At 37.8% G+C, this 72089-nt stretch overlaps 1 protein-coding gene across 3 annotated transcripts; it reads left to right on the top strand.

Moving 5' to 3' along the window:
* Positions 1 to 22159: 22159 nt before the first annotated feature.
* Positions 22160 to 58285, top strand: RAB18 (RAB18, member RAS oncogene family). 3 transcript variants are annotated; one of them, XM_017853029.1, is made up of 8 exons: positions 22215 to 22492; positions 27991 to 28046; positions 44950 to 45011; positions 49622 to 49708; positions 50605 to 50677; positions 51841 to 51959; positions 52034 to 52108; positions 56000 to 56167. In XM_017853029.1, exons 1-8 carry the CDS (start codon positions 22425 to 22427, stop codon positions 56165 to 56167), a joined length of 708 nt encoding a protein of 235 aa, XP_017708518.1. In that variant the 5' UTR covers positions 22215 to 22424. The 3 variants fall into 3 exon arrangements, with proteins under 3 accessions (XP_017708517.1, XP_017708519.1, XP_017708518.1); XM_017853028.1 differs by lacking the exon at positions 49622 to 49708 and having other exon boundaries at positions 22160 to 22492; positions 52034 to 52100; positions 55993 to 58285; XM_017853030.1 differs by lacking the exon at positions 49622 to 49708 and having other exon boundaries at positions 22160 to 22492.
* Positions 58286 to 72089: the final 13804 nt, after the last annotated feature.

Raw genomic sequence — 72089 nt, 5'->3', positions numbered from 1 at the left:
GCTCTGACTTTGTTGTAGGACCTCTGGCTGCTCTCATGGAGCCAGGGATAAGACGTCAGCAGTAGTAGCAGGGACGGTGGGAGAGGAAGAAGCTGAATAGCCCAATATCAATAGCTCCATTGCCCCAGGTTACTAGCTCCACCCTCTGTTAGATTCATAGCCGGGAAGAACATTTACTTAGCAATAACAGAAGTGTTTCTGAACAGTCTTTTCACTAGCTGTGAATTATCTCATTCTGATTTCTAAAATTAAGATTCAGGATTGCTATGAAGTCAGGTTCTTACTCTGAAGCAATCATCTTCGCTACCGGAAAGAGCTGCATCCTCATTGTTGAATCATGAAATGAGCTGAGTACCATGGAATTTGATTTACTAAGTATTGTTTGAGACAGGCAGGACTGTACAGGTTTTTTAAAGTGGTGACACTGTACAAAATATAATGCACCTTTTAATGGGATGTGGAGGAGAGTGTCTAGTGAGAGAGTTCTCTAGACTTTTCTGGGGCAGAACACAAGCTTTGCATTGATATTACAGGCTCATGGTTTATATGCCTGAACGTCTAAGAACAGGGTCACCTTAGAAGTGAATTTTCTCATTCCTTTTGAGGGTTTACAGGCTAAGAAGGGGATACTTTAAGGTTAAAAGATGTTGATGTGTGTGTGGGCACTCAATACAATTGACATGAAGACAAACCGGACTAACTTGCTTTGCCACCAAAACTGTTTTTCAACAGTGGAGACATTCACATTTTGAGCTGGATAATTCTTTGTTGTGGGAGCCTGTCCTATGCGTTGTAAGATATTTAACAGCGTCTCTGGCCTGTCCTCCTTAGATACCAGCAGCATTCCCCAAGCTGTGATGATCGAAAATGTCCCCAGACATTGCCAAATGACCCTCGGGAGACCAAATTGCTCCCAGTTGAAAATCACTGTATTAAAATCATTCATTGAATTTATGGTATGAAAATACTCTACTTCTTAAAATTAATTGTCAGGAAGGAATATCTTTGCAAATAATCAGTCAACAAATTTGAGTTATCACTAAAGTTTTAAACAATTATTGTATGGCACTTTGTAATTTATAAAATATTTCTATATACCATATTATGGATGAGCAAAAAGGAAAGGAGTTAATATTTATTGAGTATTTACTATATGCTATCTGGTAAGGGATTTGCTTCAAATACATCCTTTCATTTAGGTCTCACAGAATCTCTGCGTGAGTTATTTTCTCCCATTTTATACAAGAGAAAACAAGCTTAGAAATGTTAAGCAACTGGCTGAGCACGGTGGCTCACGCCTGTCATCCCAACACATTGGGAGGCCGAGGTGGACTGATCACTTGAGGTCAGGAGTTCAAGACTAGCCTGGTCAACATGGCGAAACCCTGTCTCTACTAAAATATTTTAAAATTAGCCAGATATGGTGGTGAGTACCTGTAATCCCAGCTACTCGGGAGGTTGAGGCAGGAGAATCGCTTTGACCTGGGATGCAGAGGTTTCAATGAGCCAAGGTCGAGCCACTGCACTCCAGTCTGGGCAAGAGAGCGAGACTCCATCTCAAATAATAATAATAANAAAACAAGCTTAGAAATGTTAAGCAACTGGCTGAGCACGGTGGCTCACGCCTGTCATCCCAACACATTGGGAGGCCGAGGTGGACTGATCACTTGAGGTCAGGAGTTCAAGACTAGCCTGGTCAACATGGCGAAACCCTGTCTCTACTAAAAATATTTTAAAAATTAGCCAGATATGGTGGTGAGTACCTGTAATCCCAGCTACTCGGGAGGTTGAGGCAGGAGAATCGCTTTGACCTGGGATGCAGAGGTTTCAATGAGCCAAGGTCGAGCCACTGCACTCCAGTCTGGGCAAGAGAGCGAGACTCCATCTCAAATAATAATAATAATAATAATAATAATAATAATAATAATAATAATAATAAAATAAAGAAATGTTAAGTAGCTTTCCCGAAGAATACAACTTATCATCTGACTTCAAGTTTTACCACTCTTTAACCGACATCGCAGCTGGGGCAAGTAGCAATTATCATCTGTGTATCAGAATTAGCTATATCAGAAGGGCCGAGGTCCTTTTTTCATGGGGGTGTCACATATTTTCATTTTACAATTTAAAGGTCTGGCCCCAAATCAGTAAGTTTCAGGCATGTATCATCGTTAAAAGAAAATTGAGCTAAAATAACCAAATTAACTCAGTCTCTTTGGCTCACTAAGCTACAGTATCCTTCCATCTGCCTGGTTTGTACCTAGGAATATTATAAAGCATGTGGGGGCTGGGCACAGTGGCTCATGCTTGTAATCCCAGCACTTTGGGAGGCTGAGGTGAGTGGATCACCTGAGGTCAGGAGTTCGAGACCTGCCTGGGCAACACAGTGAAACCCTGTCTGTACTAAAAATGCAAAAATTAGCCTGGCGTGGTGATGTCCTCCTATAATCCCAGCTACTCGGGGGGCTGAGGCAGGAGTATCGCTTGAACCCAGGAGGCAGAGGCTTCAGTGAGCCAAGATCACACCACTGCACTCCAGCCTAGGAGACAGAGTGAGATCCTGTCTCTAAATAAACAAATAAATAAAACAAAACAGGTGGGTAGCAGGGTGGCTAAGGTAGCAGATGTTACCAAGGGTCTGAATCAATGGATGGGGTTTTCATTGCAGCCACATAAACAAATTTGAAATTAAATAATAGATTTCTCTTTTCTTAAGAGTCCTTTAACAATCGCATCTTCAGAATGCATTCCCAGTCTGTATGGGCATCTTTTCCCAAGCTGCAATCTGCCATCACACAGCCTAAGCAATCCTCTCTCTCAGGTATCCCCTCTTATTCCCTGATTCCCCAGGTCCCTTCACCTTTAGCTCTCCCCTAAATTAGAATCTATTTAATAACAGGACAGAGCAATGGGCTCTCTGCTTCTTCCTCATGTTGAGGTCTGTTCACCTTCTGCATGTTTGAAAACACATTCATCACTTTGCTAAACAAAAGACCACCTGTTCACCCCTGGGTAGCACTGAAGAACCGGCAAACACTTTGCAATTTCCGTCTTTCTTCTGTAACCCTTTCCCTGTGTAACTCCTCCCAAGCTCTGTAAGTGGAAGAATTCAGTGTGGACATTTTTTTCCCCATTGATAAGAATTATCTAGCATACTCCATATGCATGCTGAAAGGAAGCAGTGGTTAGTCAGTTTTTAATATTTGCTATATACTGTACTGAAGTGTAAAATACACATTGAAAAGTACACAGTTCATAAGTGTACATACCTATTTTTATAAACTGAACATACCCGTGTCACCAGCATCCAGAACAAGAAACAGAACAGTACAAGCATTCCAGAACCCTCTGTTCCCTCTACCCATCAGTATAATATTTTCTAATGAAAAAGAGTTTGTATATGCCAGCCTTTGCTCTCTAAACAAGAGCTTCACAATGAGTGACTGGTTTTATTACTGTGTTGTATCCAATCAGAAGTGCCTACGTGAGGCACAGTTGCTTATATTAGTTTGTATACAAGTCACTGAAAATGCAACGATTGTGCTAATCTTGTGGTTTAAGTTTCACAAGGGAAAGAGAGAAACTTCGTAGGTCCTTGTCCTGGGGTTCCTTAGAGTCCATCAGTCATTCTTAGGTAGGGTTCTCTCCTTATCACCTGAGAACTCCTGATTTTCCTTGGGTTCCATGGATATGATTTATTCTAGTAAGTGATGACAGCTCTGCCAGCAGAGCTCACACTAACTGCATGTGATACTCATTGCTCCCAGAATCACCAACACCACCATTTTATACTGTAGTTGTTCCTGTACATATGGGACCCAAAGTCGTGGAATTCTCTACCCAATGGATCTCATCTCTGGCAGCATGTTGGAATTATCTAAATAATTTTTTTAAAGCTCATGCCCCACCCTAACCTAAGGCATGGGACTTTCTTGAGGGATGGCATCCAACATCAATAGCTTTAACTTCCAGGTGTTTCTAAAGTGTGACTCAGGTTGAAAGGCAGTGCAACTTCTCACCCTCTCCGAGAAGCTGCCTTCTATCTCAATGTTAGACATATCAGCAACTCTGAGAGAACTACATTCTCAAGATCATCAAATTTAGCTCAAGCTTGATTCTCTACCTCTTAAACATTGGATAGGGCACCATTTTATTTTTTTCACATTAAGAGACTATCCTTAAGTTGTTAGAAACTGGCAGAACCCTTCTATTATATTCCAATTTACTTCTGTTGAGCACTGGGCAGGAATGATCAGGTCACCTTGGATGGAGATCTGATCATTAGAATCCACTCCCAGTCTTCTCCAGCACTTAATTGTGCCTTCTTTGGGTCACCTTTGGTAGAAGAAAAAATATATTTTCTGATAAATCTCTTACCTTTAAGCCCTGGCTTTGAACCCAGGTTCTCAAGTCAGCCCTTCATAGTACAACCCCTGGGGGAAATCACTGTCATTGATGTAACTATTATCAATGGGACTGGCTAAATTAATGATAATGATAATAACCGTTATCTATTGAAGATGTGCTAGTTTCCAGACATTATGTATTCACTGTGTTAAATAATGCAATCAACCCTTAAAGGTAGGTATAATTCATTCCATTTTACACGTGAAGAAATCGAGGCTCAAAAACTGGAATGACTTGCCTCAAGATCATACAGATAGCAAATGACTGAATGAAGCTTTGAAATTAAGTCTGTCCGGTTAGATGCTGCTACCTTTAATAAACAAAGCTGATATTTCATGTCTTGCCTCTAAGGCAAAACCATTAACTCTTCTTAAGCGTTTGGTGCTCTTATCTCAACCCTGGATTCCCCAAGTCTTCCCCAGTTACAACAAAGCTCAGGGCTGTCCTCCTCCTTCAAAGTCTCGTATGAAAGTAGCAGTGGCTCACGACTGTAATCCCAGCACTTTGGGAGGCTGAGGCAGGCGGATCACGAGGTCAGGAGTTTGAGACAAGCCTGATCAACATGGCGAAACATCGTCTCTACTAAAAATACAAAAATTAGCCAGATGTGGTGGCACGTGCCTGTAATCCCAACTACTCAGGAGGCTGAGGCAGGAGAATCGCTTGAACCTGGGAGGTGGAGGTTGCAGTGAGCCAAGATCGTGCCACTGCACTCCAGCCTGGGTGACAGAGTGAGATTCTGTCTCCAAAAAAAAAAAAAAAAAAAAAAAGTAGTTATCTATTGTTCTTCACCCAGGGCCCTGTCTTCTTTTAGGAGATAGCTGCCTGGCTCCTAAATAGCAACAGTTCTATGCTCTGTGCAAAATTTGATGAGTTCATCTTTGGTTCTTCCTGGATCATACCTTCACCCTATGAGAGTTTTCCAAATACAGTGCCTCAGCCAGGATTGACTCTAATGTCAAGGATTTTAGGCTCCTTGAAGGGAGAGTAATATTGGGAGTTTTTAGGGATTTTCTGAATGGGCCGGTCAGCACTCTTTGGTTGGCAAGTAAGGGGAACCCAAATGTAATCTGGCTTAAAAGATAAGAGAGTATACTGTCAAAACATTGGAAATGTAGGGGAGGAAGAAAACCTTAATTTTCTTTATCTTCCTACATTCTCTAACTGGGGACCTGTGAATTAGACTGATGAAAGACAGATGACCAAGAGGAAAACATAGTTTATTACCATATGCAGCATGCAAACATGCAAGAGAAACACAGTGATAAGTAATTCAAAGGGGTGGTTAGAATCTGGGTTATATAACATCTTAACAAAGGGCAATAAATTTATGGAGAAAACAAAGGAAGAGGCTTTAGGCTTTCAAGGTCTGAAAATTATGGAAAGGTAAATATATGGGGGAAGCAAATGGAACAGGATTTGTTTGTGAAGGTCCGTCTTGGCACCCACTTTTGATCTTCTTCATGGCGATAAAACTTCTCCAGGAAAGGGGACTTATGGCAATCTTCATTTCTGAAAAGCTTCTGCTTTTAGCTCTGGGAAGGATTCTTTCTGCATCTGTTGCATCTCAAATACTTTCAGCTCAAAATAATCCATATGCCAAAGTGAAATATTTTGGGGTTGCATATTTTGATCACCTACAGAAACACCAGAGAGTGAAAGAACTGATGAATACATAGCTTTATGGAATATAGAATACAGCACTTTATTTTTATTATTTTATTTTGTATTTTAAATTTCCCATAGGTTATTGGGGAACAAGTGGTGTTTGGTTGCATGAGTAAGTTCTTTAGTGGTGATTTGTGAGATTTTGGTGCGCTCATCACCTGAGCAGTATATGTTGCACCCTACTTGTAGTCTTTTATTCCTCAACCCCTTCCCACTCTTTCCCCCTGAGTCCCCAAAGTCATTCTTAAGGCTTTACACCCTCATAGCTTAGCTCCCACTTATGAGTGAGAACATACGATGTTTGATTTTCCATTCCTGAGTTACTCCACTTGGAATAATGGTTTCCAATCTTATCCAGGTCACTGTGAATGCCATTAATTCATTCATTTTTATGACTGAGTAGTATTCCATAATATATATATATATATATGCCACAGTTTTCTTATCCACTAGTTGATTGATGGGCACTTGGGTTGGTTCCACATTTTTGCAATTGCAAATTGTCCTGCTATAAACATGTGTGTGCAAGTATCTTTTTCGTATAATTTCTTTTCCTCTAGGTGGATACCCAGTAGTGAGATTGCTGGATCAAATGGTAGTTCTACTTTTAGTTCTTTAAGGAATCTCCACACTGATTTCCGTAGTGGTTGTACTAGTTTACATTCCCACCAGCAGTGTAGAAGTGTTCCCTGTACACTGCATCCATGCCAACATCTACTATTTTTTTTAATTTTTTTTTTTATTACGGCCATAGAATACAGCACTTTAAATGAACTACAGCTACATCTCTCAACATAGTTAAACCCCCAAAACATAGTTAAACCCCCTGGATGAAAAAGGCAAATTGCAGAAGTATTTGCATAATTTGATAAAGCAACAAAATATTAAATTCTGTTAAGTTTGAGGATGCATAAATAAGTAGGTAAAAAATAACATCATGTATAGGCATGACAAACACTGAATTTATGACAATAATTATTGTATTAGTCCGTTTTCACGCTGAAGACATACCCAAGACTGAGAAGAAAAAGAGGTTTAATTGGACTTACAGCTCCACATGGCTGGGGAGACCTCAGAATCATGGCAAGAGGCTGCCATCGTGACAGCAAGAGAAAATGAGGGAGAAGCAAAAGTGGAAACCCCTGATAAACCCGTCAGATCTTGTGAGACTTATTCACTGTCATGAGAATAACATGGGAAAGACTTGACCCCATGATTCAATTACCTCCCCCTGGGTCCCTCCCATGACACTTTGGAATTCTGGGAGATACAATTCAAGTTGAGATTTGAATGGGGACACAGCCAAACCATATCAATTTTCATATCATATCATATTTTCCTCTGGGTGAGAGGAAAATAATAGATTGTATCAGGGAGGAGCACACAGAGGGGTCTTGAAATTGTCTTTAATGTTTAGTGCTTCATGTTAATAACATAATGTTTGATGCTTAATACATTTGGTAAAACTGGTTATTCATATTATTCTCTATAGACATATATGTTTAAAGTATTTCGTAATTTTCTTTAAAAAGGGAATCCATTGGCTCCTGTCACAGAAAGATCTATGAGTATCTGGCTGTGAGTCTGACTCAATCCAGAGGATCCAGTGGTGGTACCAGGAGCTGTCTCCAGCTTTTGGAGTTACTTTCTTTTCTCTGGGTGCTATTCTTTTTTAGGTTTTTCATTCTCAGTAGCTAGAGGGCTCCTAATACCTCTGGGCCCTATCTTAACCTGTTGGCATCTCTTGCAAAATGGACTTCTCTTTTCTCAAAGTTTCTGCAAGAGTCCTAGAATTTCACCCCATTGAGTAATGTACCCATCCTTGAATTACATCATTTTCATGCGTGGACTGAGCTGATAAGCTGGACCTTTTTAATGGGCACCCTCTGGAATTGGTGAGATAGGAGATCAGCTTCTTTCAAAGGACATTAAGCGAGAGGTTTCTCAAGGAAAATACGAGTGTGTTAACTGAACCAGAAGAAGCAGATCTGGGGTAATAAGAAACAGTAGATATCTAGTCTTCCATAAAGAATTGCGTGTACACTATATCAATGATTATCTTAGAACAGTGCCTGCTGTGCTCTCCCATATCTAAGTGACAGTAAGTTAAAGGGAAACATGAATTGTTGTTACTTGGGAATATGCCTACATATGCAAACTCATAAATGAAATGTCAGAAAATGTAATTGAACAGTATATAAAGGAATAACTTACCAAGATGAATCAAGATGAATCTTAGGATAAAATAGTACAACAAAATCCATTACAAGATCCAACATAATACATTGCATTAATAAGTTATGAGAAATGACAAACCATAGGTGAAGCTCTACAGATATTCCCATTAAAATGAGAAATAAGAAAAAAAGTAATGCATGTTATTGTCACTATTATTTTATTTTTTCTAAAATGGTAGTCAATGCATTAAAATAAAAAGCAGATATAAAAAGTATAGTAAATAGAAAGTGGGAGAATTGTCCTATCAACAAAAGATCAAAACTAACAGACATGGACAGATTCAGTTCACTTTATCAGCAAGGAGAACCTAATCTAAAAGACAAACACACAAGCATGCTTTGGAACAGTAGCAGTGGGAGTATTAGACACAGAGCCAGGTTGTTCTAAGAATTATCCCAAAACTAGAGAAAAAGAACAGGACAGAGCCCCCAGGCAATGGGGCTGGCAGGAATGCGGCCGGAAGCAGATTCTAGCCAGCTGGCCTGATTCATAGATCAGATTCCAGCCAGCTGGCACTGTCAGTAGAGAAGCTCTGACTCTCCAAGTGCTGTAGGTAGGAGAGTTAGGTAGGGGCCTAGATTTTCCATGGTGTGTATTTGCCAACACCTACTGGTGCACTGGAGCTATAGGCATACTTGCCATGAGTACTCTCACATGAGAACAGCAGGGCAAGAGATTTTGATATGGTGCTGGGCTGGCTCATTGTTCGTTTGGTGGAAGGAGAGACAGTCTATTTCTAAATGGATACTCCTTTGACAATATAATCGGGTTGATGGCAGAGGGCAGAAGGCCACAGTATTACAGCCTTCTTTGTACCTGTATTTATTGGGTACTGAGTTCTTGTCCCATGTCCAAGAAGAATGAGGCTACTTGGACAATCGAAGGGTGAGGAGGGTGGAGAAGAATTTTGTTGAGCAATGAAACAGCTCTCAGCAGATGGGGGATGTGAGGGTGATCCTTCACCTGAAGTTTGGCAGTCTCTCAGTGTGACTGGATCTGGGGCTTTTATGGGCTCAGAATGGGGAATGCGTGCTGATTGGTTTGTGAGTATGCAAAAAATAAGGCTAAAACAAAGGCACCACTCAAAGGTGGGCACAACAGTTCAGAAAACCAATTAGGAAAGGGTTGGTATATGTAAAATAGGTGAAGGGTGGGAATCAATCAGAGGAAAGCATGCCAAATGGGAAGAGAGGTTCTCAATCTGGTGCAAGGATTTACACAGGACTGTCTTTGACTTGAAGGTAGGGTTTCACTGGGACCCGCCTCTGTCTGCCATGGATTTGTCTGCCTCCTGCCTCTATCATGACCATGGACATGGGCTCAGTTATGAACATTCATGGCATGGCAAGGGTAACTATCCTGGACTAATTACCAAGATCACAAAATTGGGTCTGATCCTATTCAGCATACCAAAAATGACTGCTCTTATGCCAAATTGGCCATTGGGTAGTGCATACATTGAACAGATCCAATAGCTGTGCAAAATTGTTGCAAATTGAAGAAGGTAGGTTGAAATTTGTTTCCTGAACCCAATCAGGTAGGCTCCTTGCTTAAACAAAATGTAAACATTCTACATAGGATTTAAATAAGATTCAAAGTTGCATAATATAACATGTAAACTGTTCAGAATATAATCCAAAATTATTCAGTTTACAAAGAATCAGGGACAACTCAAAAAGACAATAAGCAGATTCCAGTACTGAGATGATGCAGATTTTGAAATATCAAAGAACAAAAGTAGGACAAGTTTAAATATTTCAATTAGCTTCATTGCAATTAAAGAATAGGGCAAAACTTCATTCCATAAAACAGAATAAATGCTCTGATGAGCTGAGCAGAAGAGGTTGACTTTATAGACAGAGAAGAGCTGCAGAAAGCAGAAACAAAGAACACAAAGCGTATTAGTCATTTCAAAGCTATTTTTTTCTTGTAAGGCTGGGACAGGGAGAAAGAACAATAGAAAAATAACTGATTAGTTAATATCAGTTTACTTCAGGCTACTTTGTGTGCTTTAATTTTTTTATTGATATATAATATTCACATGTATTTATTGGGTATATGTAATATTTTGTTACATGCATAGAATGTGTGATAATCGAATCAGGATATTTCAGGTGTCCATCACTTTGAATAATTATCATTTCTATATTTTGAGAACATTTCAAATTGTCTCTTCTAGCCATTTTGAAATATATGATACGTTGTTAACTATACTCACTCTACTCCACTATCAATCATTAGACCTTATTCCTTCTATTTAAATGTATGTTTGTTCCATTAACCAATCTGTGTTCATTCCCTTACTCCCAGCACATAGCCTTCCCTGCCTCTGGTATCTATCATTCTACTCTCCCTCCTTGGGATCAACTTTTTTAGTTCCCACATATGGGTGAGAACATTTGATATTTGTCTTTCTGTGCCTGGTGTATTTCACTTAACATGATGACCTCCAGTTCCATCCATGCTGCTGAAAATGACAGGATTTCATTCTTTTTTATAGCTGGTAGTATTCTATTGTGTACATGTACCATGTTTCTTTATTCATTTATCTGTCAATGGACACTTAATTTGATTCTGTATCTTTGCTATTGTGAATAGTGCTGCAGTAAATACAAGAGTGAAAGCATCCCTTTGATATACTGATTTCTTTTCCTTTGAATAAATACCCAGTAGTGGGATTGCAGGAGCATAAAGAAGTTCGATTTTTAGTTTTTCCACTCAAAACTCTGATATCTGACAAAAAAAAATTCACTAAAGGTACAGGTTAAAAAATCAACATATACAAATCAGTAGCATTTCTACACACCAATTATGAACTAAGAAAGCAATCAAGAAAACAATCTCATTTCCAATAGCTACAGAATAAAATAAAACAAAATAAAACAAAATACTTAGGAATAAATTTAACCAAGGAAGTGAAAGAGCTCTAAAGACAAACTGCAAAACACTGATGATGGAAATTTGAGAGGACACAGACAAGACATCCCATGCTCATGGGATCCATCTTGAGTTGATTTTTGTATATGGTGAGAGATGGGTCCAGTTTCATTCCTCTGCATATGGATATACAATTTTCCTAGCACCATTTACTGAAGAGGATGTCTTTTCCATAATGTATGTTTATTTTATTTTATTTTATTTTATTTTATTTTATTTTATTTTATTTTATTCTGTAGCAATCTACAGATTCAATGCATTCCCTATCAAAATACCAATATCATTTTTCACAGAAATAAAAAAAATCTTAAAGTTCATGTCAAGCCAAAAAAGAGCCTGAATAATCAAAACTTTCTTGAGCAAAAAGAACAAAGCTAAAAGCACACTACCTGACTTCAAAATATATTATAAGGTTATAGTAACCAAAACAGCATGGTATTGGTATAAAAACAGACAGTTAGACCAATGGAACAAAATGGAGAATCCAGAAATAAATCCATGTATTTACAGCCAAACTGAATTTTAACATAAGTGCCAAGAACATACATTTATTGAAAAGACAACATTTTCAATAAATAGTGTTAGGAAAATTGTATATCCATAGCAGAGGAATGAAACTGGACCCATCTCTCACTATATACATAAATCAACTCAAGATGAATTAAAGACTAATGCAAGACCCAAAACTATGAAGCTACTAGAAGAAAACATGGGAGAAATAATGCAGGACACTGGTGTAGGGAAAGATATTATGGCTAAGACCTCAAAAGCACAGGCAAAAAACCAAAAATAAATAGGATGATATTAAACTAAAAAGTTTCTGCACAGCAAAGGAAACAATCAACAGAGTGAAGAGACAACCTGTTGAATGAAAGAAAATATTCACAAACTACTCATCCCATGAGGGACTAATACCCAGAATGTACAAGGAACTCAGATAACTCAATAGTAAAAAATCAAATAAGCAAGTGAGAAAAAGACATGAATTGTATTTCTCAAAAGCAGGCATACAAATGACCAACAGGTACATGAAAAAATGCTCAACATCACAAATCATTAGGGAAATGTAAATCAAAACCACAATGAGATATTATCTTACCCCGGTTAAATGGCTATTATTAAGACACACACACACACACAAAACAAAACGAAACAAACAAACAAACAAAAAACCAGCGACAACAAAATCCAGAGATACTGGCAACCATGTGGAGGAAAGGGAAACTAGCAAGGATGTGGTGAAGAAAAGGGAACTCTTATTGTTGGTGGGAACATAAATTAGCACAGCCACTTTATGGACACAGATATTGTCCACGAAAACACTATCGAGATTTCTTAGGCTACTTCTTTTGTGTAAGGATTTAAGCAGAGGAAACTTCATTATCCTATGGATTGAAGGTTGGACTGAAGGTTGCTGTTATGTCTCTCGCGATTTCTCTGAAGGTCAGGTAACAACTTAGTTTGGGTTTGGTGACATGAAACTGTAGCATGGATGACTCCATTTTGATTTTTAGTCTGGTCTTTTGGGGCCTCGAGCAAGAGCTTAGTTCAAAAAAGTGGCCTCTTATAGTTTTTATTTAACAGAAATTATTGCTAGGCATGGTGGCAGATGCCTGTAGTCTCAGCTACCCTGGAGGCTGAGGCAGGAGGATTGCTTGGACCCAGGAGTTTGAGGCTGTAGTGTGCGATAATCATGCCTGTGAGTAGCTACTGCATTCCAGCCATAAAAACTGAATAGAAATTTAGAACTGAAAAACACAGTAATTGAAACTAAAAAAACCAAAACAAAACAAAACAACTCACTGTATGGGCTTAATGGCAAAATAGAGATGTCAGAGGAAAGACCCAGTATATGTGAACAAAGTTCAATAGAAATGACCTAATCTGAGTAACAGAGAAAAAGATATGAAAACACCCACATGGACTCAGGGACCTGTGGGACAATAACAAAAGACTTAACCTTTATGTCACCGGAAAGAGAGAAGAAAAAGTGGTGCCAAAAAAACTATTTAAAAAATTGGCTAAAAATCCTGAAATCTGGCAGACAACATAAACCTACGGATTTAAGAAAATCAGCAAACCTTGAATAGGATAAAACCAAGGAAACCCATTCCAAGACACATATAACCATGAACTAAAGACAAATAAAAAGTCTTGAAAGCCATCAGACACAAATAGCTCATTACTTATATAGAGAGAATGATGCAAATGACTGTGGAGTTCTCCTCAGAAACCACAGGGGCCAGAAAAAAGTGAGACAGTTTTCAAGTGATGAAAGAAAATAACTATTAATTCGTAATTGTATGTCTGGTAAAAAATAATATGTTTCAGGAATAAAAGTGGAAGACATTCTTAGATTAAGTATACTTGGAAAACTATTAATTAAGGACAACCAACAGAAATGATAGGTATATAGGCATATATAATGGGCTATTATTTTTTCTTTAGTCCTTTAAATATGTTTGAAAGCAAAAATTTTAATAATGTTGAAACTGCCTTTGCAAAATTATGACTGAGACAGTGAAACAGAGCTAATCTAACCTACTCTATCTTGGTTCTAACCTTTAAACTGTCCTTGTTACTTTCTGGGCATAGGCTGAACTAACTTTGGGGGAACTTAGTTTACAGTTTATAGTTTAAAACAGAGTCGATAACAGCCCTTTCCCAAAACAAACCTTCTTCTTGCCTAGGGACTACACTGCCTTTGTAGGACTAACCAATTAACCACAAGATTAGAAATTATGGTTTAGGAGTCATGCAGCTGGAGGCTGCAAGCTCTGACCTCCCCCTAAACGCTTCCAAGATAGTGCTTGAATTATTTGCAGACCCTGCACTTGTTGGATCAGCTGGTACCACCCAGATTGATACACAATTCAGCACTCCTGCCTGCCTCACTGGCTTCCATAAACTGCTCTAGATCAGTGTGAGATATTTTGCAGAACCCTGCACTTGTTGGATTCACTGGTCCCCCGATTGATACCCCATCAGCACTCTGGCTCACTGGCTTCCCCCACCCACACTAAGCTGTCCTTAAAACTCTGATCCCTGAGTGCTGCTTGGGAAGACTGATTTGATTAATAATAAAACTCTGGTCTCCTGCACAGCTGGCTCTGTGTGAATTACTCTTTCTCTCTTGCAGTTCCCCCGTCTTGATAAATTGGATCTGTCTAGGCAGCAGGCAAGGTGAACCCACTGGGTGGTTACAATGTCTGGTGAGGATTTCAATGAATGTAGATGTAATGTACAAGACAGCCATAACAGAAGAGGGGGAAGTTACAGGAATCTATGAAATAAATGAAAATATATCATATTTAAATTTGTAGGATGCAGCTAAATCTGTGCTTAGTGGGAATTTTCTGCCATTAAATATTTTGTTAGAAGAAGGATCTCAAATCAATAACCAAACTTCCTTATGTAAAACTGGAGAAACAAGAACAAAAATCAAGCAGTAAGAAGGAAATAAGAAAGATAAGAATATCAATGAAATTGAAAACAGAAAAATGAGAAAAGTCAATAAAACTAAAAGTTGGTTCTTTGAAAAGATCAATAAATTGGATAAATCTCTAGCAAGAGTGACACACACAAAAAGTGTAAAGTCCAAATTACCAATATCAGGAAAGAAATAGGGGAAATCACTACATACCCTGCATACTTTAAAAAGATAATAAACAACTTCCCTCACATAAATTTGACAGCTTAGTTGAACCGGAGTAATTTCTAAAAAACACAAACTCCCCAAACTGACCAAAATAAAATAGATAATTTAATAGTCCTGTGACTATTGTAAATCATTAATTCTCCGTTGAAAATTTTCTGAAAAAGAAATCTCCAGGCTCAAATAGTTTTGCTGGTAAATTCTACCAAACATATAAAGAAGGAATAAAACCAATTCCATGCAATTTCTAAAGAAATTAAATCAATAACAAATAACCTTCCAAAAAATAAAGCACCAGACCCTGATGCTTTCACTGGTAAATTTTACAAACACTTAAGGAAGAGTTAAGTTTGAATTTAGGTCAATTTTCCAAAATCTCTTTTAGAAAATAGTGAAGAAAAGACTTCCCAACTAATTTTGTGAGGTCAGCATAAAATACGAAAATTAGACAATAGACAGTAGGCCCGGAGCAGTGACTCACCCCTGTAATCCCAGCACTTTGGGAGGCTGAGGTAAGTGGACCACAAGGTCAGGAGATCGAGACCATCCTGGCTAACACGATGAAACCCCGTCCCTACTACTAAAAATACAAAAAAAAAAAAAAAAAAAAAAAAAATTAGCCAGGCGTGGTGGCAGGTACCTGCAGTCCCAGCTACTCAGGAAGCTGAGGTGGGAGAATGGCGTGAACCCAGGAGTCAGAGCTTGCAGAGAGCCGAGATGGTGCCACTGCACTCCAGCTTGGGCAATAGAGCAAGACTCTGTCTCAAAAAAAAAAATCCTTCCCTATCAGAGTGTTATATTTGTTATAATTTATGGAGCTACATTGACACATCATTATCACCCAAAGACCACAGTATATATTAGGGCTTACTCTTGCTGTTGTACATTTTATGGGTTGGAATAAATGTATATGGTATGTATCCACTATTACAGTATCATGGAAAGTAGTTTCACCGACCTAAAAAAATCCTTTATTCTACGCCTATTCATCCCTTCCTCCCTACTAACTTCTACCAACCACTGATCTTTTTACTGTGTCTATAGCTGTATCTTTTCCAGAATGTAATATAGTTGGGACTATATAATACGCAGACTTTTCAGATTGGCTTCTTTCACTGAGTAACATGCATTTAAGTTTCCTCCATGTCTTTTCATGACTTGTTAGTTCATTTCTTTTCCATGCTGAATAATATTCCATTCTCTGGCTCAAACACAGTTAATGTATCCATTTTCCTACTGAAGGATATCTTGGTTGCTTCCAAGTTTTGGCAATTGTGAATAAAACTGCTACAAACATATGAGGGCAGGTTTTTGTGTGGACATAAATTTTTAACTTCTTTGGGTAAATACCAAGGGGCACATTTGCTGAATTGCATGGTAAGAGTCTGTATATGTAGTAGTATAAGGAACCATCAAACTGACTTCCAAAGTTGCTGTGCCATTTTGCATTTCCACCAGCAATGAATCAGAGTTCCTGTTGCTCCATATCCTACTCAGCATGTGGCGTTGTCAGTGTTCTGGATGTTGGCCATCCTAATAGGTGTGTAGTGGTATCTCATTGTTTTCTTAATTTTTATTTCCCTGATGACATATGATTTAGAGCATCTTTTCATAAACGTATTTGCCATCTGTGCATCTTTTTTGGTGAGGTATCTCGTAAGGTCTTTGGTCCAGTTTTTGGTTAGATTGTTAGTTTTCATATTATTGAGTTTTAAGGTTTCTTTGTACATTTTGGATAGCAGTCTTTTGGCAGAGGCATCTTTTACAAATATTTTCTCCCAGTCTGTAGCTTGTCTTCTGATTCTTTTAACATTGTCTTTCTCAGAGAAAATTTTTAAAGTTTTAATTATGTCCAGCTTATCAGTTTCTTTCACGGATCATGAAACGTCTTCAGTGTTGTATCTAAAAAGTCATTGCCATACTCAAGGTTATCTAGATTTTCTCCTATGGTATTTTCTAGGAGCTTTATAATTCTGTGTCACATATTAGGTCCGTAATCCATTTTGAGTTAGTTTTTGTGAAAAGTGTAAGGTCTGTTTCTAGATGCATTTTTTCACATGTGACTCTCCAGTTTTTCCAGCACCATTTGTTGAGAAGATTATTTCCTATCCATTGTATCGCCTTTGCCCCCTTGTCAAAGATCAGTTGACTATTTATGTGGATCCCAGGCTTTTATCATATCGACTCTGCCATCTTTTCCTCCTGCTCATGCTATCATGGGTTGATGTCTCTTGCCCACAAAGCCTTTTAAAGTTGCATAATCATAGCTGGGCATGGTGGCATGCACCTATAGTCCCAGCTCCTGGGGAGGCTAAGGCGGGAGGATCCTTTGAGCCTAGGAATTCGAGGCTGCAGTGCTTTATGATCATACCTGTGAAGAGCCACTGCACCCCAGCCTGGGAACATAGCGAGAAACTACCTCTTCAAAACGTTTCATCAGCCAGGCACGGTGGCTCATGCCTGTCATCCCAGCACTTTGGGAGGATGAGGTGGGCAGATCATGAGGTCAGGAGATCGAGACCATCCTGGCTAACATGATGAAACCCCGTCTCTACTAAAAATACAAAAAATTAGCCAGGCATGGTAGTGGACGCCCATAGTCCCAGCTACTCGGGAGGCTGAGGCAGGGGAATGGCGTGAACCTGGGAGGCGGAGCTTGCAGTAAGCTGAGATTGCGCCACTGCACTCCGGCCTGGGCAACGGAGCGAGACTGTCTCAAAAAAAAAAAAAAGTTTCATCATCATTGTTGATGGTAACTTTCCTGAAAACACTGTTTGTGCCGAAGATGCTGTCTCTTAATTCTTCCAAGGAAGTAAGCTTTGGGTGCTTAGGTCAATGAGTAAATGAATAGAATGGCTAGTCAGGGTCCCAGCATGAAACAAAATCGAACTCAGATGTCTCAAGAGAGTATAGAGTAAAACCAAAAGACTGTTTACAGCAGCATGGTCAGGTTAGGGCCACCAGGAAGAGAGGAACCCAGAGATTAACTTCAGTAGGTAGCCTTTTCCACCCTAGATCTGAGGAAGCAAAGGCAGAAAATAGTGTTACCATAGCCCACTGAGTGCTGGGGTCAGGGTGGGGAGTAACATAAGAGGAACATGTAATATAGACCCAGGAGGTCAGATATTCCTCATCGACTCTGAATTTTATTAGGAAAACAGCATCATTTGTAGGTTGCAAGTTTAAAGTTTTTACTACATCCTATAGAGCAGCAGTGTAACCTGACAGAATATTATCTCCCTGCTGGCACCTTAACTGAGTGGGCATTGGACCATCCCATTGTCTATCATAGTAGCTGCTTCCTGAGGTGGGGTCTGGTGATAACACCAGTGAAGTCCAAGGGCATGCCTGAACCCACAGCCACACTTCTGCTATAAAATAAGTTCCTTGGTAGAACGTGATATTATACAGATTATAACAGAGAAGGTTGGAAAAGGGTCTGGGGTCAAATGGAAAAAACAGTGCAATGACCTTCTTCTCAGCCCCAGCTATCCTATCCCATGGACCCTCAGACAGCACTGCTTGTGTCAGCCTGCAAGCCTAAAGCAGCTACTCCAGCTTTTGACCCTGACCCTTCTAATCATAGGGCTAAAACCCCACCCAAGTGGTCAAAATGACATTTCAGCTACCTCTTCCACAGACTTTACTTCTAACCCCTCTCTCTAATCCCCAAGTCTTCACCCAAATAATTAAACAATGAAATGAACTCCTCTTTAAACCAGGTATGGTGGAATGTGCCTGAAGTCCCAACCACTTGGGTGGCTAAGAAAAGAGGATCTTTTGAGCCCAGGAGTTTAGAGTCCAGCCTGGGAAACATAGTGAGACCCTATCTCTAACAACAACAACAACAACAAAAGGTAAACTCTTCCATGACTGCATACCGAAGCTCCTGTGCATACCAACCGAGGCAAGGAGAAGCAGTACCTGGAGAGGGTGAGGGTAGTTTTGGAACCTCATCTCAGCCAGGGACAATGGAGCTGGGGGCGGAGGTGGCAATGCTGTATGACTTCTCTCACTAAACTCCTAAACTGCAGCCACAGACGCCTGTTACACTTGGACCCAAGCAGTCCTACATAAGCCATGAGTCACAGTGCTCACGTTGGTACCTGTTCACAGAATGTGAGTTCTCCAAGCAGCATTTCTCTTCTCTTCATTACTGATGCAATTACTGACTAAGGGTGGAGAAAAGTCAATGGCCTGAATCTGTTTTTACCTGTCATCTGTTGTCTATCTCTGGGGCTGCCCTCTGTAGGAATGTTACTGACAGCAACATGTCATGGACCTTCTCCATCACATCTCCAAGTGGTATCACCATTTCAATTTCTTCCTACGTACTAGGCTTGCTCATTGCTCATCCCAAACTTCAGGTCTTAAGAATATTGCCATAGACATTCCTTTATGAGGTGATCATATATTTGGAGTATGGTAAAAATAATTAATACTAGACGATGGATCCACAGGGGAAAGGGCAGTCAGGTATGTCTGAAACCTAAGAAAATATTTGGCTGTGTTTTCCAGGGATATAAGGATAATACTATATAGAACAGAACACCTAGGCCAAATTGTTGGTTAGGAATGCCATTTCCTTGGTTCGTTTTTTAGTGTCTTGCTATCTGCCCTGAATCTTGGAACCATGCTCTAAAAGAGCTCTGAAAAATTTTGCCTTCAAGGTTCACCTTTACATAAAATTCACTATGGCTGAAATGAAGCTCATATTCCTTCTTGTTTCTATCTTGGGTTTCCTCTCGGATTGGTAGTGCTGAGGCTTGAAACATTTGGAGAAAGGTTTGATGTTTTTCTTTCCCTTTTTTTCCCTCTTTTTTTCCCTCTCCTTCACTAAGCATGGGACAATTATTCCTTGTGTCTTTTACATACATCTCTTTATTGCCAGCCCCCATGTAGGGATGTCTTGGCAGTTGTGTATGTTGGCCTGAACCTCAGGAGAAAAATCTCAGCCAGAGATATAAATTTGGGGATGAAGAAGCCAAGAAGGCAACCGGGGACAGTGTAAGTAGAGCAAGAAGATAAAACCAGGCTAAAATCCTAAAGACAAAATTGTTTAAAAAATGAGCAAGAAGATCACAGAAAGAAAAACAAACTGAATAATAGCCAAGAGGTGGTGCATGCCTGTAATTCCAGTAATTCAGGAGGCCGAGGCAGGGGGATTGCTTAAGCCCAGCAGTTTGAGACCCGCAACATAGTAAGATACCATCACTAAAAATCTTTTTAAAAAATTAGTTAGGCATGGTGATGCATGCCTGCAGTTCCAGCTACTCAAAGGCTGAGATAGGAGGATTACTTCTTGAGCCCAGAAGTTAGAGACCACCCTGGGCAGCATAGCACTATCCCATCTCTTAAAAAAAAAAGAAAAAAGAAAAGTAAAAGAAAGAGAGAAAATAGCCAAGAGATAGAGGAAATCCAAGAGAAAATGATATTGCCAAAATCTGTCAACCGTATTACAAGTTGCAAGAGATCGCCCTGAATTTATTGATGAAGTTTTTGTTTTTGTATTTATCTTGGTGTGAATAGTACCGTGCAATGGTTCTCAAACTTTTGGTTGTACAGATTATTGTATATCTTACAAAGTATTGAGGACCTGAAAGAGCTTTTGATTATAAGAACCCCAAAGAGATTACATCTCTTATTTATCCTACTAGAAATTAAAACTGAGAAAATTTTAAACATGTTAATTTACATAAAAACAATAATAAACCTATTACCAGTTAATAGAATTATTTATGAAAATAACTAAAATAAAAATTGAGAACAGTGGCAATGTTTTACATTTTAGGAAATCCCTTTAATATCTGGCTTAGTATAATAGAAAACCATTAAGTTCACATATCTTGTTTTGCCTTCAATCTGTTTTGCTATTACATGTTATTAGTATATAGCCTCTGGAAAACTCCATTATATTATCATTAGAGAATGTGCATAAAAATATTAACTATGAAAATAGTTTTATCTTGCAACCCCCCTGAAAGGTTTTCAGGAATTTCTAGGGATCTGGGGACCCCACGGCAGGAGAGCTTGACAATACTGTGAACCTCATAAATAAGGTCTTTGTGTCGTAATGAAAAGTAAGCTAGATAGACTTGACTGAAGTTTCAAGGGCTATTTGATGAGAAGGGGAGGTTGTTTCATTGACATTATTCTCTAAGGTTAGGAACGGACTCTACAATATTCATTCGATTAATTCATTCAAGATACATTTATTTAGCACACATTATGTGCCAGGAAGTACTCTAGATACTGAAGACATACCAGTAGACAAAATAAAAAATCCTTGCCTTCATGAGACTTCTAATAAAGTAGTAAAATATATAGTGTATCAGAGAGTGGTTAAGTCCTATGCAGAAAAACAATGTAAAGAGGTCTAGAGAATGCTGGAGGGATTTGCATATTTCAGTAGAATGGACAGGGAAGGCCTCTTTAAGAATGCAACAGTTGAGCAAAGACCTGAGGGAGGTGAAGCCATTTGGATATCTTTTGAAAGGGCCTTTCCAGCTATTTAACAAATTAATTTCTTAACATTTGAAATTTTATTTATATGTAGTCTTTAATCAAATATCTATTGTATATGACATTAGCTGCAGGTACAAGGAAATCAGACAAGAGAACTGAGGTTTATTGAGCACCTGCCATGTACCAGGCACTGTGCTAAGTATTACGAATGAGGTTTGGTGTCTTCACTAAGATTTACAACTTAATGCAGGAGGCAAGGTGTAGACATACACTTCCTGCAGTGTGGGTGTAGCAGTTCTTATGAGGAGGAAGAGATGGCTTGAAGTTGCACCGCCAGAAGTAATGCACTTGACCTACCTGAAGTCTAGGCCTCCATTTCAAGATGAATTAGGGTGTGGAGGGTGCTCTCCACTCTAACAGAGGGGAAGCCAGCAGGTTAATACCTGATCACACCTTTTATAGAGCGCTTTGGTTAATATGTCTTCACAAGTTAACTCATTTAACCTTAATAACAATAAGAAGCAGATGTTCTAAGAAGTGTTACTGTGTCTCTCAGAGATGGAGAAAAGCTCAGCATGCCGGGTAGTATGACAGGCAGTTATAAGGTAGAGGTGGACCTAAATTTAAGATAATCTGCTTCAAGCACAGTGCTTTACCCACCGCAGTGCAGCTGTTATGAGCAGCTGCTGAAATAAAATAGCTTGATATTCTCCTGACTCAGTCCTCCCACTGACTCGACAGGAGGGTTAGGTTGAGGTTGGGGCGGAGCTAGACCTCACGTAGAAGCCAACGAAGTCACACACAGCTCTACTCACCTGCGCTTGCGCAGGGGAGGAACACGCAGTCCGGAAAAACGCCGGGGATTCTGGGTTGCGCAGCCGTGGAGCTACCTCAAGGCGGAACTCGGGCGTCCAGGGCTTCGGCAGCCTGAACACCCGGTGTGAAAGGAAGGTGGCAGCCGTGGAGCGATGCGCATGCGCAGCAGCTCACTCTGCTGAAGGGCTGAGAGGCGCACCGGGGCGGCCAGCTGGGGTCGGAGCGGAGCGGGGTCAGGATGGACGAGGACGTGCTAACCACCCTGAAGATCCTCATCATCGGCGAGAGTGGGGTGGGCAAGTCCAGGTGAGGCGGGCGTGCGAGTCGTGACGAGGGTGACTGGGCTCTTTTCTGTCCCGGTGGCTGCTGTCTCCTGGGCCGCGATGGGAACTGTAAACTGCGGCGGCGGGCTCGGGCCGGCTCCACTTGAGCCCTCCTCGGCCTCTGGGCCGCGCTCTCCCGCGGCTTCTGCTCCCCTCTCCCCACCCGCGCCTGCCAGGTTCCTGGCCTCTGCCAGGCCCAAGTTCTCTGGGTCGCACTCCCTCCTGTGGCGCCGAGAAAACACCATTCCAAGGGCCGCCGCTCCGCCGGCCGGTTTGCTGCGCGGAGCTCAGGGCGTGGCGGGCTGGTTTGGGCCCGAATCTGGCCGGGGGGCGCCTTGCCTCGAGCTCTTCGGGGTTCAGGTTGCCTGTCACCCCGAGACCCGGGAGACATAACTTTCCCACTTGAGGGTTTCTTTGGGGCCTTCTCTAAATACATAATGTCCTCGGGAAGTTTCGTGACGCCTTAGGTCCCATTCCTGGCCTGTTCGGGCGCAGCTTAATGTCGCTTCTTTTACTTTTTTATTAGTCGGCTGTGAAAGTACTCCTGGATCTTGTGACTGCTGGAAAATTTCGCTTTAGTGTAAGGTCCGAGTGCTTCAGCCGTGGGTCACCTTTGAAAATAAAATGTAATTGTTATTTCTCATTTTGCCACATCCTATGGAGACAGAAGATAAGTGTTGTCTTTTCATTTTTGACTTTTTTCCTTGGGGAAAATAATATTGACAGTGGAGTTGAGTATAAGGTAAGACATGGATCTAAGTGGATGTTGCTAGAGGGTTGTGGTTTCATCCAGGTCTTGGAACAGAGTTCTCCAGGTGATGTCATTCTTGCCATCTGATTATGAGTAGGTTATGTTCAAGGCCGTCCTGATCCTTAAACCACATTTACGCTCCGGGGGCTGTAATCAGTTCCATATTTTAGCTATACCTTCTGATACACATATCTTTCAAATGATTTTTTATATTTCATAGATTGAAGTAGCCTTCATTCTACAAGCTAGAATGAAAGCTCTCCTCAAATAACTTGTAAAAGTCACTTCGTAAAGTCTTACTTTTTAAAAGCTTCTTCAGAATGTGAAAACTTATGTAATATATTCTGATATTATTTATTTATTTATTTATTGAGACGGAGTCTCGCTCTATTGCCAGGCTGGAGTGCAGTGACGCGATCTCGGGTCACTGCAGCCTCTGCCTCCCGGGTTCAAGCGATTCTCCTGCTTCAGCCTCCCGAGTAGCTGGGACTACAGGCGGGCACCATTATGCCTAGCTAACTTTTGTACTTTTCGTAGAGATGGATTTTCACCATGTTGGCCAGGCTATGGTCTCGATCTTGACCTCGTGATCCGCCCACCTCGGCCTCCCAAAGTGCTAGGATTACCGGCGTGAGCCACCAGTTTGACAACACGTTTTCATAGTGTTCCTCATGTAATGTACTCTGTGTCCACCGGAATGAAGGATTTGCACATACCAAGGAATAGAATAATGAAATACTATGAATTAGCAAACCAGCATGATTTGTCGGTGTGTGTGTAAAAGGGATGAGTAAAATTATTTACATGATCATCTGTTATTGCACATACATATTTGAGGGTTAAAAAGTTAATGTAAACATTGTCTTAATAGGAATTTCATAGCCTTGTGATCTTTCTTTTTCTTTTCTTTTTTCCTTGAGACATGTTTCTCATTTAAGTTCAGTCATATGAAATTAGTTTTTGAAGTCAAGAATGGTTGATTGTCATTTCATGTAGTTCAACCCAATACATGGTCTGTTAGCACTTTTTTTAAATGTATTGCATGGATGACAAGTTAGGGTGTGTTAAAATTTTCTGGAAGGTTAACTGGAGTATATAAACAAAACGCCTCTGCTCTACCAGCTGTGTTTTTGAGACAGGGTCTTGTTCTGTCACCCAGACTGGAGTGCGGTGGCATGATCATAACTCACTGCAGTCTCAATCTCCTGGGCTCAAGTGATCCTCCCACCTCAGCCTCTCAGCCTTCTGAGTAGCTGGACTATAGGCACAAGTCACCATGCCTGACTAGTGTTTTTTATTTTTTATAGAGAGGAGGACTCACTGTGTTGCCCAGACTGGTCTCGAACTCCTGAGCTCAACAGATTCACCTGCCTTGACCTCCCAAAGTGCTAGGAACATAGGCATGAGCCACCACAACCGGCCCTACTTCTAAAATTTTTTTCATAGGTGGGATTTTCTTATGTTGCCCAGGCTGGTCTCAAGCACACGGGCTCAAGCCAATCTGCTGCCTCATACTCCTAAATTGCTGGGATTACAGACAAGAGCCGTGACACCCAACCAAGGTTCTCCTTGTAGAGTAAGGCCTGTTAAGTGGATTTATAAGTCTCCCTAGTTCATGTCACCGAAACACATTTACCATGGGCCTAATCTGTTTTAAACTTTTTCCTCAATACGTAGCAATGGATTATCAACTGCTCGCAGCAAGATTTTGACACTTTTGTTTCTTTTGTGAAAGGATTACATATAGTGAGAAAGTTGTCTTATTTGTCTAGCTAGATATACATTATTTGCCTATGTGATATGCTATGGAAAGCAATCTTGAACACTTATGTTTCTGGATAAGATGAGAATAAATGACTCCACTAAAATAGAAGGCTATGCCTTTTAAAGTGAATTAGCACAAAAACGTTTGTCGTGGATATGATCTTAAAGGATTGTTTTAACCAAGTTGGTTTCTATTTCATTACAGAGCTGGAGCTAGTGGAAGTGAGATAGCACTTGTGTTGTTGGGGGAAAACAAAGGATATGTTTAATCCGAATTAGTGGATTACTTTCTAGTGTATTTCATAGTGTGAGAGTCTAAAGGGTATGTGATAGTAGTCAGGAGATCACGATTATGAAACTGGGGCTGCCACTTGTGTGACCTTGTGTGTGATACTTGAATGCTGTAGGCCTTCATTTCAAAAGTGAGGGGGTTGGAATAGAAACCTCTCAGACCCTAAATGTATAAGACTAGGATTCTGTGGCTAGGCCTGGTGAGGTAAAGAATAGCAGAATGTATCAAGAACTGAAAGGGATTAGAGAGACCTATTATCTAAATTGCTGTCCCTCCTATGCCCCTTGCCTTCACATTTTTTTTTTTTTTTTTTGGTGAATTTCATCTGTAAATTTAAAAAATGCAGATTAGTCGTAATCACACTGTTTATTATAAATTTGGTCGCATCTAAGTGCCGTGGTGATAGTTACTCCTTCCATCTCTACTTCTGCATGGAAAACATTTTGCTCCTTTAACTTTGAAAATATGAGGGTGTAACTATACAATACTATAAGAATGGTGCTTCTGCCAGGTGCAGTGGCTCATTCTGTAATCCTAGCTACTCAGGAGGCTGAGACAGGAGGATCTCTTGAGGCCAGGAGTTCGAGACCAGCTTGGGCAACATAACGAGACCATGCCTCTAAAAAAATAAAAATAAAAAAATTAGCCAGCTGTGGTGATGCACACCTGTCGTGCCAGTTACTTGGGGGTCTAAGCTGGGAGGATTAGTGAGCTGCAGTTGTGCTACTGCATTCCAGCCTGGGTGACAGAGTGAGACCCTGTCTCTAAAAAAAAAAAAAAAAAGGTGCTTCTTAATTATTTTGAGATTGTTTGTTCCTTTCAATATCTAATAGAGAAATGAACTCTCTTCCCCTTTCAAAGTCTGATAGAGAAATGGACTCTCTGCCTAGAAAAAGACATACATAGAATTTAGAATACTTTTTGGGCTACCAGGGTACCCCGTCTAAAATCTGATGTGTACCCAGAGCCTGTATTAAAATTTGTTGCTTCACACCATGCCACCAATTCCCTGCCTCTCCTGATAAAGTACTGTTAATAACAAAGGCCTTTTAAGGATTAGCAATTATGAGAGAAAAACCTCTGACTTTGTGTCTGCACATTGCCATATGTTCAGTAAACAGTACCCAATATCATAATTATTGTATTATTATGATATTATTACAACTAGTCTACAAGGTAATGTTAACTTACGTTTTTGTGGTAATATTTTCTGTGGTGACCACATGTAGATATTATGTATCTTTTCTTAAATTATGGTTAACTGAGTATGTTGGGAGAAAAGAAAAATTTTATAGGTAGTCTTTAAGAGTCTTACTAGTATTGTTACCCACGTTCCAAGTAAGTAAATATAGTCAAGATGTTAGGTGGATAAATCTAGAATTTGACTCTTCTGTTTTACTTTGATTTTGTGATGCTGGTTTTATGGTAAACAGAAGAAAACAAAACCAGTAAGGGAGAGTTAACCCTTCAAATATAATTAATGACAGTGGGTTTGGAAACTACCAGGAGGCCATTATGTTTTGCAAAAACTCTATAGACAAAACATACCTCTACCAGCAATAATCACAACCTATAGAAAGAGTCATAAGATTTTTCTGTAATTTAGATACCTGATGGCTGTTTCTTTGATTTTATTCATGCAAACAAGTCAATTAGGATAGTCTTATACTTCAGAAGTTAACATGAGGGAAGGTTGAATGACTTTAAAATCAAGGGCTTTAACAAAAGCTTAGATTTCATTTTTGAAGAGCTTCTAATAACTGGCACTTCTGCTTCATAGTAAGTAAAATAATTCTGGAAGATGTAAAATCTTAGAGTACCCTTCTAATCTGGCGTCTTTAGCTTTTTATCCCTTTTTATCCCTTGGCGTCTTTATCTTTTATCCCTCCTTTCTAGTTTCTTATCATTTCCTAGGTTTAGTCCTTCGTTCTCTCTTGCCATAACCTTGGCAGTTGTCTTCCGTTGATTTTCTTCTATTTTTTGTTAGTATTAACATTTTAAAACAAAGAGCAGTACTTGTCATAGCTTTCTTTAAAAGCCTCCAGTAGCCTCCAGTTGCCTACTTGGTTTTATACACTCTACCTCGTGTTTGCCCGAGTCTACCTACTCTGTCCTGTGATCTTTCTTTTTACCTCTCTTTTTACTATATCTTCTGTTAGGTAGTAGCCATACTGCATGTTACAGAATGCTCGGCTTTGATATGTTTCTGGTTTTGCTGAATTCAGAGTGGATTACACAATCAGATTTTTAAAAGCTAGTTTGTTGCATTCTAAGGGACTTTATTTTTTCCCTTTTCATCTATGTCAGTTAAAGCATGACATGCTGCTAGTATCATTTTCTCAGAAGGACATACCAGAACAGTTAAAAAACAACAACAACAACAAAAACCCCCACCTTTTGTACTTGGGGGATTGTGTAGGAGACCATGGGGAATATATTTAATAGTAAACTACTTTGCTCTTGGGATTTTAAATTGCCTTTCTAGTAATTTAATTTTTCTGTGTATACCTGCGCTAGTTAGTAATTTAATTTTTCTGTGTATACCTGCTCTAAGAGCAGGCCTACATCATTTATTATCTGCATCTAATAATGTGTGACCAAATAGTCATGAACACATTTATCATATGATGAGAAAATTCAAGTTCCCAACCTGTCTTTTTAATATCTCTTTCAGCCTGCTCTTGAGGTTCACAGATGATACATTTGATCCAGAACTTGCAGCAACAATAGGTAAGCCTGTGTTTAAAAATTCTATAGAAATGGCTAGTGTTTTCTTGCCTTTGGCCTGTTTAATCTAAATCTTTCTACTTTCCTCTCGCCACCCCACTGCCTCCATGTCTGTTAAAATCTTATTCGTCCTTCAAGACTTATTTTGGTATCATTAAATCTCTGAAGCCTTTCTAGATCTTACCAAGAGAAAATAACTTCCTTATCTGTTGTCTCATGGCACTTTATTAAAACTGCTAATGTGATTATCGGTACACACATTTCTTTCCTATACTATGGATTGTCTTTTATTTTATAATATATAACAGTTATATTTGAATACTTATTGTATGCCAGGGACTGCTACTAAGAGGAGGGGTTATAATATTGAATAACAAACTTGGTCTCCGTCATCATGGACCTAACAGAATGTGTTAATTTTGTATGTTCAGCATTTGCTACAGTGTTTGACATGTATTCTTATCTTCACATATGTATTGATACTAGTTATTAAGGATTGTTAGGAGCAATGATACTTAAATGCCTTTTAAGGATAAAATTTAGATCGCCTGAAAGTGGTTAGTCACACTAACTTATGAGAATATATGAGAAGATAGAGGTAAGTATTTTGGTATCATGTGTTTAGACTGGAGACAACGTAAAGGGATGAAGAGACCACTTGGAATAGTTGAAAGGTAGCTGAGCTGAGTCAGAGCTAATAGTCTTGGTTGGCTTTGCCTTGAATTATGTGTAATCTTGATGAAGTCACTTGACTTACTAACTTCATCTGTAAATTGGGAGGATTTGGGGAGAGAGAATACTTTTTTTTTCAGCTTTAAAATTTCATGATCTGATGAGGAGAATATAGTAAAGATGATCCTAGCATTATTGTCAGGGAAAATAAAGAGTTTTTCTTAACTGCCTTTATTTGTTTTCATTTATTGTGTGTCTATTTTAAAATTTTATTGTGAAACAATTTCAGACTCACAGATTTGTAAAATAGCACAAATAATTCATGTGTATCCTATTAAATTACTCCAAATGTTAATGTTTGTCACATTTGCTTTATCATTCTCTCTCTACATACACACAGTATTCTTTTTTAAAAAAATGAATTGAGAGTAGTTTGTAGACATGATGTCTTCAATGTCTGCATACTTTAATGTGTATTTCTTAAATGAATATAGATACATTTTATTTTCTATTCACAGATTTTATCAGTTGTTCCATTAATGTCTCATATACCAAAAGACAAATAATTGTTTCGGGTCCAGGATCATACGTTGAATTTAGTTATTTCTCTTTAGCCTCTTTTATTTCATTTAATTAATGAATTAATTTATTTTTGAGACAGAGTCTTGCTCTGTCGCTCAGGCTGGAGTGCAGTGGCACCATCTCAGCTCAGTGCAACCTCCACTTTCCAGGTTCCAGTGACCCTCCCGCCTCAGCCACCCGAGTAGCTGGGACTACAGGCTCATGCCACCACGCCTGGCTAATTTTTTTTTGTATTTTTGGTAGAGACATGGTTTGCCATGTTGGCCAGGCTGGTCTCGAGCTCCTGACCTCAAGTGATCTACCCATCTCAGCCTCCCAAAGTACTGTGATTACAGGTTTGAGCCACCGTGTCGAGCCTCTTTAGCCTCTTTTAATCAACAATTCATCAGTCTTTATTTGCCTTTTCAGGGCCTTGACATTTTTGAAGAGTAAATAATTATTTTGTAGAATGTCTCTCAATTTGTGTATGTCCAGTGTGTCCTTACAGTTAGATTCAGATTATGCAGTTTTGGCAGGAATTCCACAGAAGTGTTTTTCAGAGCATAGTGTCAGGAGGCACATTGTGTCTATTTATCCCATTTACTAGTGGTGGGACTTTGGTTACTTAAAGTGATATATGCCAGCTTACTCCTCTGTGAAGTTACTATTTTTCCCTTCATAACTAATATATATATTTATTGTAGAGAGATACATTGAGACTATATAGGTATCCTCCTTCTTACACTTTTTGTCCTCTTGTTGTAGCATCCATTGATAATTCTTGCCTGTGACAAGTGATAAGGACAGTATATGATCTTGTCATTCCAACTGTGATTGTTATCAAATGGGGATTTTTTTTAAAATGCCATCACTCTGTCTACATATCTTGTTTGGAATTCTGTAAGTAAGAGCTCTTTTTTTTTTTTTTTTTTCTTTTTTTATGAGGCAGTGTCTCGCTGTGTTGCCCAGGCTGGCCTCAGACTCCTGGGCTCAAGCGATCCTCCTGCCTCAGCCTCCCAAGTAGGTGGAACTACAGCCATGCACCACCATGCCCAACTCAGGAGGAGCTCATGTTTGTTTGTTTCTTTTTCTTCATATGAACTCATGGTGCCTGTAAATTTTCAATAAATTAGGCATTACTTAGCTTTTGCATGATATTAACATTTACAGATTTACTGTTATTTGTATCATAGGAAAGGGAATCATTTAAAACACTAATTCAAAATCCATTGTAATTTGGCTTTATTATTATTATTTAATTAATTATTATTATTATTTTTTTGAGACAGAGTCTTGCTCTGTTGCCCAGGCTGGAATGAAGTGGCACAACCTTGACTCACTGTAGCCTCTACCTCTCTGTTCAAGTGATTCTGGTGCCTCAGCCTCCTAAGTAGCCGAGACTACAGGCATGCACCACCACACCTGGCTAATTTTTGTATTTTTAGTAGAGATGGGTTTTGCTATGTTGGCCAGGCTGGTCTTGAACTCCTGGCCTCAAGTGATCCACCCACCTTGGGCCTCCCAAAGTGTTGAGATTATAGGTGTGAGCCACTGTGCCCAGACTGGTGTATTATTTACTTCTATAAAAATTACTTAGTAGTAAAACCTTATTTTGGTCAAAACCTGTCTAAGTACATATTGGTAATGGCTAGCCAGGAGGAGAGCAGTAGCAACTGGCAGAAAAATAAACTTGCCTAAAGTTAAAATTTTACTGAAGGAATGAACATACATATAATATTAACTGTCTACATTACAAACTCAAATGGAATTTGGGGACTTGTAGCATGCCAAATCGTGGGTTGTCTTTATTACTAAAAAGGCTTTGTCTTCTGCAAAGACATATATTAAGATTATAGTATGCTGGTGAAAATATATATAATTTGTTCCTCAAATAGGCCGTGGATCTTGAATATGTTGAACAAAGTATCTTTTACATTGAAGCATCAGATTACTTTCTGCCTTAGGTAATAACATGTATATATATATGTATATATATGTATTTTTTGTTTTTGTTTTTTTTTGAGACGAGAGTCTCTCTGTGTTGCCCAGGCCGGAGTGCAGTGGTGCATGATCTCAGCTCACTGCAGTCTCCACCTCTCAGGTTCAAGTGATGTTCCTGCTTCAGCCTCCCAAGAAGCTGGGATTGCAGGCGCGTGCCACCATGCCTTGCTAATTTTTATATTTTTAGTAGAGATGGGTTTCAGTATATTGGCCAGGCTGGTCTTGAACTCCTGACCTCAAATGATGCACCTGCCTCAGCCTCCCAAAGTGCTAGGATTACAGGCGTGAGCCATCACGCCCAGCCCACACATGAGTTTTAAAAATAAAAACAATTACTTAATGACCTTGTGAAAATTAGTGTTTTATGGAAAATTGGTGTTTTACCCCACAGTAAAATAGTAGTAAGGAAAGTGTATTGTTACCTTTTAGTAACTTAGTGAGACACTTAAATTTCCGTCTTGTATAAGATACTCTTTTAAGATAATTGTTGGATTTGCGATTTGCAGATGGTACTATAAAGTTAGCATTTTTCTTTGTTGGCAATTAGATAAAAACAACAAAGAGAGGAAAAAACTGACACACAAACCCAGCATTCCACTAAACTAGAAGACAGTTAAAAACCCCAAGCCACAAAATAGGTGGAATTGTTGCCAGGAGCAGTGGCGATCAGGCTGGCTGCATGTGGGAAGAAGTAGATAGAATGCCATGGCCGTGAAGCTCAGAGACAACAAGAAACATGAAACTGCAAGGCCCCCCTGAGGTATAAAACCTAAACCCCTTGTTTACAAAAGTGAAATGGGTTTCTTCGGCTCAAGGCAGGAGCTTTCCTGCACCTAGTTTGATTCTACGAAGTGGGGGAAATGAAGCCAAACAGGGAGTCACATAAACAAACCATTTTTGCAGGAAGTAATATGTGTCTATCTCTACAGCAGTTGGGGAGGAGTTGACTGCATTGTGAAAAACCTCCAGACTGCCTGCCTGCACTGGCTGTTGAGAAGTAAAACGCTAAACTGTCTCTTAGGTAAATCTCTGAATCACGAAAAGGTTGTCAGTTCAGAACTGGAGGCACTCTGGCCTTCTGCATGAACCTCCTACAAATAGCAGGTTCCGTACAACCAGCACTTCTTCAAAGATGAATAACCAAAAGGAATTCATTAAGCTTGACTGCCACAAATGTTTGGAAATCAGAAAGGAAGAAAGAAACAGAAAAACAAAGGACAAATGAAGAACAGTAACCTAAAATATTGCCATAAAGAAGATGAACATTGTGACCAAACATTTTGCCATGAGTTTAGAAAGCTTAATGAAGTATTTACTTCATTAGCAGCTCAAAGCAGTTGATATAAGAGGCCAGGGAAGAAATAGAGTGATTGCATGAGAAAATGCAAGGTAAGCTGATTGAGTAGAAAGAAAAATAAATGAAATTAGAAAATAAAACCTTTACTGAAATGAGGATGAAATGGAAAGGATCACGTAGATGATAGAGAACTGTGGAAGATACAACAAGAGACAGAGTCTAGAAATGGAAAAAGCAGGTAGAATTTACCAAAATTAATGAAAATGTTAACATGAATTAGAAAATGATAGATATGGAAATCAGAGAAGAAAATCCAACATACGCATATTGAGACTCAGAAGGAAACATACCGAAACACAAATATTTAAAAATGTGGTACAAGATAACATTTCTGACATAAAAATAAACAGTCATACACACAAAATTGCAGGTTTTTTTTTTTTTTTTTTTTTGAGGCAGGGTCTTGTTCTGTCGCCAGGCTGTAATGCAGTGGCACAAACACAGCTCACTCCAGCCTCGACCACCTGGGCTCAAGTGATCCATCTGAGCCTCCTGAACTGGAACTACAGGCACGTGCCACCATGCCCGGATGATTTTTGTATTTTTTTGGAGATGGGATCTCACCATGTTGCTTAGGCTGGTCTTGAACTCCTGGGTTCAAGCAGTCCTCCTACCTTGGCCTCCCGAAGTGCTGGGATTGCAGGTGTGAGCCACTGCTCTCAGCCTGCAAAAGTATCTTGACCAGGTTTTTGTTTGTTTGCTTATTACATAGGAGTGTTTGATAAAAGATAGTATTGGGTTTCTTTTTCTGCTATGACAGGGTCACATGATGGTCCTTAATCAGGTACTTATCTAAGTAATTGGTAGCATAGATGGCATTGGTAAGCATGGAAATTAGATCCTGTAGAAATTAGTTATACTAATTTTATATAATCTGATTAGGCACAATTCGCTTTACGTTGTTTTTTATTTTTTATTTACCTCGTTTTGTAACTTTTGTATATAACTTTTGTATGTAACTTTTGAATATAAAAAGGGTGCCTTAAAAAACTGTTTTCAAATAAAAACCTAGAAAATGAATGTAAAACCATTTTTCTACTTCAGACTGGCTCACACATATTTCTTAATCTATTTTAAGACTTATAATTGTTAAAATATGTGAAAATGTCTTTTGAGGGTTGGCATATTTCAACTACACTTAGACAAATTGTGGTTGTTATGGGTTGATGTTATTTCCTTAGTGAGCTTTCAAAAATACCTATGACTTCTGCTGGGCTCAGTGGCTCATGCCGATAATCCCAGCACTTTGTGAGGCCAAGGCAGGAGGATCACTTGAGCCTGGGAGGTCAAGGCTGCAGTGAGCTGTCATCGTACCACTGTATTCTAGCCTGGGTGATAGAGCAAGACCTGTCTCAAAAAAGAAAAAAAAGAAAAAAAAGAAAAAATTTCATGACAAGCTTAAATAATATTGGAATTATCTGTTCTTTAAGGGTTACATTTTACCTGTTGAATCAATCTGATCCTCCTTCCTTCTTTACCATTCCAACCTCTTCAAGTTTTCTATTCTTAGAATAGTCTTGGGAGTGTAACTGGGAAAGTATTCATTTTCTCTTAAGTTAGTTGCACATAGTATTATTTTAAGCTTTTCATTATCTGTGATTGTGGCTCTTCATTTCTAAAATTGTCTATTTTTGTTCGTCTCCTAAGGAATGTATCTATTTTATTGTTTTGAGGATTGCTTTAATTTTTTTCCCTTGTTCTTCCTGCTTTTTTTTTGGCCTTTTTTTTTTTTTTTTTTGGCTTGTTAACATAAATATTAAGTCCCTTATTTTAATCCGTATTCTTTGTTAAAGATGTTCTCTAGGAACCAATTCTGTGTTCCATAGGTTTTGGTATGGAGTATTTCTTTGTCATTGCTCTGGATACTTCGAATTTTCAGTTTTGTTTTCCCCTTTGAACATTTGAAATCTTTGGGCCAGGCACAGTGGCTCACGCCTGTACTCTCAGCACTTTGGGAGGCCAAGGCAGGTGGATCACTGAAAGTTAGGAGTTCGAGACCAGCCTGGTCAACATGGTAAAACCTCAGTCTCCCCTAAAAATATAAAAATTAGCCAGGCATGGTGGCAGGTATGTGTAATCCCAGGTACCTGGGAGGCTGAGGCAGGAGAATCACTTGAACCCAGGAGGTGGAGGTTGCAGTGAGCCAAGATCGTACCACTGCACTCCAGCCTGGGTGACAGAGACTCCATCTCAAAAAGAAAAAAAAGAAAGAAAGAAATCTTTGATTTCTATACCTTAGTCTATATTCCTTAGGCTATACCTTAGTCAGAAGGCTGGGGCTAACTCCAGCCTCCCAACTTCTAATTTGGAATTCTTTTAATTATTTCACAGGATATCAACCACATATTTGACCTGAATGTCAAAGAATGCTAAATATAATTAAGAGGGAAGAAGTAAAATTTGGGTCCACTTCTCATACTAATTCAGATTATCAGCTAGAGTTGAAAAAGAAGTAAGAAAAGGTTGAAAATAGCTGACCCAGGCAAATGCAAAAATGCCAAAGTGATGTGGTAAAATAAAGCCTAAGTTAGGTAGAATTTAAGGTTAATGCACTGGACAGAATCAAGTGGATAGTATGTTGGCCCAGTAAATTAACTAAGCGGCTATAACAGTCATAAATAAGTAGGCACCAAACTTAGAAGCTCTCTATAAAAACTTCAAAACTCAAGAAAAGAATTCGATGAGGGCCAGGTGCGGTGACTCACGCCTGTAATCCCAGCACTTTGGGATGCTGAGGAGGGCAGATCATCTGATTTCAGGAGTTTCAGACCAGCCTGTCCAACCCAGTGAAACCCTGTCTCTACTAAAAATACAAAAATTAGCCAGGCATGGTGGCTCACACCTGTAGTCCCAGCCACTCGGGAGGCTGAGGCAGGAGTATCACTTGAATCCGGGAGGCAGAGATTGCAGTGAGCCGAGGTTGTGCCACTGCACTGCAGCCTGGATGACAGAGCGAGACTCTGTCTCAAAGAAAAAAAAAGAATTTGATGAAAACACAGTTGTATTAGATTTGCTGCATTTCTTTTGTAGATATATAGACCCAAAAGATACAGATAAAGGCATAGGGAATTGGACTAACACAATCAGCAAATCTTTTGAATAAAGATCTCACTACTTTAAAAGCCTGTGGAACAGTTATACAGAATCAGTCTCAGACTTGACAACAACAAAGTAAATCCTAAATTGAAAAGAAGTAGAGGTTTTACAATACACATTCTTGATAATTTATTCTTTCAGAAAATATTTTTGATCTATTGTGTTTCTTACATATGAATTCATAGCAGTATTTTTTAAAATTATACATTAAAGTTGATTTTTTTGATGTACAGTTTGATTTTTAACATACATATTAAAACAAATGTTTATGGTCATATAATTGCCACCACAGTTGGCATACCAAATAGTTCCATCATCCCCAAAACTACATGGTGCTATCGCTTTCTGTTCTATTCTAGTCTGGTCCTCCTGCCTCTAACCTCAGCAGCCACTTATCTGGTCTATAGTTTTATCTTTTTTGAGAATGTCACATAAGGGGAGTCATATGGTATGTTACTTTTGAGACTGCTTTCACTTAGCTTGATGCCTTTGAGCTTCATCCAAGTTCCTGTGAATTGTTTGTTCCTTTTTATTGCTGAGCTATATTCCATTGTGTGGGTGTACCACAGTTTCAGTTGGTTTATCTGTTCATCTATTTTAACACATTTGTGTTGTTTCTAGTTTTTAGTGATTATGAATAGTCCTGTTGTAAACATTCAGGTACAGGATTCTGTATGAATACTAATTTTTATTTCTTTAGAATACATACCCAATAATGGAATTCCTGGGTCATATGGTAAATGCATATTTAACTTTGGAAAACAGTTTGGCCATATTTTTATAAAGTGGTTGTATCATTTTTACATTCCCACTAGCTTCATATGAGAATTCTTATTCTTCTGTACCCCTCACCTTTTATATTTCTACAAGCAGCCTTTTAAATTTTCACCTTATTTTCAAATGGGTAAGTAGGTATGTGTTCGGATCTCATTGTGGTTTAATTTGAATTTTGCTAATGACTAATGAGGTTGAGTATCTTTTTAATGTCTATATACACATTTATATAGACTGTATATATGTATTTTTTTGCAGTTTCTGTTCAAGTTTTCATTAATTTTAAGTGGGTTTTTTGCTTTTGTTGGGCTTTGAGAGTTTTTAAAATATATTCTGCATTTAAGCCCCTTATTAGATGATAAATGTTTGCAAATGTTTTCCTCCCAGTCTCTGGCTTGTCTTTTCATTCGTGTAAAAGTATATTTCTAACAGCATATGTTTTTTATTTTGATGAAATCTAATTTCTTAATTTTCCCATTTGTGGATGATGATTTCAGTGTTGTATCTTTTGTCTGATAAAAGGTTGCAGTGATTTTCCCCTGTATTTTCTTCCAGAAGTTTTATAGTTTAAAGTGTTACATTAAGTATAATTTTTTGAATTAAGTTTTGAATACAATGTAAGGTATGAAGGTCTTTTTTTTTTCCTGGCATATGGATATCCAGTTGTTCTAACACTATTAGTTGAAAAGACTGTCCTTTCTACACTGAATAGCTTTTGTGCTTTTGAAAAATTATCAATTGATATGAAACATATGAAGAACAACACATAATAAACCAACAAAACGAAGTGGGATTTATCCCACAAAGGAAAAGTTGGTTTAACATTGAACAAAAAAATCAGTGCATACTTCACTACTTTAAACTAAAAAAGAAATATCACATAATCATCTCAATAGATGCAGAAAATGCATTTGAAAAAAATCCAACATGTATTCTTGATAACGTCTCTCAGTAAACTGTGAATAGAAACCTGATAAAAGGATATATATAAAAAACATACAGCTAACATCATACTTAATGATGAAAGAATGTTTTCCCCTTAATATAAGGAATAGAATAAGGATATAAGCTCTCACCACTGCTATTGTACTAGAAATTTTTAGGCAGGGCAGTAAGACAAGAAATGCATCCAGATTGGAAAAGAGGAATGTAAAAATCCACAGGAATACAAAATCCATATTTAAAGTGTCAATTGTATTTCTATATATTAGTAATGAATAAAAGGAAGACGAAAAATATAAGTAAAATTTTAAATAAAAATCTATGGAATACCTAGGGCTAAATTTGCCAAAATTGTCAAAGATGTGTAATACTGAAAATTACAAAATACTTTCAGATTAATTTTTAAAGGCCTAAATGAATGGAAAGATACAACTTTTTCAGTAGCCATAAGATTTAATATTGCTAAGAGGTCAGTTCTCCCCGAAGTGATCTATAGATTCAACATAATCCCTATCAAAATCCCAGCAGGCTTTTATTTTTAAATCAACAAGCTGATTCTAAAATTCACTAGGAAATGCGAAGGAAGTAGACTAGCCGAAACAACTTGGAAAAAACCCAAAGCTTTATCACCATTGAGTATGACTTAGCCATGGGTTTTTCATATGTGGTGTATATCATGTTGAGGAAATTCCCTTCTATTCCTAGTTTGTTGAGTGTCTTTATCATGAAAGGGAATTGAATTTTGTCAAATGCGTTTTCTGCATCAAGATGATCATCATGTGTTTAAAACCCTTCATTCTCTTAGTGTGATACATTACTTTGATTCATTTTTCTTGAAGTTCAACTGTTCTTGCATTCTGGGAATAAACTTGATTGATTACTGATTCCGTCTTCTTACTGGTTATGGGTCTATTAAAGTTTTCTATTCATGAGTAAATTTTGACAGATTGTATATTTGTTAAAATTTACCGATTTAATTTAGGTTATCCAATTCGTTGACATACAGTTGTTTATAGTATTCTCTTATGATCCTTTTTTTTTTCTGTAAAATTGGTAGTAATGGCCCTATTTTCATATCTGAGTTTTGTAATTTGAATCTTTTCTCTCACTCTCTCTCTTTTTTTTTTTTTAAGTTAATCTAGTTTAAAAGTTTGTCTATTTTGTTAATCTTTAAGAAAAAACAACTTTGGTTATCAGTTTTCCTTACTGTGTTTTATTCTCTAATTATCTTTGCTCATATTATTTATTACTTTTGCCCTGCTAGCTTTGCACAGAGTTTACTCTTCTCTTTTAGTTCCTTAAGGTATGAAGTTAGGTTATTGATTTGAAGTTTTATTTCCTTTATAATATATTCATTTACAGCTATAAATTTGTGTGCTGGGCGTGGTGGCTCATGCCTGTAATCCCAGCGCTTTAGGAGTCCAAGGCAGGCAGATTACCTTAGGTCAGGAGGTCGAGGTCTGCCTGGCCAAATGGTGAAACCCTGTCTCTACTAAAAATTCAAAAATTAGCCAGGCACAGTTTCGGGCACCTGTAGTCCCAGCTACTAGGGAGGCTGGGATGGGTAAACCACTTGAACCCAAGAGGCAGAGGTTGCAGTGAGCCAGTATTGCACTACTGCATTCCAGCCTGGGTGACAGAGCAAGACTCAATCTCAAAAAAAAATGTGTGTTAACATTGCTTTCACTGCATTCCCTAAGTTTTAATATATTGTATTTTTATTAGTCTCAAGGCATTCTCTAATTTTTCTCTATGATTTTTATTGGTTGTTTAAAAGGGTATTGTTTCATTTTCATGTATTTGTGAATTTACCAGTATTCCTACTGATATTAATTTCTAGGTTTATTCCATTGTAATCAGAAAAGTGGTTTGCATGATTTCATTGTTTTTATATGTGTTAAGATTTGTTTTGTAGCCAACATAGGGCCTATCCTGGAGAATGTTTCATGTACACTTGAAAAAAATTTGTTGTTGTATGGAGTATTCTGTTGGCTCTAACTGGCCTTCAAACCCTTTATTTTCTGTTGATAATATATCTCAGTACCCTATTCATAATTGGAAGTGGTGTATTAAAATCTCCAACTGTTTATCATATGAAAGAGACACTTGCACGTGCATGTTTATAGCAACACAAGTCACAATTGCAAAAATATGGAACCAGCCCAAATGCCCAGCAATCAACGAATAGATAAAATGTGGCATATGTATACCATGGAATACCACTTAGCCATAAAAAGGAATAAAATAATGACATTTGCAGCAAACTGGCTGGAGTTGGAGACCATTATTCTAAGTGAAGTAACTCAGGAATGGAAAACCAAATATTGTATGTTCTCATTTATAAGTGGGAGCTAAGCTATGAAGACACAGAGGCATAAGAATGATACAGTGGACCTTGGGGACTCAGGGAGAGGGATGAGGGATAAAATAACAGCACACTGGGTACAGTGCACACTGCCCGAGTGATGGGTGCACCAGAATCTCGGAAATTACCCTAAAGAACTTATCCATGTAACCACATACCAGCTGTTCCTAAAAACCTATTGAAATAAAAAAAAGTAAAATAAAGTATATGGGAGGATAAAAAAAAAAAAAAAAAAGAGGGTGATGTGCTCTGGTTCTGCGGGGAAAGGAGGAGGGAGGCATGAAAGCTCCATGTTTGGGACCCTCCCAGATCTCATCCTTATGTGTTTTCTTTTGGTTGGTCCTGATATTGTAACCTTTGTAATAAAACTGTAATTGTAAAATCTAAATAAAATGTAATTTGTGAAAAAAAAAAGGAAAAAAGACGTTTTGGAATTCTGTCAGGCAATAAAAGTAATCAGTATTTTCAGTGGAGGTCTTGTGTTTAGGAAAATAAATAAACAGAATCTCCGACTGTTGTAACACTGTTTTTCCATTTAATTCTATCAGGGTTTGCTTCATATATATTGGACTTCTGTTCAATGGTGTATATGTTTATAATTGTTGTCTCTTCTTGAGAATTGGCCTTTTTATCAAAATATTTTGTCTTTGGTCTCCTAACAGTTTTTGACTTAAAAGTCTATTTTGTCTGATTTTAGTATAATTACCTTTGTTTTCTTTTGGTTACTATTTGTTTGGAATATCTTTTCCTGTCCTTTCACTCTCAACGTATTTCTAGACCAAAAGTGAATCTCTGATAGAAAGCATGTAGTTGAATTTTTAAAAAGTATTCTGCCAATCTTTTGATAAGAGAGTTTATTCTATTTGCATTTAATATACCAATAAAGAAGGACTTCTGCCATTTTGCTATTTATTTCCTTAAAGAGTTTTTGTTTCTGAATTCTTCCATTACTGCCTTCTTTTATGTTTAGGATTTTTCATAATAATATGCTTTGACTCTCTTCACATTTCCTTTTTTATCTGTATTCTATAAATATTTTCTTTGTAATCTGTTTCAGTAAATTCTGGTAGCTTTTAATCTTTCAAGGAAATTGTCCCTTTTATCTGGGTTGTCAAAGTTATTGGCATAAACTTGTTCATAACATTCTGTCATTCCTTTAACCTCTGTACAATCTGTGAATGGTGTGATTTTTTTTTTCATCCTTTATAATGTTTTTTGGCTTCTTTTTCCTGATCAATTTCACTAGAAGTTTATCAGTTTTATTGGTTTTCTTATAGAACCAACTTTTGGATTCATGGATTTTGTTGTTTTCTGTTTTAATTTCTGGTTTGAACTTTATTTTCTTTCTTCTACTTCTTTGGATTTAATTTGCTGCTTTTTCTGTTGTCTTAGTTTAGAAGCCTAGGTCATTGATTTTAGGTTACTTTTCTGATGTGGGCATTTAGTGCTATAAATGTTCCCAAAAGTATTGCTTTAGTGGCATCATACAAATTTTGATGTTGTGTTTTTCTTTTCATTTAAAATATTTAATTTAAAATACTTAGAACAATTTCATTATGATGTCTCTGAGTTTTTCTTCTTTTTTTGTTTTTTGCCAGGGGCTTATTGAGCTTTTTTGATCTGTAGATTTATATTTTCATCAAATTTGAAATTTTCAGCCATTATTTCTTCAGATATATTTTTCCTCCCTTCTCTCTTGTTTTTCATCAACTCCATTGTTTGCATATTAGCCGGCTTGAAGTTGTCCCACAGATGATCGATGGTCTCTCATTTTCTTTGAATCTTTTCTTTCTGCTTCCTTTTGGGTAGTTTCTATTGCTGTGTCATCACATTCACTGATGTTTTCTTCTGCAGCATCTAATTTGCTGTTAATCCCGTCCAGTGTATTTTTCATCTCAGACATTGCCATTTTTACCTTTTTTTTTTGAGACAGGGTGTTGCTCTGTTATCCAGGCTGGAGTTCAGTAGCACAACCATTGCTCATTTCAGCCTTGACCTTTCAGGCTCAAGCCATCCTCGTACCTCAGCCTCCTGAGAAGCTGGGACTACAGGCACAAGCCACCATGCCTGGCTAATTTTAAAATTTTATTTTTGGCCGGGTGTGGTGGTTCACGCCTGTAATCCACTTTGGGAGGCCTAGGTGGGCGGATCACGAGGTCAGGAGAGTGAGACCATCCTGGCTAACATGGTGAAACCTTGTCTCTACTAAAAATACAAAAAATTAGTCAGGCGTGGTGGCGGGTGCTTGTAGTCCCAGCAGCTGGGGAGGCTGAGGCAGGAGAATGGTGTGACCCTGGGAGGCAGAGCTTGCCGTGAACCGAGATCGCTGCCACTACACTCCAGCCTGGGCAACACAGCAAGACTCTGTCTCAAAACAGAAAAAAAAATTTATTTTGTCAAGACAAAGTCTTGCTATTTTGCCAGGGTTGGTCTTGAACTCCTGGCCTCAAGCGATCCTCCCACCTCAGCCTCTCAAAGTGTTGGAATTATAGGCATGAGCCACTGTGCCCAGCCCATTTTCATCTTTAGAAAGTTCTATTTGATCTTTTTTTATGTCACTCATGTCTACTTAACTTTTTGAACATGTGGTGTACAGTTGTAACATCTGTGTCAGTTCTGAGGTAGTTTCTATTGATTGATTTTTCTCCTCTTGGACAAGACATATGCTTCTGCTTCCATTAATATCTTCTGGTCTCTCATTCACATATATCTACTGTTGAGTTCGTATTTTCTTTGTCCTTTTTCATGAAGGTTGTTTTAGTTAAAACTAGATAATATAATTAATGGAACCTTTGAAATAAGCAGTAAGTGCCACATGAAAATTTACCAGTGTGCCCAAAAAAAGATTCTTGCAAAGAAACTGAATTAAAGATCATATTAAAAATGCAAGCACAAATGGACAAGAAAAAGCTGAGATGACAGTTCTTCTGTTTCTGTTGTGAGCTCCATGTTATCCACATGAAGAGATTGAAAAGACAGTTTAATCAAATTTGGTAAGAAACTGGCAAAATCAAATCTCTCAAAAAGACTCCCGCTGCTGCTACCAATTAAGGCAAATTATCATCCACTTACAAAAGAGAAGCATGGTGAAGAAGCAGTTTTAGCATGTGAGATCTGAACAGCTCAATTGCTACATGTGAGATTCACTTGCTGCATGTGAGATTCACCAGAGGAACCTAGGGAAGATGACTGGGGACTTTAGGGGTCTGGATTTAGATTAGGTGCCCCTTCAGGCTACCTGTGTCTGTTAGCTTTGATGGCAGGACGACAGTGGGCAGTGTCTCCTGTGGATAGTATTGGTAAGTTTCAGATATAATATGTCAAAAGCATAACTTAGACACATTGTTAGTTATTCACATGCAAATTATTCTTATGTCAGAAACAGTCATTAGACTGTTGACAACAAACATGCAAAACCAGGAAATAAGAAAAGAAAGTGGAGATGGGGTATGGGAAGAAAACACATACATTCTGGAAGTGGTGGGTTTCTTTTCTTGGGTAAACAAATTAGCTGATAGTTAGGAAAGATGTTTGTCTGCTCTTGAACATGTACCTGGGATTATTAAGAAAAAAAATTAGTTATTTATATACTTCCTGAAAAACTTTGAGAATTTAACTGTAGAGTGTGCATGACAGAGGCTATCTCTGTGTAATGTCTGCCAGTGGCTATCATTTAGTACCTGCACCAAATCAGAACCATTTTCCTTTTCTGAATTTTCTCAGGCTTTGTGCTTTTTTTTTTCTTTTTTCTTTTTAAAAGCAATAGGAAGAAAATGTAGATAATTTCATGTTTATGTAGATGGTTCCACTTTTAAAATGGCACAGTAACTTCTTTATGTAGACCTGGTAAATAAAAGATTATTTAGCGTGTGGGATTTTTTGTTTGTTTGGCTGTGAAGAAATTTTATATTTAGGTTTTTCTTGTGCTGTGTAATCAGCACTGTCCTTTTACTAATGGTTGCCCGTCATTCTAGGCTTTATCAACTCCTTTATCACCCCAGCTCAAAACACCAAACTTAAAAAAATACATATTTGGTATACAGAAAGACCTGGCATAATGCACATTTTGAATGTGCATTTTTATTACCGAATTTGTATTTGTAATGGATCACCACAAGTCTTCCAAGAATTACGAATATATTTCCATATTGGTGACAGGTGTTCTATTAAGCATTTAGTATGTGAGGGTGCTGTTCATCTTCATTGGGGCTGTTCTGAATTAATTGTGACAAGCTAATAAGATCTTTTGAAAGTTTCTTTCCAAGCTTCTTGAGCTAATGTTTTCCCTCTGGCCAGTGGGGTAGACTGAACTCTTTAAAGACCTGTGGGCAGTTGCTGTTCATTTAAGCCAGATGGCATGTGTCAACTCCTTTTCCTGGAAAGGGAGAGGTTTCTTTTTTGGCTGCTGTAGTAAAGCCTTGTGTGACTTCTTATGAAACTCTTTTCTTTACATACATTAGTACTTACAGAATCTTTTCATAGAACTTTGGGCACTCCTCTTTCACTTGTGAAGATTCTTAGATGGTTGTTATATAAATGTTTTCATGTATAAAATCTTTTATTGAAGTTGTGCTGTAGCAGGTTATCATTGATTAGGTTATCACATAAAAATAGTGTTTTTTAAGGATAAAAACAAAATAAAGAAATTATATGACAGAGAGTGAGGGACCCTTTTATATTTTTACCGGTTCCCCAAGCTGCTTACAGTCAAGATCTGAGTTAGTGGTTGGCTGACAGTGGACAGCACTCTTAACGGTAGCATGTGGATGCTTAGGGAGCCCCTGGAAGCTGCCATGATCCACAGTCAGCCATGCATAGTCTTCTTTATGTGAGCACTGTAATTGCAGCTCTTGACTTTTAACACGCATAGTGAGTTATCACCTTAAACTGAATTTTGTTTTTCCTTTTTGGAAGAATGGAAGGTAGGTGAATGAGTGAATTCTACAAGCATTTGATTTTTATTTATCCTGATTAAATCCTAAGATCCTGGATTTTATCTCCACATCCAGAATTCTAAGAATTTGGGGTGTGAACTGGGCATGTGATAAAGGTGACTCTTCTGTTTTCTGGTTTTCTTGGTAATGGATTTTAAAAGTCTGTTTTACTGGGAGACTTATCAAAATTTTCATTTCTTTAAGGTGTTGACTTTAAGGTGAAAACAATTTCAGTGGATGGAAATAAGGCTAAACTTGCAATATGGGTAAGAGTTTTTAAAATGTATTTTGAAAATATTAAACTTTACTTTTTAAGGATGCAGAAATTGATTTGTGTAGTGTTCTAGAGGTGGTGAATGAACAATTTGTGTTAAATAACTTTTGGGAGATTTGATACTGATTAAAGGATAAACAGAGTAATATAATTGGGTAATTAGGCAGCTATGTTTTGTTTAAATTTTTACAATGCATAATTCTTTATGAATACTTCAAAAACAGAACAGAATATCAAAAAATCATCTCATCCGCCACACCCAAAAACCACCACCCAACCCCAGAAAAGAAGAATCATAATTGGATATATTTCTTTAAGTTTTAAAAGACCGTCTAGACTGAACTAACACTAAAGGTAATTGTTAAGGGGAGGAGGAATGACGTGATGTTTAGGAAAAATTTTATTTTTCTTGTTTGTTAGTATAGATATTTATAAAATTTGAGGTTTCAAACTTTGGGCTTATTTTAATGCCTCATTTTCCTTACTGACTTCTTTTAATTTTCCTGTGAATCCAACCATTCCGATCCCCATTGCTGTACTAGCTAGACCTCCTCATGCTAGTGTCAAATAAGGTAGCATTAACTGTCAAAAATATCCAAGATGCTTAGTGTCTATGTTTGTCTCTCTGTGTGTATCCCTTTTATCGGTCTATTTACCCATCTACATACCAATCTATCTATATCTGTCTCTCTAAATATGATCGGTACTATATATACATATATTAATTCTAAATATATACTGTTTTATATATCTAATTTCCACATATGCTGTGATAATTATACATATATGTTTGTAACATAAGAAATCATATTAGAACTGATCAGCAGTCATCAAATCGAGACATATTTCCACATGGTGGTTAAATGCTGTTTGTACATCAGTCACAGATTGAAAACAGCAAGTGTTCATGCATTGTATGATGTCATATTTCTTGGCATTCTCTGAATGGCACACTGTTTCTAATACACATTTATCCCCAAATAACAAATAACTGTAAGTATGTTTAATGTTTTTATGTCAGTTTTTCCTAACATACACTACTTTAAATTTGTTAACCTGTTTGCCCCTTTCCCGCAAATATATTTAATATCAATCAGAACAGTAATGTCTAACAGAGAACAATTTGGAAAATGTTGGACTAGACTATGGTAAAATGTGTTGAACGATGTAAGAATGCTGGCTTTTTCCATACTAAAGTGGGGGCCTGATTTCCATATGCTTTTCGTGGTTGATTTATGATCCCTTTCCGTCCTTGCTACTGCTTTGTGAAATATACAGATTAGAGTAGTATCTGAGGCTTGCTGGTTGCAGTGAGATTTTTCTCTCATAGTTTTGTTTTGTTTTAAATTTACTTTCTAGTTCCTGCCTAATAAAAAGGCTGGCAGGTATTATTTAAGAGACATTTTACCATAGGCCTATAAAGATTCTTTAAAGAAGAGAGATTTTTCCCCCAGCTGTAAGAATAATACAGGGTCATTCTAAAAAGGATAATTGAGACAGTAAGACAGTAGTAGAGAAGAATGTCCATAAAAGTATACCACCGAGTACATTTTAGTGAGCATTATTTAAAAATCTAGGGATATGTATACATACCACTATACATACGAGTATGTGAGTTTTCCAAAACAAAGGGATTATATCTTACATTTTTAAACCTGTTTGTCCTCCTTTCCTACCACATCACCCCCACACACAGTATGTGCTGTATCCATTTAGATGGCCACCTAGTATTCCATTTCATAGCTGTACTTTAGTCAACCTTCAGTGAGAGATACTTACATTTTTGCCAGCTTTTCACAAAGATTAGAGCTCTTTGAGCATTCTGATTTATACGTCTGTGTGTACTTGTCCAGTAACTTTAAAATGTGTAGCTGGAAGTAGAAATAAATATGAAGTCTTAACATTAATGTACACCAAAAAGCCTTTTTTTCAGTTTATAGTCCCACCAATTATATTCATATTCATTCTGCCACATCCTTATCTGTACTGTTACTATTCTTTGTTTTTGCCCCTGAGTGTTGCTGTTTTACTTATATTTGCATTTCTTTTGATAAGAGATTTTTGCCTGTTTATTGATCATTTTAAAAAACAAGTTTTCTTTTACATATTTTACCCATTTTATATGTTAGCATTCATCTTTTTTGTCATTAAAATCTTTATATAATAAAAGTATTAGCTCTTTGTCGTGTGGTACAATTTTCTAATCTATCATTTGCCTTTAAAATCGTGTTTCAGTTGAATATATGTTTGTGTTCTTGTGTGTGTGTAATATTAACTGCCATGTGCTACAGATTTTTTTTTTCCAGTTTGTCATTTACCTTCCAATATTGTTAAGGATGAATGTGGGGATGGGGAGGTGAAGAGGAGGTAAAGGATGTTCTTGTCATACCAAGGTTTTAATATTTATATGGTTAGATCAGCTATTTTCATCATGGCATTTGGGTGTAATGTATTTAGGAAGGCCTTTCCTCTCCATTAGAAATATATGAATCCATATTGTCTAATTCTTCTATAGTTTTATTTATAAAATAAAATTAGTTTCTTTCCTACTTGGAAGCTTTTTCTAGGATGAAATAGAATAGTTAAACATATCCCTGCCCCTCCTGCCTCCTGAAAGTACATACGCATCATGACCTTGTTTTCTTCTACTGCCTTTTTCTATGTCCGTACTTCACTTTTACTCCCTCCATCTATTATTAAGCCTTTCTAGATCTTTCCTAGCCCTGAATTTCCTAGCCCTGATCTATGTATCTTTCACTAATTTCTTCTCTTCTTCCCCCATCAGAAAATAAAACCACAGGATAGAGACAAAAAGCTGTACTTCATTTATCTTACAGATGTTATTTTACCTACCACATATTCCTGTTTTGAAAACAAACACAAGCAACAATCTAACTTCTATTTAAGCATATACACTTTATAGTTACTATAAATCCTGATCCAATGCTATTGCACATGGTTCCCTCCACCCTCTAAATTATAACACCTATTTAAACATTTTATAAGTGAATCCAAAATGGCAAGGCTCTAAACATCTGGCCTAATTATTAATAAATATTCACAAGCAAAGTTTCAAAGTCAAGTGTAGTATTTCAACATTAAAACTTCCTTGCTATGGTTTTTACTTTTAAAACATCGGGATTTATGGATATTTTAACTGGAATTGCAGTTCTGATTTTTATGTTGTGTTTCATTAAGGCAGTTTTTGAAGTTGATCTCAATGAAGACCAGAGAGAACAAAGTTCATGTTCACTTGTTTTTCTGCCAGCTCTGGAAGTTATGGACACAGTTTCCTTATGCAAATAGAATAAACTTTTTTCCTGTTATCACAAAGTCTTGGAGCTAAAATATTTCATACTTGGTCTTTGCCCCAGACTATTTGTTATGAATATAGAACAGTGTTCCATGTATGGAAAAATAGCTGCTTCTTAAATTTCCAAATTCACTAATTCACTGTTCCAAACCCAAGGTTTGTCTTTTCAATAATGGCTTTTCTTTCTTTTCTCTCTAAAAAAGATAGTCTGTACTACTAAAAGTTAAATGCTTAACGTGGTGCAATTCTCGAAGTTATAGTGTATCTGGATACTGAATAATTTGAATATTGCTAATTTGTCATTTTTTGCATGTAAGCAAATCGCTAGGATGCGTTCTCATAATGATTTGTCATTTTAAAATATACATTTTTTATTGAGTTTTTATGAATCAGATTGTGTGAAATAGGTACTAGTACAAGGCTATAAAGAGCATTTCTAGTTTCTTATTGTATATATTACCAATTGCTTCCTAAAAGCGGCGACACTTTTACTGATATACATAGTAATCATTTTACTATGATATGCATAGTAGTTATATCTTTTGGCTTCTAGGTTGATTACTTTTTTTTCCCCTGCAAATTTGGGTTTTGATTACTTGAGCATAGTGATCAAAAAAGATCACTGGGCACCCATGTGCCATTTCATTAATGATTATTAGACTACAATATTGACTTGTCTCATGTTACCAAAGTTATAATCTGCTTTAGATAGCAAGTTCACTTTGCTTTAAGCAGCTTTTAATTCATATTATTGTTCTTGAAAAGTTGAGTAAATATGCAAATTGAATAATTTTAAAATCCAAAGCAGGTTTTGTAAGAAACTTAAGAGGCAGCAAGAATTTTGTAAAGAGAAAAATAGTTTATTTTATAAATTTATCTGTTTAGAACATTTACTTTAAATCTGTTACTTCTTCACTTAAGCATGGCAGGGTGGGGATTAGTTTCTGTGGTGGTGAGAATCTGGAAGGAAAGGCATTCAAATTTATGTAAGTATATCTGTGAAAGAGTGGTGAATGTTCAAAGTGGTTTACATTGAAAAGTTACTTTCCTCTTAAGTTTCTCTTCTGGGGTTATAAATGACCGCAGATCCTCCCTACTGTGTTGCTGAAGCCCCCTCAAGCCCCTGGTTGGAATTCCTCTCCAATCTTATAAACCTCTTACAGGTTATTCTAACGCTTTTTATATCTAGAGGAGCTTCTGCTTGTCCCATAGAAAACCCTCATTTACAACAGTGGGACTGGTAGCTAAGTTGAGGTTTGATACATGTGTTTACTTTTACTTTTCTTTAGGTTACTTTGCATCAGCAGACTGCAAACTTTTTCTTAAAGAGCCAGATAGGAAATAGTCCAATCCTGAAGTGGGCCATGTGGCAATACGTAAGCAAACAGGCCTGCTGTGTTTCAATAAAACTTTATTTAATAAAACAGGTGATGGGCTGAGCTGCTTTGTATAATCTTAGGTACTTTGAATCCATAGTCCAAGGATAGTGGAAAGACAACAGAGAGAAGGAATTGGGCCCGGAAGTAAAGGCTTATTAAATAGGTTCATTCTTTTTCTTTTTCTTTTTTTCCTCAACAAATTCTGAGCAACTGTCTTTTTTCAAGAATTGCTCTCAGCACAACAGTTAAACTGGTGATTAAACAGATGAGTCCCTGCTTTATGAAATTTACATTTTCTACCTAGTATACATTGTTCATTAACCCTAACATGAGTCAGAAACAACATGTAATAAAGAATGGCTTGGTTATATGCATTCTCTCAAAAGGAGATACGTAGAAAACACTTAAAAGAGCCCAGCCTAAAAATCTGTTACCTAAAGTAAGACATCCCCATAATTTTCTTCAAATCAGTGGTTCTCAGCCTTGATTCTACATTAAAAGCACCTGGTAAGATTTTTTGAAAAATTCGTGTCATTGCCTTAGACCAATTAAGCAGAAGTTTTTTGGAGGTTAGACTCAAGATTCCCAGAAAATTTCATTGTGCAGCTGGAGTTTAGAACCATGGGTTTCATTTCATATATGATAAAAATCTTAAATTCAAAACAGCAGAAAACCTTTACATAGTTTCATTTTTCTAGAGAGCAGTAATTATAAGTAATTTTATTTTGTGACATTTGTCAGTAAGTGAACACATCTTATTTAAGTTCCAGTTTTTTAATGAGCTCATGCATTAATACTATTTTTAATAATGCTGTTTGACTTTCTACTCTTAAACTAGTATATTGAAGGTCTATTTATACTTTGTTTAATTTAATAATAATGATCATTTTTAGGATACTGCTGGTCAAGAGAGGTTTAGAACATTAACTCCCAGCTATTATAGAGGTGCACAGGGTGTTATATTAGGTAAGTGTTTACTTTAATGTACTATTTAAAAATATTTATTGGAGTTTCTGATTTTCCTAGTCTGTGAAAGTTAGTGTGTTTTTGTTTTACTTCTCATTAGAGCTACTTTTATGTAACTTGTAGTTGTATTAACTTCATGTAATATTAATGAATATTAAAACTTTTGATTTTAGTCTTTTGTCTAGCACTTAAAAAATAAAGACAAGACTATTTGGTTTGAAAACACATGTCAATGAGAACGTAATTGATGATTAATCAGCATATGTTGGACTGTCTTGGAGTTTTGCGGAAACTGGGCGTCAGTCATCAGCATATTAATATTTGCTGCAGTTTATAAAGGACGAAAAGTATTTGTTGATTAGTAGAATCTGCTTTATTAGTCCTAAAAATATTACAAAGCACTTAACACTATTGATTTATAATCAAACAAAATTTAGAAACCAAATGTGGCTTCTCGGTGTAATTTGTTGAAAAGTGGTTGTTCTTGATATTCCTGGGAAACAGTTTAAAATGAATATTGATCAGTTGTATTAATAGGTAGAATTCTCTTTTTTTAAATATGATGACTTGGTAGTGACAGCCTTTTGGTTCAGCATCTCTTGAGTTTGTAAAACACTTTAATAAGCTTTTTGTAATGCAGAATGACATAAGATGAAAGTGATAACAGGAAGACCATTAGGAACCCATCCACTAACTGTACTACTATTTTTTCAAAGCTGTACATTTTGGTTCTTGTAAGAAACAAATTAATGGGGTCATAGATGTTTACATTCATGTGTGTTTTTTTTTTTTTTTTTGATATTTTGCCACAGATTCGAATCTAAACACTCTGGTTTTTGGATAGACCTCATTCATCACTATGAATGGGAACAGCTGTTATTTTGCTTTAATGGGTATTAAATGAGTTTTCACTTATTACACAGGATATAATTTCATTTCTGTGACAGTATATGTTAATAGGATTGAAATGTGTGTGTATGCTTTAAAACAAAACACTTGTTTCTTCCATTTGGATCAGTAGACACTCATTATTAATTGTTGGAGACAATAAAAAACAGACTTGCCTATATTGCTTAGTAATGCTAACTCCTGGCTGCATATCAGAAATACACCATTGCTTCTTTCTTGAATGCTTATTTAACAAATGACTCCTTTTATTTCAGTTTATGATGTCACAAGAAGAGACACATTTGTTAAACTGGATAATTGGTTAAATGAATTGGAAACATACTGTACAAGAAATGACATAGTAAACATGCTAGTTGGAAATAAAATCGATAAGGTAAGAAGGTAGACACTTGGCATTTTGGTTCTGTATTTTGGTAGCCTTTCTTAATCATTGCATTTATGTTTTAGGAAAATCGTGAAGTTGATAGAAATGAAGGCCTGAAATTTGCACGAAAGCATTCCATGTTATTTATAGGTAGGTGTGTGAATGAATATCTATCCTTTCATTATTAATGAGGAATTTTAAATGGAATTTTGCTAAGTTTATTCCTTTATGAACCATAAAATGTATTTAGAGTATTGTTCCTAGTTGCCCTGTGTTACAAAATCTAACTATATAACAAGGTTCTTTATTCTTCTTTCTGTAAAAATGTATGATCATATTATGTAAAATCATATTTTAAAAAAGTCAAATCATTCCTCACAGGATATAATGGCATTCAGTAAAGTTTGGCACCCAGTGCTAAAGTTGTGCCTTGCTGATCCATATGCTGATACCATCAGCACCACTTGGGAGCTTGTTAGCAGTGCTTCAGCTCAGGCCTTACCCCAGATTTTCTGAATTGGAATCTGCATTTTAACAAGCTCTTCATATGGTTTGTATGCACATTAATTTTTGAGAAACATGGTCCAGCAAGGGTTGCCAAACTATAGCCTGGTCCAAATCTGGCCCCACCATTTGTGTTGGTACACAGCCATGTCCATGTGTTTACATGTTGTCTGTGGCTGCTTTTGTGCCATATGGCAGATTTTAATAGTTACAACAGAGGCCATATGGCCCACGAAGCCTAAATATTTACTATCTGGCCCTTTACAGAAAGAGTTTGCCAACCCCTCATCTAGAAAATTGGATGAGCCATATCAGAATCACCTGGGCCCTGTGCCTTATTACAGGTTTGAAAGGCAGTTTATTAAAAAGCACTCTAGTTGATTCTGATGTGAAGCCAGCTTTAGGAATTACTGATTTAACCATTCTATGGTGTTAGAAACTACTAGGAATCTGCAAATGAAGTTGAGAGGACTTCATATATAGATAGAAGAAGAGTGGAATTAGTGGAAAGTATTGAGATTTTCAGAAAGGAATTGAGTACTTTTACTTGCTGTATATCCCTGATTTCCATACATTAGTTTACCCAATATTTATTGAACACTTGAGATGTAACAGTGGAAAAAACAGACAAACTTTCTGCCCACATGGAGCTTACATTCTAGTAAGGGAGACAGACTTAAATAAGTAAGTAGTGCTATGAAGGAAATAAAACATTATAAGGGGAGAGAGAATGACTGGAGTGGGGACTGATTAGGGAAAGTTCTTAGAGACTGTCCCATTTGAGCAGAAATCCCTCAGGTGAGGATCTAGAGCAAGCTTGTCCAGCCCACGGGCTGCATGTGGCCCAGGATGGCTTTGAATGTGACCCAACACAAATTTGTAAACTTTCTTAAAACATGAGATTTTGTGAGTTATTTTTTTAAGTTCCAGCTATCATTAGTGTTAGTATATGTTATGTGTGGCCTAAGACTATTCTTCTAATGTGGCCCAGGGAAACCAAAAGACTGGACATCCCTAGTCTAGAGGGAGATCATCTCAGGCTGAGAGAAGAGCGAACATTTCCTGAGGTAGGAACCAGGCTAGTGTGTTAAAGGAACAGGAAGAAAGCATGTGTACTGGAGCATAGTGTGTGTTAAGAAGGCAGATGGTGAGAGATGCCATTCAAATGGTAAAGAGATGAATTGTGTTCCAGTTGTGGTGGAAAGCAGGGAAGCAGCGTGTGACCTGATACTCTAAAAAGATCCTGTTGTGTAGAAAATGGACTAGGGGAAACAGAAGCAAGAGACTAGTTCTTCTCTTGCAGTGGCCCAGATGAAGGAAGCAGTGGTTTGACTATGTAGCAGTAGAGGGTGGTGGAAAACTGGTAGTTCTGGGAGGTACAGTGAAGGTACAGCTGACAGGATTTATGGGTGGATTGAGTATGGAGGATAAGAAAAGAGAGCAATCAGGCGGGCACGGTGGCTCATGCCTGTAATCCCAGCACTTTGGGAGGCCGAGGCAGGTGGATTACGAGGTCAGGAGATCGAGACCATCCTGGCTAACATGGTGAAACCCAGTCTCTCCTAAAAATACAAAAAATTCACTGGGAGTGGTGGCGGGCGCCTGTAGTCCCAGCTACTGGGGAGGCTGAGGCAGGAGAATCGCTTGAACCTGGGAGGCATAGCTTGCAGTGAGCAAGATCAGGCCACTGCAGTCCAGCCTGGGCAATAGAGCGAGACTTCGTCTCAAAAAAGAAAACAAAACAAAAAAAAAAAAAAAAAGAGAGCAATCAGAGATAACTCCAGGTTTTAGGCGTGAGCAGTGAGGTAGATTGTGCTGCCAATAATTGGGATGTGAAAGATTGAGATAAGAGCAAGTTTAGGGTAGGGAAGTGAGAAATCAAGAATTTCACTTTGACATAAGAATGAGACATTTTTCTGATAACCGGTGGATGTGGTGGTCATTGGCATTTAGGTGGCATTTAAGATCATGTGATTAGATTGGTGACTTCAGGAAAGAATGTGGATAGAAAAAGGCTGAAGAAGCCTGGGCGACATAGTGAGACCTCATCTCCAAATAAAATCAGCTGTGTGTGGTGGCATGTGCCTGTGATTCCAGTTGCTCTGGAGGCTGAGGTGGGAGGATCACTTGAGCCTGGGAGTCCAGGGCTATAGTGGAGCTCCCACTGCACACCAGCCTAGGTGACAGAGTGAGACCCTGTCTCAAAAACGAAACAAAGTGAAACAAAGAAAATGGCAGAAGATTGAACCCTGGGGGACTCCAGCAATTAGAGGTCAGCAGAAAGAGGAAGTGCCAGCAAGTAAGTCTGCACATGACATGCCAGTGAGATAGAGGATTTTCAGGATGTTCAGTGTCCTGGAAGTCAAAGGAACAACTTGTTTAAAAGAAGAGGAAGTGATTAGCAGTATCAAATACGAAAGATGTCAAATAAAATTAGGATGTTGGATTTGACAAGATAAAGGGTGTTGGTGGTCTTGGAAAAGAATGATTTCAGTGGAGTGGTGGGAATGAAAGCCTAATTAGAGTAGTTTGAAGAAAGAATGTGAGATAAGACGGTAGAAACAGCTTATGTGGATAACTCTTTAGAAGAGGTTTCAAAGAGAGTAGAGAAATGGGTGGCTACAAGAAGGGCATGTAGCGTAGAGAGCAAGTTTGTTTTTTAATAGGATGGAAAATAATTTGGCAGACTTTTAGGCTGATTGGTATGATCCAATAGGGAGAGTGTTTGATCCTTCAGTGAATAAGAAGGGGTGGGACTCCAGGAACAAGAGAAGGCGATGGCTTGGATAGCAGCAGGGACAGTTCATCCGTTCTCACAGAAGGGAAGGCAGAGCATGAGGATACATATGCAGGTAACTTGGTAAATTTATTAGTGGGATGATCAGGTAGTTCTTGCCAGATTGCTTCTGATTTTCTCAGCATAATGCAGCTAGATTATTAGCTGTGATAGAGTTTTGAGAGGCAGGAATAAAGTCATCATCTCAGACAGTGAGAAAGATCACCACTAAGGAAACGTAGGGTTGGAAGCAGTGCTGAGTGTCCACTTAAGTTTCACGAGCAAACATTTGCTGTGGGACCAGTGTTCATGGTGGTTTGTCATTTTGTCCAGCTACCTGGAGCTGCCTGATTATTAACAGAATAATCAAGTTAATTGTTTAACTTGTATGAATTTCCTTATTTTAAAATAGGAATAGTATCTGCCTTGGGAGCAAGTTGTAAGAAGTAACTGAAAGCCTAAGGAAAAAACTTTCACATGCTAGTTAAGTAGGGCTTTACAAGTTATACTTCTATCAGTTTTAAGATTATAAACCAGTATTTTTTTGGTATAAATTTATACACTAGTATTCTTATGGATAGAATTTAAGTAACTCGGTTTTGAGATTTGGAAATTCAGTAGTTATTGACTGTGGGGAAAAATTGCTGATTTGGATCTTAATATATTGTAGGCTGATATTTATGCCCTGATCGTTTCCCAGAAAAACATGAGAATATGGCCAGAAAGGAATATACTATGAATGACCTTTTCCTTGAATTTCAGAGGCAAGTGCAAAACCTGTGATGGTGTACAATGTGCCTTTGAAGAACTTGTTGAAAAGATCATTCAGACCCCTGGACTGTGGGAAAGTGAGAACCAGAATAAAGGAGTCAAACTGTCACACAGGGAAGAAGGCCAAGGAGGAGGAGCCTGTGGTGGTTATTGTTCTGTGTTATAAACTCTGGGAAATTCCATCTCTTGCATATTTGATCAGATAGTGACATCTTTCTGTATATAAACTCTTTAACTGCTATTTTAGGGACCTTGCAGTTTGCACATAATTGTTTTATATCATAGCAGTAAATATTTGCAAGAAATCCCACTCATCGACCCTGGGTAAAATGTTATGGTAAGCATGCACAGTTTGCAGTCTACAGTTTTTTTATGTAGCACAAAATAGGTGTACCTTTATAAGTACATTCAATTTTATGATTTACATTTATCATGTAATTTTTTAAAAAATCCAGCTATCTAGTATATGTTGGTACAAAGTCTGCTTTTGCTATTCTTTTTGCTTAAATACTCCTATCATTTTCTGAATTACTTGGTATGTAGAACTCCTAGACCCACGGGGAAGAATAGAGGTATCATCAAACGTGGCAAATTTTCTTTCAGGAATAATAAAGAGCATGATTCCACAGCTTTTCTAGGATGTTTGAGATTCTTTTTTAGTACGAAGCAAAATTCTCATTACAGAATGTAGCCCAGGCCAACTTATAACTAAATCTCTATTTGTTCTGATGATGCTTCTAAAACAGCATTGATAGGTTAAAGAAGCTTGGTACTTTTAATTTACTTCAATGATTAGCTCAGTTGCTTAACTGGAGTTTTAATCCTGTGATATGTACATTGGATTCATGACTCTGTGCAGCATTTTTAGTTATGTGGTGTTTGGCAGAATGACAATAAGGTTTTCCCCCATTTTGGTTTCAGGAGGACATGAATAGTGTGTTTATTGTGACTCCTCGTACTAACCACTTTTAAAACCAACATCTTTTTTCATAAATGTTGGTAGTATTTGTCCAGGTACCTCAATTGTAGCTTGTGTAATGTTGATGAATAACTGTATCTTATGGCTTCCATAATGGCTAGTTGACATTCAAAAACCTATTTCTGTGTTTTGAGGAGTGGGGAAGAAAAACACCAAATGAAAATTTGAGAAAGGCGTATTACTTTCAGATTCTGATGTGTGAGGGAAAATACTGTCACAATGAAAATCTTGACAATTTACCTAACAAGTAACCAATAGTTCATCAAAACCAACTTGTACAGACTAATAAATCTTTTTCATAGTATTCAGTTTTCTCACCTCTTGCTATTGTATATTGTAGATTTTTTTCACTCATGTGTTATTTAATTTACACTGATCTCTGCTATTTTAACCCCCCATGTAAGTTATTTGTCCTTTAAGGTTGGTTACTATAATACCCCTTAGTAAGATTCCAGTATTAATTTCTGGGCAGTTTGTTCTCTGTATACAATTGCAAATGATAAGCATTTTTGTGAGTGACCACCTTTGCAATATGTGTTAATTTACTTCATGTTGGGTTCTTTCTGAAATGTACATCTTTACACATAAAAACCTCACGTTCTATTTGATTTACACTTCCTAGTCTACATTACATGTGGTTGAAGGTTTTATACATTCTATATGCTTTTACTAAATATACAAGATTTACTACTAGAAATTTGGAGAAAGAACACTAACACAGGTCCTTGTGATTTGTTCATGTTATATTAAAACTTGAGATTTGTGTATTTATGTAGAGTCTGTATTGACAAGACTGTTGTTTTTTGCTCCTTGAGCTATATAATCATCTGTGTATTGGATTGTTGTCTTGATTTGGTCTAAATTTGAGTATATACAAGTTACTTGAATATAACAAAAATGAATTTTGTTTGATAGATTTATATTGTAACCTTTTTCTAGTTCTTGAATAAATATAGCCTGCCTTCCCTAGATGCATTTGTGCAGGAAGTATGTACATTTCCCTATTACTCTCATCAGCTGAGGAATATGTACTATGGTGTTACTGAAATTATATTATGTGGCTTTCATTTTATTATTTTGTTGCAAGCTTAGTGTTTTGTAGTGGAGGTTTTGTAAGTGAAACAGTTGTAATATCTAAAGTCAGGCACCTAGTAGCAGGGTTTTGTTAATTCTTTTCAGAATCATTGCAGCAGTCTTAAAGGGTCTTTTGCAGATGGTACAAATTAGAACAATTAGAATGTAGTATTTTGAGTTCTAGGAGTACTGAGATTGACCCAAACAAATAAAGAACTATTCAATTTCTGAGTAGCAGTTAACATTTATTGAAAGCTTCCTTGGTGCCAGGTGCCATTCTAAGTGCTGAATTATCTCATTAAACCTCACAGCAACCTTAAGAGATTGTCCTATTATGCCCATTTTAAAGGTGAGGACAACACTATGTAGGTATGTTGGGTAACCCCCAAAGATCACATAGCTACTCAGTCATTGAGCTGGATTCCAGTCATGGCATTTTTACTCCTGAGCCCGTACTCTTCACCATCACTCCTTTTACAGTGGGTGGTTACCAGCTTTTTGTAACACAACTGAGTTAAGGCAGGTCCACTATTTCTTTATCACTCTTTTGTTATATGTAATAGAAATATTTCAGACTTTTTGGTTATAGAATAAATCCCATGATGTAAACCTACCTCATAAGTCATGTGACATAAAAGTTAAGGTAGTGGAGTAGGTGGTCTTATTTCTTTCATCTGCTCAGAGTGGAATGAAAATCCTGACTTAGAAAAGGTATAAAATTAGGGGACTTATGGTACATTCACTTTCTATGTGAGAACAGAAAGTATGGAAACAGTAATTTGCTCAAAACTGAAATCTGGGGGTGATGTTTTCATTTCATGTATTTGACGGCCATCCACAAACTCATACTTGGTGTTGACATTCTAGTTGAGTGTTGTGGAAATAGACTTGATTTTGATTCATCGTAGTTTGCATAGTCAAGAAATAGACATGATTCTCTACTAAGGGTCGGACTAGCACCATAGCTCATGAAAGAATCCTTCTTACACCAGTACTTGTTCTGCCTGTGAGTTGGCACAGACTTATGTAATATTCATAGTCTGTCTTTAAGTACAACTTAATACATATTTTTTCTGTGTATTTTTTTCAAATGAACTCAACAATTCTTCAGGTATTACAGATCAGAGATCCTCTCCATATTCAAGCATTATGCTTCTATTTCTTGGAGGTACATTTCACCAGTAATACTTAGGAAGTTATTTTGTCTTTCCTGTATTTCCCTAGTTAGGTATAGGAGTAAAACCGTTATTCAGTTTTCAGAAGACATTGTTCTGACTCCGACCCTGCCTTGTATACTCGACTATGTAGACTTCACCCTGGGTTTTGCCTAAACTATTGAAAGACGAGAATAAATAGAGAGAGGCTAGCTAAGTCAAGACTAGGGGCTAAGGAATATAGGATCATCCAGGTCTTTTTTAAATTTTTAAAATTTTTCTCTCCCCAAATGGGAACATCTATCATGTTGGAGGACTGCTGTGATGGGGCTTTACATTTTACTGTTTTGTTGCTAGCTTACTGTTTCATATTTAGGAATCAGTCATGTTTCTGATTGTGGTGTAAAGTTTGCTTAAGTGCCCCTTAGTTAAAGCTATTCCATGTACGCAAACACACACGCACACATATTTTGAATAGTCGTGTGAGTGCCTGTTCTCAGTCTTGCCCCCTTTACCATTTCTCATACATATACAAGTTATTTCTTGTTTATTTTTTTCCTCTTTTTTAACCAGAGAAGCAACAAATTACGTAGTTTTATTTGTGTTTCTTTGATTACTAGTGAGCTTGAGTACTTTTAATATTTTATTGGATATGTTTGTGACTGACTTTAATTTCTTGTTCGTGTGTGCTGTGGCTGCCCAATCCAGCACCTACTTCCTTCTCTCACCATACCGCCCCCACCCCCACCCCTGCAAAGAATCATGCATGTGGTTTGGGTGGCATTGTCACACCCTTGGCTTTCTAGATTAACTCAGTTACCTTTAAGCAGTGCCCCCCTTCCCCAGTAGCAATGGTTCAGGGGTAGGCACCTGACCCAGACCAGACTACTGAGATAAAGATGTTTGCCTAGCCTTTTTCAGGAGCTATTGAAGACATCTCCGTGGAGATAGTGTGCTGGGAGGAGTCACATTCTGAACTTGCTGCAGCTCATTTTTCTAATATAAAGGAACCAGCCTGAGGCAGTACCAAGAGAATGAGAGGGAGTCTGTTGGAGCCCTTGGGGACCTGAATTGAGATCTGTTTCTCAACTTTCACTTATGTGAGCCAATAAATTCTTTTTTTGTTGAAGGCAATTTGACTTGGATTTTCTTTTTTCTTGCAACCAAATATATGTTGTGTGAGAATGTGTGTGTTTTTCTTATTTACAGAGGTGCTTGTACATCAAGTTAGTTACATCAATAATAGATTGATTATTTGCATAAGGAAGAAAAAAGTAAACCACTTGAAAAGCCACTACTCTTAAATAACTATTAACATTTTAGTGAGATTACTTTTACATATTTCTTTATGGATATATACATAGAAAACTGTAAATGAATTAACTTTATACATGCTATTTTAAGGACCTCTTGATTTATATGATGTGGTTTCTTTTCATTTCCTCTGTCACCCGAGCACGCCCTCTCATTCCTCTCCTCCCTGAAGTATCTGTTGCATCCTAGCACGTGTGCTCTTTCTGCATTTCTCCATGTTTATATTCATATGCAAATACATACAGATACATATATATTTATATATAGTTACAATTTTCTTTACATTTAAATATATATTATAAATTGGAACCATCTGTATATTCATCTCTGCATGTTGTTTTTCTTTGTTTTTTTCTTTATTTTTTAGAGACAGGTGTTCGCTCTGTCTCCCAGGCAGGAGTGCAGTGGCATCATCACAGCTCACTGCAGCCTCGACCTTCCAGACCCAAATGATCTTCTCACCTCAGCTTCCCAAGTAGCTGGACTACAGGTGTGTACCACCATGCCTGGATAATTTTTTTAAACATCTTTTTGTACAGACAAGGTCTCCCTGTGTTGCCCAGGCTGGTCTCGAGCTCCTGGGATTAAGCTATCCTGCCTTGGCCTCCTAAAGTGCTGGGATTACAGGCATGAGTCACTGCACCTGGCTGCCTTTCTTTCCTAACAGTAGATTGTGAAAATTCCTCCGAGCCAATTTCTGTACATCTAAGATCCATTTCAGTGATGGTACAGTATTAAAATTCTAATGTGTCGGATACCACAATTTGTTCAACTATTCCTCTAGTAATGGGCAATTATCTTGTTTCTATTTTTTTTTGCTGCTGTAGATAGTACCACGATAAATATCCTTGTACACATTTCCTTTTGTTAGATATCTATGAGTTGGATCCATAGATCAGACAATGCATTTTTTAAGTGTTGACATATTTTGTCAATAGCTTCCCAAAGTCTATAATCTTTTACATTTCCACTAGTGTAATACATATGAACATACCACTTTCCCTCTTTCCTGCATTCCCCATCAGCCCTGAGGTGTTACCACATTTTAGTTACTTTGATACTTATAAGGTGTAATTTTTTTTCAACTTTTATTTTAGAGTCAGGAGTACATATACATGTTTGTTATAAAGGTATATTGTGTGATGCTGAGGTTTGGAATAGAAATGAATCTTTCCCAAATAGTGAGTATATATATATTTTTTGAGATAGAGTCTGACTGTCACCCAGGCTGGAGTGCAGTGGCATGATCTCAGCTTACTGCAACCTCTGCATCCCGGGTTCAAACGATTCTTCTGCCTCAGCCTCCCGAGTAGCTGGGATTACAGGCATGTGCCACCATGCCTGACTAATTTTTATATTTTTAGTAGAGATGGGGTTTCACCATGTTGGCCAGGCTGGTCTCGAACTCCTGACCTCAAGTGATCCACTCCCCTCGGCCTCCCAAAGTGCTGGGATTATAGGCAGGTGTAACTTTTGAGGTGTAACTTAGTTTGCATTTTCTGCAGTCGTTTTCATGTTTGTGGGCTCTTTTTTGAAATGATTACTTATATCCTTTGCCAGTTTTTCTGTTCAGTTTTTTTGTGGTTTTATTATATGAGTTCTTTGTATACTACAGATATTAAGCTAAATGTGTATGTTATAAGCATTTTTTTCTAACAGCCTTTTTAAATTTTGTTTATGCTATATTTTCCTTACAATTTTTTAAAAAATGTTTTATCGCTTCTGGGCTCCTCAACTCTTAGATTTGACATAGTTTCCTTAACCTCCTCTGAGATTTTTATTTTATTTTTTCTTTTAAAATCTTGAATAATTTGAAATTCACTTGTTTATGGCACAAGATAAGGAGCCATCTCATTCTTCTTCATACATGTAGCCTGTTGTTCTGCACAAAACATGAAATAAACCTGCCTTTTCCTACTGAGCTGAAGTACCGCTATTGCCCTAGATGAAATTCCCATAAGTACTGTAATCCAGTTTGACCTTCTATTTTAGGGGCTCTTAACCTTGAAAAGTAATGTATTTTAGTATAATTGGTTTTTCTTTAATCCTGTGTATTTTATGTTTTAAAAAACATTCTTAAAATAGCTCTGCAGGTTTCATCAGACTGCCACAGGGGTTTGGTAAAGCAAAAGTCTTGATGGTGGCTTTAGATAACAGAAAACATAGTATATGGCTTGTAAGGCACATTCTTCTACATGCTTATATTTTTTTCTTCACATGTGAATCTTCAAATGATCCCTTACCCATTTTTCCTTTTGGTAGGTCTTAAAAAAATATCATATGAAGGAGGTTTTATTTCTCTTAATGAATATGGTTTACAATCTTTTGTCATTAATAATTTTATTGCTAGTGAGCTGAAGATCCGGCCACTGCACTCCAGCCTGGCGCGACAGAGGCCAAGACTCCGTCTCAAAAAAAAAAATAAATAAATAAAAAATTTTTAAATATAATATAATATATATATATATATTATTGCTGACATTCTTCACCCAGTGACTTGTCTTTTGAATTTACTTGAAGTTTTACATCCTTAAAAGTTTTAAAACCAAAAATTTGGCCGGGCGCGGTGGCTCAAGCCTGTAATCCCAGCACTTTGGGAGGCCGAGACGGGCGGATCACGAGGTCAGGAGATCAAGACCATCCTGGCTAACACGGTGAAACCCCGTCTCTACTAAAAAAAATACAAAAAACTAGCCGGGTGAGGTGGCGGGCGCCTGTAATCCCAGCTACTCCGGAGGCTGAGGCAGGAGAATGGCGTGAACCCGGGAGGCAGAGATTGCAGTGAGCCGAGATTGCGCCACTGCACTGCACTCCAGCCTGGGCAACAGAGCGAGACTCCGTCTCAGAAAAAAAAAAAACAAAATTTAATTCTTAATTAGTTTTTAGGATTTTAATTGGGATCACATGATATTCCTGCATTAATTGTGAGAAGACTGATAATTTAGTTACAAGACTTGCCATGAGGATACATGGGGTATCTTTCTGTATTCAGATTCTATAATGTTTTTAGTAGTTTATGGTTTTCTTCACATAGGACCTATACCTTCATTATTAAAGTTATTCCTATGAATTTCATTTTGTCAGTGTGAATAGAACATAGGTTTTCTTTGTTTCAGAATTCTGTGTAGTTGTCACTAATAAAAGCTATAGACTTTTCTAAGTTTATCGAGACACCTAATTAATTTCTTTCATTTGGTACTTTGGTTTAACTAGGGTTTCTTTCATTTTCTAGGCAAAATTAGAAAAAATGTAATTTGTAATTTTTCAGTGTTTATTGCCTTAGATGAAATTCCCGTAAGTATTGTAATCTACTTTGATTATATAAGGCTATGTCTTCATGAGTTTTAATAAATATATGCATTTGTATAAATACTATCACAATCAAGGCCGGGTGTGGCTCATGGCTGTAATCCCAGCACTTTGGGAGACTGAGGCAGGAAGACTGCTTGAGCCCAAGAGTTCAAGACAAGCTTGGGCAACATAATGGGATCTCTTCTCTACATAAAACTAAAAAAAAAAAAAAAAATAGCCAGGCATATTGTGGTACAGCTATGGTTTCCACTACTCCAGAGGCTGAGGTGGGAGGATCGTTTGAGCAATCCAGGTCAAGGCTGCAGTGAGCCGTGATTGTGCCACTGCACTCCAGCCTGGCAAGAGTGAGACCCTTTCCTCCCCACTCCCAAAAGAACCACTGTCAGTTAAGATACAGAATATTCACATTACCAGAAAGTTTCCTTGTGATTATGTTTGGACTCCTTCCTCCCACCTCTACTATACCTGACACTGATCAGGGCTTTCCTGGCCACCCCAAGGCAGGTTGGCTCTCATCACTCGGCAGTCTCTACCTACGTGTTCTAGACTTCCTTTTTCTCTTCCTTTATCTATTAAAGACCTCTATCTTGCATAAATCTGTAGAAATTCGCTGCCTTTACTATTTTATTTTTAGTTAGGATCTCACCCTGTTGCCCAGGCTGGAGTGCGGTGCAGCCATCATAGCTCACTACAGCTTCCTGGGCTCATGCAATCATCCCATCTCAACCTCCCAAGTAGTGGGGACTACAGGTAGGCACTACCATGCCCTGCAAATTTTTCTTTTTGGAGAGATAGAGTCTCTATGTTGCCCGGGCTGGTCTTGACCTCCTGGGCGCAGGTGATCCCTCTACCTCAGCCCTTTACTATTAAGATTTGTTCTTGGCCGGGCGCAATGGTTCATGCCTGTAATTCCAGCACTTTGTAGGGCCGAGGTGGGCAGTTCACTTGAGGTCAAGAGTCCGAGAGCATTCTGACCAACACGATGAAACCCCGTCTCTACTAAAAATGCAAATATTAGCCAAGCATGCTGGTGGTCGCCTGTAGACCCAGCTACTCAGGAGGCAGGAGAATCACTTGAACCAGGAGGCGGAGGTTGTAGTGAGCCGAGATTGCGCCACTGCACTCCAGCCTGGGTGACAGAGCAAGACTCCATCACAAAAACAACAACAACTAAGATTTGTTCTTTAATTTTTTTCTTTTTTTTTTTTTGAGATAGAGTCTCCTTAAAAAAAAAACTACAGGCGCCCCCCACCAATCCTGGCTAATTTTTTGTATTTTAAGTAGAGACAGGGTTTCACCATGTTAGCCAGGATGGTCTCGATCTCCTGACCTCGTGATCCACCCGCCTTGGCCTCCCAAAGTTCTTTAATGTTTAAAATATATTTTTAACATGTTCTCAGGGAGGGCATAAGAACCAACTCCTGTCCTTGTCCGAGACAGAGCATTTGTTCTTGGCCGGGTGCAATGGTTCAGAGAAGTCATTTGGCTTTTTTGTTTTTGTTTTGTAGAGATGAGGATTTCACTGTGTTGCCCAGGTTGGTCTTGAATTCCTGAGCTCAAATCATCCACTGCCTTGGCCTCCCAAAGTGCTAGGATTACAGGTGTCAGCCACTGCACCTGGCCAATCATTTGTTTTTTAACTCCTAATTATTTCACTTTTGTGCAGACGACGTTGTTAATCCTTTATGGCTTCTGTATTTCCCTTTTAGTTAAGAAGGCATCCCCATTCCCAAGGTTATACAGCCATTCTCAAACATTTTTTTCCTACTATTTTCATAGTTTTGTTGTTTGCTTATTTGTCTTTATATTTTATTATGTAATCCATCTGGAATTTATTTGTGTTTATGGTGTTTTTATGATGTTTATTTTATTCCAGCCAGATAGTAAACTTTGCCAACACAATTTAATAAATCTTTTCTCCCCTGAATAGAAATTCCATAACTTGTTGATTTATTCAGTAAAGATTTATTTCAGACTTCCTATTTGCCAGGCACGGTTCTAAGTCCTAGGGATAGAGTGGTGAATAAATCAGAGTCAATGTCCTCATGTTAGTTTATGTAGTAGGGTGGAAAAGAGAGTAAACATGAATTACATGATTTTGAAATAAGAGTGGGAAGAAAATAGACCACACTAACTGGACAAAAAGTGTATCGGTCTCAAGCAAGTCCTCTCTGGGCAAGTGACATTTGAGCAGAGACTCTAGTCAACAAGAAAAAAGATGTTGCTACGCATACGCATATGTGTGGGAGAAGAGAGTTTACTGGAGAGGAACTAGCAAGTGTGAAAGGGCCTGAGCAGATCCTGCTTGGTGAGTTCAGGGAATAACAAGGCCAGTGTTGATGTAGCACAGAAAGTGAGCAGGGAGGTGTTAGAAGAAGGAAGCAGGAGTCAAACCATGCAGTCAAACCATCTCCACTTTGTAGATCCTGGTGGAGTTTGGATGTTATGCTGAGTATGATGGGAAACCACTGAAGAGCTTTAAATACAGAAGTTACAAGCAACAGCAAAACAAATGATCCCATTAAAAAGTGGGCAAAGGATCTGAGTAAACTTTTCTCAAAAGAAGACATGCAAATGGCCAATAGGTATAAGAAAAGGAAATGCTCAACATCACTAATCATCAGGGAAATGCAAATCAAAGCCATAATGAGATGCTATTTCACACCTTTTAGAATGGCAATTATCAAAAAGACAAAAATAAATGTTGGTGAGGATGCAGAGAAAAGGGAACTCTTATACACTGTTGGTGGCAATGTAAATTAGCACAGCCACCATGGAATGGAGGTTTCTCAGAAAAACTAAAAATAGAACTACCATTTGATCCAGCAATTCCACCACTGGGTATTTCTTCAAAGGAAAAGAAATCAGTCTGTGAAAGGAATATCTGCATTCCAATGTTTATTGCAGCACTATTCACAATAGCCAAACTATGGAATCAACCAAAGTGTCTTATCAGTGGATGAATGGACAAAGAAAGAGGAATACTATTAGACCATAAAAAAGAATGAAATCATTTGCAGCAACATGGTTGGAACTGGAGGTTATTATGTTAAGTGAAATAAGCCAGGCACAGAAAGACAAATATTGAATGTTCTCACTCATATGTGGGAGCTAAAAAATTGATCTAACAGAGGTAGAGAGTAGAATGATAGTTACCAGAGGCAGGAAAGGGAAGATGGGCAGGAGGATGAAGAGAAGTTGGTTAAGGGTTACAAAAATACAGATAGAAGAAATAATTTCTAATGTTCAATAGCACAGTAGGGTGACTGTAGTTAACACTATATTGTATATTTCAAGATAGCTAGAAGAGGGGATTTTGAATGTTCTCACCATAAAGAAATGATAAATGCTTGAGGTGATGGAGAGCCTGAATAATCAAATAACTTGATTATTGCACATTTTATACATGTATGAAAATATCACTTGTATTCCATAAATACAAGCAAAAATTATGTACCAATAAAAAAGTTCTCACCACAGAAAAATAAGTACATGAAGTGGTGGATATGTTAACTAGCTTGACTAAGAAAAAATAGAGGAGTTGTATTATTTAGGATTAGGTTTGGATGTATATTAACTGAAAATTCAGAATAATAATTGTTTAAATGTGCAATGGTTTGTTTTCTTATACCAGAGAAGTCCAAAAATGATCATTCAGGACTGTTGAGAGTGACTCTATTGGCCATTTCTATTCATCCTCAAGACTACCTCATGGTTCAAAGTGGCTGCAGGGTGGGAGAGCTCTGTTTGTCACATCCATATTCCAGGCAGCAAGAAAGAGAGGAAGACAAAAGGGCACACTCCCTACTGAGTCAGTTGTCTTTTGGGGGAACTTCCTGAAGATATACATAATACTGTTCCCATTTATTTCACTGGCTGGATGTAATCTCCTGGCCACACCTAACAAGCTAGAAAATATAGTCTAGGTTAGGCACATTGCTGCCTCCAATGGCAGTAAGGAAGTAAGGAAGAAATGTTAGGTGGTTATTGGGAAGATAATTAGCCAACTTTGCCATAGAAGTAATGTGATCTGATACTTGTTTCAAAAAATTTGCTAAACTGGTATTTGGGAGCAAGAGTGAAAGCAGATCCATGAGGAGAGTGTTGCTTAAATCTAATGAAGGGATGATGGTGGATTGGACTAAGGGCTGTAGTGAGAAGTGGTCAGATCCAAGATGTATTCTGAAGGTAAATACAGTAAGACCTGCTAATAGATTGGATGAGGAAAAGAGAGGAATCAAAGGATGATTCCTGGGTGTTTAGCATTAGCAACTGGGTAACGGTGCTCCATTATAAGATGGGAAATATGGAGGGAGAAACAGACATGGGGAAAAATTATTTTGCACTTATTAAATTTGAGTTGCCTGTTGGATATCCAAGTGGAAATTTTGAATAGAGGTTTTTTTTTTTTTGTTTTGTATGTATTTATTTGTTTATTTATTTATTTTTGAGATGGAGTTTTCACTCTTCTTGCCCAGGCTAGAGTACAATGGCACAATCTCGATTCACCACAACCTCCACCTCCCAGGTTCAAGCGATTCTCCTGCCTCAGTCTCCTGAGTGGGATTACAGGCATGCGCCACCACACCCGGCTAATTTTTGTATTTTTAGTAGAGACAGGGTTTCTCTGTGTTGGTCGGGCTGGTCTCGAACTCCTGACCTCAGATGATCCACCTACCTCGGCCTCCCAAAGTGCTGGGATTACAGGCAGGAGCCGCTCTGCCCCGCCTTGAGTAGATGTTTGAATATAAGAGTATAAGAGTCTGGGGCTTAGGAGAGAATAGAGATCTGGAAATATATATTTGAGGATTATTAGCACATAGATGAAATTTAAAGCCATAGACACATGAGATATATAGGAGATCACCAAGGGAAGAATATATCTATAAAATAGATAGATAATAAGAAAGTGCTAAGTAATCCTAGAACCCTTTGCTGTTTAGACAGTAGAAGAAAGAGTCAGCAAAGGAGACTGGGAAGTTGCCAGAAAAATCCAGGGTGTGTGGTATCCTAGAAGTCAGTCTAAAAAAAGGTTTCAAGAAGAAGCGAACAATCAATACTGATAATAGCCAACATTTATGGAATTTTTATGGTGTGCCAGACAATGTCTAAGTGCTTTATACATATGAAATCACAGAATCCTTCCACAACCCTATAATACAGTGTTAGAGTAGTATGATCATCATCCTTTACAAATGAGGAAACCTTGGCACAGGGAGGTAAGTAACTTGCCCATATTTTCACAGTTGGTTGAAGACCAGATTCTTGTCCTCTGGTGTAAAGTGCTGTTAGACACTATCCCCTGCTGCTGAGCTGAGACATATAGGAAAAGGGAATTCACATTTGTATTTGGTAATATGGAGGTCACTGGTGACTTTGACAGATTTCAGAGGTGGATGAGATGAAAGCCTAGAAAGAGTGGGTAAAGGAAGACAGGGAAAGAAGCAAGTGGAGGCAGAGAGAATAGACATTTTGCTGGAAGAGAGTCCTAGCTGGAAGTGAGGAGAGGGTAAGTGGGCCTAGGAAGAGAGAAAATGGGAGATGTTACAGAATACTTTTGTGTTGATGGGAATGAGACAGTGAGGTAGGCGGCAGGACTTTACTCTGGACCAGATGGAAGACTGGCTGTATGGAAGAGGTGAAAGCACTTCTCCATAAGACACATCCACCAGTGCCATGTCAGTTCACCATTGCCATGGCAACACTCAGAAGTTACCACTGATTTTCTAGAAATTTCTAAATAACCTGTCCATTAATTTGCATGTGATTTAAAGTTGGTATAAATATGACTGCAGACCCTGGGCTGCTGCTCTGGGTACACTGCTGATGGGTAGCCATGTTCCACAAGGAGCAGTCCCTCTGCTGCTGCCATGTACTGCTGCTTCAATAAAAGTTACTGTCCAACATCACTGGCTTGCTGTTAAATTCTTTCTGGGCAAAGTCAAGAGGTCCCCTGGGCTAACCCCCAGTTTGGGTGGTCACCTACCCTGCATCAGAAATGATCTACTAGAAAGAAAATAACAGTCATGAAAAGGGAAACTGGTAGGAACAACGCTCTTGAGTAGGTAAGAAGGAAAGGGATCTACTTCTTGAGTGGAGACAGTGACCTCAGACAGGAGCAGAGGTAGTGCAGTCCTCATATCAGATGGCAAGACCGTGGGGAAGCACAGATATGGACAGACTTGTAGGTTTGGGGTAGGAGGATGTGAGAGTTCTCTTCTGATTGCTTCTGTGTTATTCATGTAAAAAGCAAGATCACCACTAGGGTAAATGGAAGAGAGGATTTGAGAAAAGAGAAAATGGGAAATAATTATCTAGGACAATAGGAAGGAAACTCTATTAGGGTAATATAATAGAACTTATCAGTAGTGCAAAGTGATTATTTAAAAGGTGTGGTCAAAAATAGAGGCCAGTCAGTTTAATTCTGTGTGTTTTTCTAGGCATGTTCATCTAAGGACACAGAGTGGGTAAAAAGTTTAATTTAAGCAGGGCTGGGATTTTCCTAAGGTAGTGAAATGGGGATAGGTCCACCCCACAAGTTATCTAAAAGTAAACACAGGGGACAAATGATAATGATGCGTTATGGAATCTGAACTGAAGAGAGAAATGAGGTCAGTGAGAAGTTGATGATGGAGGGGGAAAAGAAGTAGATAGAACCAAAGGGTGGGTGTTCCTAATGTGGCCAAATATTTCAGCCTAGATATACTCAGGCAAGGGACCTGGAAAGAAATGTCAGAGAGATGTTTGACATTCAGACATTGAGGGTAGGTCCAGGTTATAACCTGCAAGAAAGTTGAAAGGGAGGAGGCCCTGGTGCTGGATGAATCATTGCTGTTTCTTCGAAGAGTAGGTTCTCATATACAGTCGAGTCTGTTTCTAGATTCTGTTCTGTTCCACTGACATAGTCCTATGCCAAAATCACAACCATTTTGATTTACAGTATATTTGTAAATTAAGCTCTCCTCTCACCATTTTTTTTTTTTCAGTAACTACTATTTTGGCAAGCATTTTACCCAGTTACAAAATAAAGTTATTTGGAATCCTGACAGGAGCTACATTAAATTTATGTATTAATTTATAAAAGTGACATTTTAAAAAGTCTTCCCATCCAGAAACATGACATACCTTTCCATTTATTCAGTTCTTGTTTTATGTCTGTTAATAAAATTTTAGAGTTTCCTTCATATAGACTGTCTAGCTACATTTGTTAATGTATTTCTAGGTATTTTATCATATGTTGTTACTATCGTGTGTCCAGGTTTTTTTCCATTTCCATTTCTCATTTGTTTTTCTCCATAAAAGAAAAAAATACTGTTTATGTATTTCTTACGAAAAGCATCTTACCAAATTTGCTACTAATGCTAATCTCTTTTTAGTGTTTCTTGTTTTTTAGATTCATCACAATATGTGTGAGTAAAGATAATTTTGTGTGTTCTTGTTTTATAACAATAGTTTTAGTACTTTGTCTTTTAAGGTACCATTTGCTTTTTTTTCTTTTATTTCAAGAAATAGTCTTTACTATTTTAGAATATTGAGTTAACTGTATTATTTTAATATTTTACTTTAATCTTTTTTGGAATAGCAGCTAAATTTTTTCAGATTCTTTTTTTTTTTTTTTTGCCACCTATTGATACAATCAAATGGTTTTGTTACTAGTTTATGTAATGAATTATGTTGAAGATTTTCTATTTCAAAACCATCTTTACATTCTTAGAATGTATCTTGTCCATGTTGTATTTTTTTCAATGCATTGCTGGATTCGACTTACTCATGTGTGTTTTTATAGCTTTTGCATCTATATGCTGCAGCAAGGCATAGATGGGGTCTTGTAAATTGACCTACATTAAGCTCCTATAATGAGGGCAGCTCATAGACACAGTTGTATTCCCCTGTAGATTTCTAGGGGTTCCATTGTGTTCTATGGGAACGGTGCCTCCTGGGGATTCCGTGAGCAAAAATTATGTGATTATCCAGGGAGACTCTGCCTAAAAACGTGTCTGGCCCATAGTAGATCAGTTTACCCTAAGTTTCCAAATGTATTGCCACTGAATTGTGTATATCATGTCTCTTTTAATATCACCTGTAGTTGGGGTTATATCTTATTTCTTCTTCCTACTTGTATATTTTCTATCATCTCTCTTTTTCCCCCTTGTTCAGCCTTGTTGGAGGTTTAATCTGTGTTTGAGATTTCATTTGTGTTTTCAAAAACCAAGATTTTATTTTAAAACTTTAAAATAAATTTTAAATACTTTTAT

Source organism: Rhinopithecus bieti, unplaced genomic scaffold (assembly GCF_001698545.2).
Source record: "Rhinopithecus bieti isolate Rb0 unplaced genomic scaffold, ASM169854v2 scaffold_35615, whole genome shotgun sequence".
Lineage (NCBI taxonomy): Eukaryota > Metazoa > Chordata > Mammalia > Primates > Cercopithecidae > Rhinopithecus > Rhinopithecus bieti.
This window is presented reverse-complemented; position numbering and strand designations above follow the sequence as displayed.

What these genes read in the sequence shown, in the direction of transcription:
- RAB18 (XM_017853029.1), top strand. Translation starts at nt 22,425, where the DNA reads ATGGACGAGGACGTGCTAACCACCCTGAAGATCCTCATCATCGGCGAG. An exon ending in AGTGGGGTGGGCAAGTCCAG is followed by an intron (nt 22,493 to 27,990) that starts GTGAGGCGGGCG and finishes TATCTCTTTCAG; the next exon opens with CCTGCTCTTGAGGTTCACAG. An exon ending in TTGGAAATAAAATCGATAAG is followed by an intron (nt 51,960 to 52,033) that starts GTAAGAAGGTAG and finishes TTTATGTTTTAG; the next exon opens with GAAAATCGTGAAGTTGATAG.